Below are 72,089 nucleotides of genomic sequence, written 5' to 3'. Positions count from 1 at the left end.
GTTCCATCCCAACTGTTTCCTGTAATGCAGCCAGCCTGAGTTTTGGATGATCTTGATTTTTGGGTTCAATAGTTAGAATGAGGCTGCATACCCGACCAACGGTGGGGATCTCATGAAAGTTCCACGCACATGGCTCTGTACCCCTAGTGGGTAACTGGGAGTTTGCCTAGTTGGAAGGGATTGGCTTGGGTGGACTATAACTTGTGGTCCAACCGGTTGGACTTGAGAACTACTCTTAATCTCCATGAAGATATTAAACATCTAATTCTTAAATAATAATAATAATAATAAACTGCGTGAAACAAGTCCTCTAATGCACACACAATATCCAAGCCATCCATCAGGAGGGTACCACTATATATATTCTCCACCCAGGAATCAGGTCAGTCCAATAGTCATGCGAGCCACAATTAACATATGCTGAAAAAATCGGCTAAAGTTTGCTAAACCGTCCACTTATTTCCAATACCATGCCGCACCTACCATGTAGACCACCTTTATCTTTCGGCAATGGCACCATTACAGTGAGATCCACATGATGGATGGCTTGGATATTTCACCTGTTTGCCATGATGGCACATGCGGTGACATGCGCATGAGCTAACTTGTACACCTGTGTGCTTAGCAAAGCTCAAAAACTAATATATCGTTGTCTAAGAAAAAATTACATAGATAACAATGTAAAAAAATAGGAACAAATGTAACACTACCCTCAAGAAATAATTAAATATTAAGAAAAGCGTCACATAACTTATTGTATCACATAGCCCTTCTCTACAATTTCTGCTATAATTTTATTTTTTATTTTTTTCTCAATTCTCATACTCTTTTTTTTTCTTTTTTCTTTTTAAAATTTTTTTTTTTACACAACCCCACACACTCACGCCATAGTGGGCTTTCACCACCTATGGATACTCGAACCCTTGACCGGGTGTTGAAACTCCCAAGAGTCTACCACCCGAGCAAGAGCAAGGATCCAATTCTCATACTCACAAAACCTATAAATTTTATTTTTTATTTTTTATTCTCAACTCCCATACTCACTCAGACACCCCATACAGCCCACGTGCTCACACCACAATGGGTGCTCGAACCCATGACCCCATGTTGAAACTCTTGTGAATCTACCACTGAGCCATAGGGCTGCACGTTTTGGAATCCTGCCTTTGCTTTTATTCATGGTTTTAAATCTCAGGTGACTCGACATGAAACTTGGCCAATTAAATTCGACTCGATGAGATTCCGAACCAACTATGAAACTCAGACAAAAGCTTGATTCTGGCTCAACTCAGCTTGACTCACCAAGTCAACTTGATTACTCAGTCGCTTACAAGAATTGGAGCAGGTCACCTGCTTTGGAAGTGATTTTTCAAAATAGTAGCAGCAGGTTTTGAAGTCTAAAAAGTTAAAAGAGGAACAACTGACGAATACACCAAACAAAGTCTATTAGCAATTTCTTCCACCATTTTTATATTTTATTATATGTCAGAATGAAATAATTTAGTAAAATAATAATAATTTAATTATTAAATATTGGGTTGAGTCAAGTAAACACTTGTCCAACTCTTCGAGTCTACCCAACCTGGCTAGACAGAGTTTAATCGAGTTTTCGAGTTTTTAACTATGGTTTAAACTCATGTAACGTTACAAGAATGGGTACATCGATTATTAACATAGTACATGTCATAATGATAGCTTAATGTATATATAACCAACATCAACATGGTAGGTAGAACTAGAACGTATTTGAATTATCAACACACGGGACACACGGTTGTCTCCATGCCATTAATCTGATGGCCCCAATTATGGATGGACCATGCCCATAAACACTACCAAATTGGAAGATCCTAAACATCAAATCTTGCTTAAGTCATGGTTAATCCACAATGGGAATCAACAGATCAATGGCTTGGATAACCCAACCATGGGCCCCACATGTACAAATATGGCCCTAACCGAAAGCGAGAGAGAGAGAGAGAGAGAGCAAGAAATTGAAATTGTTTATTCCATTTTCTACCTTCAAGCAAGATGGGTAAGCTGGGCCTAAATGTTGCCGGCACTACACTTGGGGGCAAGGAAACATTCCAGCCCGTCCTACACTAACAGAATGTGAGTTCATGGCTAAACTGAACTTGATGTTCCAATTTAACGTGGCTAATATCCTTAGCAAGCAATAAGAAAGCTTAGCAAAATTAAGTAGAACTAAGCGTACCCACATATTCCTCCGACTATAACTCACTATCTGCTACTTTCCCTCCACCAGACGTTTTCCCATTCACTGCTACAAGCTCCGTATCAAAAATCAACGTTGAGCCGCCTGTCATTAAAAATTTTTAAATTAAAAAATAAAATAAAATAAACGTGAAATTACACTTAAATTCATTAGCAACGCATAATGCCAATCTAGATAATATATAAGAATGGATCTGACAAATAGGGACATAAGAAGATATTTGAGTAAAAGACAAAGCACATTGTTTGAATGGTGAAGGAAATCATAGTTCTAAAAGTTGGTGACTTGAATTAAAACTCAACAAAGTCATCTAGACTCAACATGAATTCGAGCTGAGTCACCACGAAACTTGCTAACAACTATGACTCAGTTCCGACTTGGCAAGACCTGCTGAGTCAGCCCGCCAATTTGGTTGACTTGATGCAACTCAGAATGATTTGAACTGTCTCACTCACTGGCATTGGCAAGTGTTTGTTTTTAATAAAAGGAAAAAGTGATGGATGAGGCTTGAATGCAAACCCTCAAGGAATAGAACTGAACCCATCCATTAACATGCCAAAGTGCTGTGTTTGCCTATTTCACCAGAATCTTTAATTTATTTATTACTTATTTTTTGAAGGATATTTTTTGCCTAAACCTGAAATCTTTAGTATTTATTACATATCTGTTACTACTCTGTATGTCTCTTGATTTATATCGAGTTGAATCAAATGAAGGCTCAATCAAGTCTTCGAGTTAACCCGACCCGGTTGGATGTTGAGTCGAGATTTTGAGTTTTTGATCTATTTAGGACATGGAGGCTTATACATTGTCCACCAATTGAAATGAGAACGCACAACACATCCCACCATTTAAAGGGAGCTGATCCAGAATGGTTGGAGGCATTGGAGGCACAATGCTCCCATGTCATTGGCACATACATGGATGAGACCAGAACTGTTTGTTAGGCAGGTCCTACAGTGAATGGGCCATAGGCCAAAATTACACAGTTTGGATGACCGTAACACTTAAAGCAGACAAAAATCCACAACAGCTGACCCTTTTTCTTCTTTTCTTCTTCTTCTTCTTCTTCTTCTTTCTTTCTTTTTTTTTTCTTCTTTTTTTTTTTTTTTTTTTTTTTTTTGAGAAAATACATCTATTAGATGGTTAGGATAGTCCAGTCAAGGACATTTTGGTTAGTTACCAATCAGTGGTGGTGCCCCCAGGTTACATGGTATGAATCATCATAAATTTTGGCAGTGACCAAACAGTGGTGGTATGGATCACATTGTGTCGCATGCACGGTACATGATACGGAGGCACAAAACTGGGCGTCTCTGGAGGCATTGGATCTCTTCCCTATAAGCTCCAGTCAAAGAGATGGAACAATTTAACCTCTGATGTGAATTCACCATTCCTGTTTTTACAATTATTACCTCCCTAATTGGGTTTTTGCATCCTGTGTACCTTCTTTAATTAACTTAACTATGAAGTACCTTGATAACTCTTTTTTTTTTTTTCTTTGCATTCTGGTACCTCCTGTCAAACTTCTCTGATTATATCAGTTTAAATGGTTGTTTTTAATGAATGAAGAAAATACCAGTGTATAAAATGACAAAGAGCATCACCACCCACAAATATCAATTAATCAGCTAGTTAGAGCATTGTTTCTGGAAGGGCTGCTGTTTTTATAAACCATCTCAAGTAGGTCCAACTATCTCAACCGTAGAATTTGATCCATACATTGCAACTTCTACAGTTTTAGTATGCATGCATGGCATAGCATCCATCACACTCTGCTAGAGCATCAAAGTTTTTGGTCTTAGTCGCATGCACGTGTTTATAAGAAAGCGCCACACATGTGCCACCTCGACAACATAGGTACGAGATCCAATTCATTCATCAGAGGGGACAGCCATGTAGATGCTCTAGCCCGAGAATCAGGTTGGTTCCATGGTCAAGTGGGTTCCAGTGTTTTTTTTTTCAAACAAATCAACAGTTGAAAAAGACTTGGCCGAAGTTTTCTCACCTGTCCAACTTTTCTAATATTGTGGCCAACAAATCCTCCTTAGGTCCTCTCTTCAGGCCCTGCCCTTAAGGGTATTTTTTGTCATTTACTAGAGAATAGCCCTTTTAAACAAACCGGGATTAGAAAAATTAGAAGTTACTTTTGCAAACAATACCTGAATTATTGATGTACCTTTTCACAGACTCAATCAAAAAGTTCCGGAATGCAAAAATGCAATTAGCGATGTACTGATTTATAAAAAATCCTTTTTTCATTCTTTTACTGCTATAGTTCAATTTTTGGTGGATCGTGCGAGGAGCTTAAATGGGGTCTCCAGAAACACTGTATAAATACAAAGAGAACTGACATGGAGCTATCAAATCAATGTCCTCAAATGCAATTTCCGATTAGTTGTAATAGTATATATGAAAGCACTACCCCACCATAAATCCAGGCATAACAATACACAAAAACAGACAGCCTTACCGGGGATTTTAGGAGGGGATCCCTGGTCGCCATAACCAAGTTTAGAGGGTATCTTCAGCTTTCGCTTCTCACCGACGCACATTCCCAACAGTCCTTGGTCCCATCCTGCAGAAAGTCATTGGCGTAGCAACAGTAGATTACCATGCAATTCCAAAACATACATGGACAAACATTCAACAAATGGTTTATCTCAGGATTCATGGAGTGCTCGATTGAGGTTTTACATGATAAAAAACATGATGGAGGCAGTAAAATAGCTTTTGTCATTCTGTGATGTGACTGGTTCCTAGGGGCCTTTGACCAATTTTTTCTGTTGTTTGCCTTCATTTATATTAAGGGCCTCTTTGGATTCACTGAAATATAAATTGAGGAAACGCCATTTACATGAAATGGCATTTCCATTGTTTGTTTTGTAAATTTCTTAGAAACACCATTTCCATTTTCCTCTGATTTCCCATTTCCATTTTCCTCTAATTTCCTGAAAATCCTCCTTTTTCATTTCCTTGCACATACTAAGAAACATTGTTCCCAAGAATTTGAGAAAAATGAGAGGAATGACCCCTCTTTTTATAAAGTGCCCAACATGGTAGTCATATGTGCCAATGCCCAACTTCTAAGTGCTCCATATGTGCTACCATCCATCTTCAAGTGCCCCTCGTGCCGATATGCCACATGCGCAGCACGTGCCATCGTCCATCTTAAAACACCACACATGTACACCATTAAATGTGCAACATGTGTCATTGCCCATCTATTAGTGACCCACAATTCAATGGACCACACACCCCAATGTGCCATGTGCAACAAGTGTCACCCTCATCTTCAAGCACCCGATATGTGCCCCATGTACTATTGAGCCACGTGTGACAGATGGCAGCCGCCCATCTTTAAGTACTTCACATGCAAAACATGTGCAAATGTGCAACATGTGCCACCTTCGAGTGCCTCACATATGCCAACATCCATTCAATTGCTCAACATGTGGCAATGCGCCACATGTGCTACAATCCATCTTAGGGCTTGTTTGGAATATAGGATTAGGTACATTGGCACCTACCAGTAGAGCAGTCGGAAGAGACATCACTGGACTAATGATGCATATCTTTTTCTCTTCTTCTTCTTCTTTTTGAATGTTGATGATGCATATCATGCATGGTTGCTTTCTACTAGGAGTTCAGATGTGTCCTTCTCACTAACATATGAAAGATTAAAATCAATCTACATGTTTCGTTACTAGTGCATGTTTGCTATCTTTCATGGTTATCATAGAGCGATTCATAATCCTTTAAAAAAAAAAATCATAGAGCAATTCATATTTATTTTAGTCAAAAGATTTATTAAAAAGCTAAAGAATTGCTCAGAGGAACTAGTATCACATGAAACATGATGAAGTTGTGCAACATGTTGAAACAAATCATAAATTTTGGCCCTCACAGGGCCATAGATAGGAATGGTTGGCAAAACAGAACTAGTAAAGCTCCCTCCAAATAGTTGGGATAATGTTATGATAACGATGATGATTTAGGACAAGCCACAATAGGCGGTCGACCCCGAAAAGTGGGAAGCACTATTTATGATGGTGCCCAATTTGTTGCGAGTCTAGCCAATAGAGTCCAACTTTGGAAGGATACGTGGTTTGATGAATCTCCCTTGTTGACTTCTTTCCCTTGTTCATCTCAGCAGTTAGCTAGGGTACTTAGTTCAAGAATGTATGAAATTCTTGGGAGAACCTTTAATGCAAGGGTATTTTCACACTGGGCTCAAGTGGGGTGGCATGTAGGATGTGGAGGCACACTTGAGGTGGGCAGCCCGCAGAACCCATGTGATTTGGGGCTCGTGTGAGGTGGGTGGCTCATGTGAGGCAAAACCCATGAATTTGGGGCCCACGAGGAGAGTTCGGCCGATGACCTTACCCATGGATGTGGGGCCTGGGCTATGAGATAAAGGGATTAATTTGTCGTGCTTTATCAATTTGAGCTTTTAGAGCAATTGGTTGATTGTCCTCCATCAAATTAATATCAGAGTGGGAGGTCTCGTGTTTGAGACTCCTCACCGGTAGTGATTAATGCGGGAGCATTTTCACATCGAGCTTGAGTGGGGTGACATATGGGATGCAGAGGCACACTCGAGGTGGGTGGCCTGTGGAACCCATGTGATTCGGAGCCCGTGTGAGACCTGTGGCTTGTGAGAGGCGAAACCCATGGATTTGTCATGTGGCCTATTTGGCGCATGGGATTAATTGGGATTATCACACACAACCGGCCTTCCTAGTGTTGTGTTAACATCAACAAGTGTTGTGCACTCCATCGTGATGTATGTATTATATTTGCATAATGCAGGAGCATTTTCACACCAAGCTCGAATGGGTGGCCTGTGGCCATGTGATTTGGGGCCCACGAGGGGGTGGAACCCATGTGATTTGGGGCTTACGAGGAGGGTTCGACCGATGACCTAACCCATGGATATGAGGCCTGGGTTATGAGATAAAGGGATTAATTCGCCATGCTCTATCAGTTCGAGCTATTAGAGCAAGTGGTTAATTGTCCTGCATCACCGCACCATCCATTCGTTTTGTGAGGTCATTTTATGGCATGGGCCCAAAAATGAGGTAGATCCAGAGCTTACATGGACCACACCGTGGAAATCAATGGGGACAATGACGTCCATTGTTGAAACCTTCCTAAGGCCCACCATGATGTTTATTTTCCATCCAACCTGTTCATAAGGTCACACAAACCTAGATGAAGGGAAAACACAAATATCAGCTTGATCCAAAACCTCTATGGCTGTCAAGAAGTTTTCAATGGTTGGCCTTCAATCCCCATTAGTTTGTGGTGCGGTCCACTTGAGCTTTAGATCTGCCTGATTTTTGTACCCATGCCCTAAAATGATCTTGAAAAATGGATGGATGGTGTGGATATAGCCCATACATCATGGTGGGAGTGGGACCCGCAAAACTTGCTGACATCGACACCGGCGGTTGCTGGATTCGTGAGCAGTACGCACTTGATAGATCTTGAATTCCATATGGATTTGGAACGTCTCTCGCTGCAGCATGTGATTTTGAGAGGGATTTCTCATATCCTTCCCAACTAAAGGCACATTTTCGAAAGCAATTAAAGGTAATACTTTTTGGGGAAAACAAACATAGGATTTAAACGGTGGAATTTACAATTCAATACTACCTAATACCTCCTGATACACTGAACCAAACAGGCCCTTGGTGTGGAATGTGGTTCTTCAAAGTAAATGATAGTGAAATGGGAGCACCGCCTTGCTTATGAGCAAAACCCATGAGGCAAATATCAATTCTTTGGGGGAACATAGGACAATATGGAAGTGGTCAGCTAGAGATTGCTTTTTGTATAAATCTCTCTTTTCAAAGATTTGCACGAGTATCTCTCACCAAAAAAAAAAAGAGAAGAAGAAGAAGAAGATTTGTGCTAGTAACAATCCTCGCCACTTGTGCAGTAAAGTGCAGAAAGGCCCTATTCATCCCAGGGTTCAAGCATATGTATCAACAGCCACTACGAAGAAAATTCTAACAATTGACGACCTTAAGAAGAGGAACATTGTGATCCCAAACATGCGTTTCATGTGTAAAGGGGGTGAAGAATCTGCATATCATTTACTTAATCATTGCCGGACAGCCAGGACTATATGGAAGTGTTTCTTTGAGCATTTCCAGATTCCAGATTCAGTAGGTGCTCAACAGCTTGGTCTTTAATGTGATAGGTGGCTGACCAGATGGTCCTCCCAGGCATTCGATTGCCTCGACTTTTTAAGGGACTCTCCTTTTCATGAATTTAAAGGAATTCTGCCTGCTTTCTTACATTCTGAATGGGATAATGTGGTCCTTGGGTGATTTTATAGCTTTGCTGTAGTCTCACCTTGGGTTTTGAACCAGAATTGTAGACCTGTTCTGGTAATCTGCTGCTGTTTCTTTTTGGCCAAAGCTGAGTGATGATAGGATCACCTTTCTGTGTTTGGATGATCTGCTATATTTTGCCTTTGTTTCCTTTAATGAAATTGTCATTTTCTCAAAGAAGAAATGATGATGATGATGAGGTGGTGGTGGTGGAGGACGATGACAATAATAGCATTATTTCAAAGTTTCAGTTAGCCACTTTTACCGTTAGCATGATCTCAGCTATATTAAACATGGGTAAATTTTATAAAATAGAAACCAACACAAGTATCACAAACCTTTAATAACTTGACCGCTACCAAGCTCGAACTCAATGGGATCACCCCTTTCAAAGCTGGAATCGAAGACAGTTCCATCTGTGAGTTTTCCCTGCCAGGTAGAGTAGCCTTATTTTATGAAATGGAAAACAGAAGTGTTGATCAAGTTAACAGAAAAAGCAAGAGTTTCAAGGACTGTATTGCTCAAAATTATATGACGTCAGGATCCACAAACTACTGCACAAATTTAATAGTAAGAACAAATGAATTCAAACTCTTAAGTTTTGGACTTCCATGCAATAAATATCATCAGTCTAATTTCAAGTAAAATGCTGAAGAGAAGCAAACATCAGTAAGTTCGAAAGTTTTCAATGGTTCAATGCATCAATGACTTTTTTTTATAACCATGATCAATTTGATAATTCCAACATCTACAGTGGATTCATACTTAATAAAAATGTGTTAGTGTCCAGAAGGTTTTGAAGATAGACACAGACAACTAATCTGAGGGTTCCAAAGAATGATTGACAAATCGCAATTAGTAAAATTATATGCATTCCGTGATCCAACTGTGTTTGAGAATACATTGATAAGAAGACTAGAATACCCAAAACACAAGCAAGCATCATCATCTAAGCCTTATTCCGACTAATTAGGGTCGGCTATCCATATCCTATTCCACCAATCCACTCTATCAAGGGCCATAACTTCAGTTAGACCACGGGTTATCAAGCCTTTTCTCTTGAGAGATTTATCAAGTCTTTTCTTACTCGTCCGCCCATGCGTTTTTGGGCCTTCTCCTTGCTCTTTTAGAGCCTTCAACTTGTATGAACTCACACCTAACCAGCACAGTTCTCGGTCTCCACTCGCCAAGAATAAACAATGTTGACAGTCATACAGTAAGCAGCATAGATCACCACTTGCCAACAAAAAGAAGAGCATCAACGTACACACTACATGGCTCCTTGAAAATGGAAGTCTGCACTTGCGAATGATTTTCATGAGAAGAACCACTAGCTGTCAGATCGATAGATCAGGATGGAACAAAGAAAAGGAATAAACACAAAATAAAGCACAAAAGAAAAAAGGGATTTACATAGTTGTCACGATACGTCCCTAGGAGAAGACAATCAAATAGTTTTTCTATGTAGAAATGTTTTGCTGTAAAAATTTGCAATTGAAAATCACCTCTAAAAGAAATTGTATACGCACTTTACCCTAATCCCAACTAACCCAGGTTATATATTTTCTACACCATAAGTGTACCCCAAAACAGATTACATTTTTTATGCCATTTCCATTACAAGTGCAGCTTCTAAGCCGGGTACTGCCCCACGACCCCCAATCAGGGGACCCCCCAGCCACGGGCATGGCCCACCATTTACAGCCAAGTGTATGGTACACCCACAGATCAGACACAGCAGACTACAAGAAACCTATATGCAGTGCAAGCTTAGCATACCAAGAAGGAACAGCAGTGCATAATGGCAGAACATCTTGTCACGTGAAGTAGAATAACCTTGATAAAAATGCATAGGTCCTCTCTGAGATTTAGTTTTACCATCTACAGTGCATTTACCAGTACAAATGCCCATAAACTATTATACGGTATTTAGTATCATGCAGAAAACCTTTAGGCATGACATATCACTACTTGTAACACTATTGCTCTAAGCGTATTCACCACCAAAATTGTCTTGATATATAAGGATACTTCTCTAAGATCATTGAACAAGAAAACAATATTAGAAGCCCGTGCCCAACAGAGGACTTTGCATGTGAGGAGTGTAACGACCTTGGAATTTTTGTGCTAATCTTTCCTTAAGTAGTTGTTTTGGGGTAATTAGCGCTATACTCGATTGTTTGTGAAATTCGCATCAATCACTTTAAATTGTATCTACATGGCTCAAAACGTGTAGATTAGTTAGCGCTACGTTACTCTGAAATCTGGGATCCATCGCTAAATCCAGTTGTTCTGGAGAATTTTTGGAAGATCTGAATCGGACCTGGACCGCGCGTCGAAAGTCCGATAGCGATGATCTTAGGCTGTTGCAGTCACTGAGTTGGGCTTGACTATCACCTCGAAAATCAAGTCCATGTGATGTTCTGGGTCGATTTGTTTGAGCTCGGAGTGAAGAGTGTGAGAACGGTTGGAATTTAATAAGTTTTTATAGAATCTGAGTCGTATCGCTTGTGCGACGATTTTAAGCTATCTGACCGTTGGATTCTGACCCAATTTCACCCTCTGATCAGGAAAGGTGGCCCAGGCATATCCTAGTGCTTGTGGACCTGATCGAGATCCCGTGACCGTTGATTTGAGTGTGGTCCGCCACGGCTGATCTGAAGAGCCGGTCGGTACGAAAACTCAGCCTGACCTAGATCCAAGGTCAGTGAGCTTAAGTCCGACCTTTCGTGGTTATAGGCCCACCAGAAGTGCTTCGTTGGATCGCGAGAGTCGGGTTTTGGTTATACCCTAAGTATACCTTGACCCTGGGGTTATTTTCATCAAAGATAGGCCTATTTATAGTCCTTAAACCCTAGCTCTCTTTTCCATACGAATTTTCTCTAACCCTAGCTTGGAAAGAGAGTGGAAAAGAGAGAGATAGTGAGAGAGATAAGTTGGTGAATCATCTTGGATTCTTCCTTGTTCTTCTTCATCTTTGAACCTTCACTTTGAATCGTTCTTCTGACGGTTCTGAGTTCTTTTTGGGGTAAGTTAATCTAACCCTAACCTGTGTTAGAGCTTAGATTAGACTTAGTGTTGTTCTATCTCATTTCTATCCTTGTTTTAGGGTATTCTATCGCCGTTGACGAAGACAACTCGTCTAAATCAGTTCGGTGTTCTTTCCTTGCTTAAGGTGCGGACTTTAAGTGTATAGGTTATGGTTTTCAAGGCTTTCAACGCCAGTTAGTGATTTATTCTTGTTATGGATGAGATTTCATATGTCAAATGTTGTGTTTACATTGCTTTCCTGATATGCATGTGCTATATTGAGATTTGTGTATTCTATGTGTATTTATAAAGTACCGTATACGTATAAAATATGCACTTATGTTTGCCATGATTATTTGTCATGTATGTATGCTAGATGCATGTATGACAACTCCTTGGTAAAAGGAATTGTCAAAATGCATGTATTTCAACATACGTCATATATGTTATTCCATATATGCTAAGTGTTTGTAGAAATGCATGAATGATCTAAAGTGTAACTTATTACACTTACTGCGGGCGTTGAGAAGTGATTCTCAACACTCCTATTGATGCGCATGATTTCCTTTATGCAAGTTACTTTCCAAGTTATTTAAATTCAAGCATTACCTATGCTTACATTTATGTTAAGTTGATATTCTTCAGATGCGTATGTACCATGATTTAAGTTGTTATTCTATTACTGTTTTACAATCCATATGAGTATCTGTAGTAGTGTAAGGTGTTTGGGACTATGCCTTAGTCCAGGAAATCGGTAATTGACCCTATGTTCGTGGCTGAGATTGCTTTCGCCACGTAGGACGTATTAGACGAACCCGAGCCATATTAGAGTTGTCGGCAGTGGTTTGGCCACGCGGAGTGTTTGCGCACTCTATGTCGCTCAACTCAACGTGCGCTCGTGCTAGTCGAGTTCGTCAAGTAACCCGATTGTCCGATGTATGTTCACCATGTATGGACGCTACTGCTTGAATCTAGGGTACCGAACTTACCAGTAAAATCCTATTAACTATGGTACTTGATCCGCTAAGACTCATGAGCCGGACATGGTGGTATGGGACACCGTGGTCGAGCTGTCGGCCTACGCTGGGGTGACGAGCCTCCCCGTAGTGACCAGTGAGCAACTAAACTCGTGAGCCGATTATGGTGGTATGGGACGCTATATTCGTGCTGTCGGCCTACATTGATTGGTGACGAGCCCTTTGTAGTGACCTCGAGCATACCTGGATACCGCAAGGAGGTGACGAGCCGATCTGTGGTAGTAAGGGCATGAAAGGCGTGCATTGATTGATGACGAGCCCTTTGCTACGACCTCAAACATATGATCGTATGAGATGTCTAGGACTGACGACCCTAGTATGGATCACTGTTTGGATGGTGATATGAGGAAGGTATCTTAGCTTCTCAATCCTGCTGTGTGAAATGGACTAATAACAACTTGGTAATCATATCCATGCACCGCATTTGCATGTGCTTTGTAGATGTGGCGCACTTTGAGGCGATGTCATGCGTAACGTAAGATGAAGACGCTGAGGGTGTACGCGTGAGGGCACGCATCATATTGCATATATCCTTGCATTAACAAGAGTACTTAGGATTTATTTAATTGTCCTGCTTTATCATTACTGTTTGATTGAACTGATAACATGTTAACCAGTGCCTTATTGTGCCACTAAGTTGATCACTCACTCCCACGTTTCTGGGGCAGCGTTAAACACCCACCAGACTGTCTTAGGCTCTGATGTTGCAGATGTGGATGCGACTTCTGAGGCAGAGCGGGAGCTGGATGATGACGAGGCTGCCTTCTCCTATATGCAGTTTTCAGACGGGTTCTAGCGAGCCTCGGTCTGATGTGCGGGATTATGGGATTATTTTTGGGAACTTAAATGATGTAACTTGATACTTATAATTTTGTTAAATAACACTTTCATACGATCTGGCTTGTATATGTAATTCAGGGATTTACACTTGTACACATTTTTCTATAAGTCTTCCGCTTGCTTTATTCACTTATCCCTGAATCATATCTGTGTTTTAGCTTAATCTATTCCATGTTTTATACACTAACACTGTCAACATACATACATCATTAAATATGTTGCATAAGTGATGTTTTGGAACTCGGGAGCTGAGTTATGCTCGACCCCCGAATTTCAGGGCGTTATAAGTTGGTATCAGAGCATGATCTGGATTAAACCGGACTTGGGTTATGGTCACACACCGCACGTTGTCGCCACTTTAGTGTATTTGGGTGCGGGTCTATCATCGCTTTGGTGTTTGTGCTCCGTAGCTTCTATCGGCGAAAGTTTCCTGAAAACCTTCGCCGAGATCGAGTCTGTACTCTTACCTGATCACACACAGCGACCCGAAACCTTTCCTAGACCCTCTATTAAGGAGTTTAGATGGTCTATCTTCCCTTTTTCACCTTTAAACCTTCCAGAAATCGTTATTTGAATCAGATTTCTGTCAGAATGACCCGATAGGCGTCAAACTATGCAAGGGGCCAATCGGGACATTTTCTGTGGGGCCCAGGGGGGGAACCACACATTTTGGACCATGGGGGACCCGGAGGGCCTCGCCAAAACGGCGAGGCATCGCCGGAATGTCCAGAGACCGGCGATGCCATCGCCGGTTCGGCGAGGGCTCGCCGACCAACGGGCCAGGCCGGGCGGGCCGCAGCGGGCCAACGCTCCATAGGCCTAGTGTGGCCCACCCCTCAACGGTTTCACCTTTAAACCCTCTTCTTTAACTTATTTCCTTCACAAAGCCCTCTCCCAAGCTCTCCTTTTCTTCAAAACCCTTTCCAAATCCTCTCAAATCTCTCCCTAATCTTCTTCTTCCTCCATTTTTTTGTGCAAACCCATCACCCCATCTTCAAATCCTCCCTCCCATTGCTGATTTCTCTTTCTTTCCTTCTCATTTGAGCCCTTACATTCCCATTTTGGCTTCTAATTGTGTGGAAGCTTCACCATCTTCCTATTTCTCTTTCTCTCATTTCTCATGGCCCTCTTTGAGATTGTGACGGCCATCTTTTCCATTTCTTCCCTTCTTTCCTTGATGGGGAAGAAGAGAGCGCCCGTGGATGAAGCCGGGCCGAGCCGCCCAACCCGTGCACGGAGGGCGAGAGGTGCCGCCGCTAGCACGTCCGCCGCACGTGAATTCCAGACGAAGCGGGACCTTGATCCTCAAGCTCCCGTTAGTAGGACCTTGTTGGCAGAGTTGTCGCATGTAGCCTATGAAGGCCATAGGGTCCTTTTTGAGGCTCATGTTGACCCGCGGCCCTTTGGTGAGTTCTTCTTGTTGGAGCGCCTAGAAGGGGCCGGTTGGGGTCCCTTGTTTGAAGGCGAGTATCGCGCGAATGCTAGCACTGTTCGCACCTTTTATGCGAGTATATTATTGATCCTTCGCTGGAGCCTCTGCAGTTCAAGATTCCTTATGGTAGCGGTCGTGTGGGTATCGTCGATGTTGCTTTGATATCCCGCCTCCTGAAGGTGCCACTTGGTGAAGTGCATGCCAGCGAGAAGAATGTGAACAATGTAACATCAATGTGTGCGATAACCTCATACGGCTCAACCACCGTAAGCTTCTACTCAAAATCTCGCACAAACTCCAACATATCCCACTCTGCTATCATCAGCGGGGCCGCAAACTTGATAGCCTTCTTGCGACTCAACGCATCTGCCACAAGGTTCGCTTTGCCCGGATGGTAAGAAACATTGAACTTAAAGTCCTTCAATGTTCCATCCATCGGCGCTGCCTCATAATCAAGTCACGCTGCGTGAAAATATACTTAAGGCTCTTGTGGTTGCAAAAGAGCTCGAACTCCTCATCATAGAGGTAATGTCTCCAGAGCTTTAATGCGAAAATGATAGCTGCTAACTCCAGGTCGTGCGTAGGGTAATTCTCTTCGTGTTTCCTCAACTGCCGCGAAGCATAAGCTATCACCCTGTCCTTCTGCATAAGGACACAACCCAGACCAACGCGAGAGGCGTCAGTATATATAATATACTTAACCCCTTGCTCTAGCAATACTAGCACAGGGGCGGACGTCAACTTGTCCTTCAGCTCTTTAAAAGCTAACTCCGCCTTCTCATTCCAAGCAAACTTCAAATCCTTCCGTGTCAGCTGCGACAACGGTCGAGCAATCTTTGAGAAGTCTTGAATGAAGCGTCGATAATAGCCAGCAAGACCCAGAAAGCTCCTCACCTCAGTAACTGAACCAGGCTGCTTCCAGTCCTGCACTGCAGTTACCTTGGCAAGATCGACAGCTATCCCTTCCTTGGACACCACATGTCCAAGGAACTTGACTTCCTCTTTCCAGAAATCACACTTCTTGAACTGCGCAAAGAGCTGATTCTTCCTAAGAGTATCCAAAACCGCTCTTAAGTGCTCCTCGTGTTCTTCCCGGCTCGCCGAATATATCAAGATGTCATCGATAAAAACAATGACGAATCGGAATAAGAATGGCCGAAACACCCTGTTTATCAGATCCATGAACACGGCCGGTACGTTCGTCAGACCGAACGACATCACAAGGAACTCATAGTGACCGAAGCTAGTCCTGAAAGCGGTCTTCTGCACGTCCCCATCCTTGACGCGCAACTGATGATACCCTGACTGCAGATCAACCTTCGAAAAGTACCGTGCCCCCTTCAATTGATCAAACAAATCATCAATCCTGGGCAAAAGGTACTTATTCTTCACAGTTATCAGATTCAGCCTGCGATAATCAATACACAAACGCAAGGAACCATCCTTCTTCTTCACAAACAAAACAGGTGCTCCCCAAGGAGACACACTAGGCCGAATAAAACCCAAATTCAACAAACCATCTATCTGCTTCCTCAACTCCTCCATTTCACTCGGAGGCATACGATAGGTGAGCAATGAAATGGGCGCCGCACCAGGCATGAGGTCGATAGCAAAATCAATCTCACGCTGAGGAGGTAATCCAGGAATCGACTCAAACACATCTTCAAACTCTCGAACTACCGGTGTGCTAACTAACGCCGTTTCATCCATACTCTCTAACAGAGAAGTATAATAATCAATACGAAAAGGGTAACTGACCTGAACTGGGAAAGTAACTGTCTCGCCCTCAGGTCCATGGATCGTCACCGACCTTGCTTCACAATCAATCTCAGCTCGCATCCTCGTGAGCCAATCCATACCCATAATAACATCATAATGATAAATGGGTGCGACAAAGAAATTAACACGGATCGATCCACTTCCTAGATCGACCAAACAATCTATACAACGCTTGCTCATAGTAGAGGAAATCCCCGTAGCGGTAGTAAGCGTCACACCTTGCATAGGAACAGTTCTCAAACCCAAACGCCTAACTGCCGCATAAGATATAAGAGAAGTAGTGGACCCTGTATCCACCAACAAAGAAACGGGAATACCTTCAATGTGAACTGTCACCTCGAAGGATCTCGGTACCAAGTCAGACATAGGCGCTTCAGCTGAGAGCGCACGAACTCGAGCCTGCTGCTGACGATTCGGCGGAGGAACCATGGGCCGCTGAGGTGGCCTGAAGCTAGGTACTGCAGGTCTGAAAGATGGATGAGCTGGCGCTGAACGAAGAGGTGAAGGAGAAATAACCTGAGGCATCGGACACCTAATCCTCTGCGGTGGAGTAAATCTACTGGCCCGCATACGCGAAAAGCAAAAACGATCCAAATGCCCCATCTTCCCACAATACGAACAGCGAAGATCAGCTCGCATCTGCTGAGCGAGCGGCGCTGAAAGCCTAGGAGGAGAATCTGCTCGCGGCCTCTTGCCGAGAAAAGGTGCACCTTGAAAGTCCGGTCGCTGCCTAGAAACCATTGGTGCTCGCATACGGGACGACCTGTCCCCGTCCTGCTCTGCTCGCAAGGACATGCTCACCAACTCTGCATAAGAAGAAATGCTGGCACAAAAAATCTTTGATCGTATCTCAGGTCTCAATCCCTCAGAAAAGCGCCGCATCCTCATCGGCTGATCGCCCAGAATCAAAGGCACATAGCAACCTAGCTCAGTGAACCGGTTCTCATACTCCATCACCGACAGCCCTCCCTAGCAGAGGCGAAGGAACTCACTCTCCTTCTCATGTCGGTACGTAACCGGAAAATACTTCTCGTGGAAGCGTGCCTCAAACGCCTGCCATGACCACTCAAAACCTTCCTCGACAGTGCGAAGAACACTGTCCCACCATAGACTGGCCTCCTTCTCAAACATAAAGGAGGCAAGCTCAACCTGCTCAACCTCAGAACAATGCAGCGGTCTCAGCATCTTAGAGATGCGATCGATCCAATACTCAGCCTCCTCGGGTCTATGAGAACCCGCAAAAGTAGGAGGTCGTAAGCGCTAAAATCGCTCAAAAGTGCCGCTGGCACTGACGCTCCCAGATGGAGGCATAGGTGAAGCAGGTGGAGTCGCCCCCACTGACTGAGCAAAGATGCCAGCCATGGAAGAGAGGAACTCCTGCTGCTGCTGCATCAACAGCATCATCTGCTCAAACCTATCAGTAGGCGGAGCAGACGAGAATGCATAGCTCGGCTCAGGAACCGAAGGCATGACTGGAGGAGCCATAGGTGTCGGCCCAACACCGGCATTAGACGGGCCCGCCTGTGGATCCGTCTAACAGAGAAGTATAATAATCACCTGATCCTTGTGTGCGCACACTGTTCACATTCTTCTCGCTGGCATGCACTTCACCAAGTGGCACCTTCAGGAGGCGGGATATCAAAGCAACATCGACGATACCCACACGACTGCTACCACAAGGAATCTTGAACTGCAGAGGCTCCAGCGAAGGATCAATAATACTCGCATAAAAGGCGCGAACAGTGCTAGCATTCGCGCGATACTCGCTTTCAAACAAGGGACCCCAACCAGCCCCTTTTAGGCTCTCCAACAAGAAGAACTCACCAAAGAGCCGCGGGTCAACATGAGCCTCAAAAAGGACCCTACGGCCTTCATAGGCTCCATGCGACAACTCCACCAACAAGGTCCTACTAACGGGAGCTCGAGGATCAAGGTCCCGCTTCGTCTGGAATTCACGTGCGGCGGACATGCTAGCGGCGGCACCTCTCGGCCTCCGTGCACGGGTTGGGCGGCTCGGCCCGGCTTCATCCACGGGCGCTCTCTTCTTCTCCATCAAGGAAAGAAGGGAAGAAATGGAAAAGATGGCCGTCACAATCTCAAAGAGGGCCATGAGAAATGAGAGAAAGAGAGAAATAGGAAGATGGTGAAGCTTCCACACAACTAGAAGCCAAAATAGGAATGCAAGGGCTCAAATGAGAAGGAAAGAAAGAGAAATCAGCAATGGGAGGGAGGATTTGAAGATCGGGTGATGGGTTTGCACAAAAAAATGGAGGAAGAAGAAGATTAGGGAGAGATTTGAGAGGATTTGGAGAGGGTTTTGAAGAAAAGGAGAGCTTGGGAGAGGACTTTGTGAAGGAAATAGGTTAAAGAAGAGGGTTTAAAGGTGAAACCGTGGAGGGGTGAGCCACACTAGGCCTATGGAGCGTCGGCCCGCCCGGCCTGGCCCGTTGGCCAGCGAGCTCTCGCCGAACCGGCGATGGCATCGCCGGTCTCTGGACATTCCGGCGATGCCTCGCCGTTTTGGCGAGGCCCTCCGGGTCCCCCATGGTCCAAAATGTGTGGTTCCCCCCCTGGGCCCCACAGAAAATGTCCCGATTGGCCCCTTGCATAGTTTGACGCCTATCGGGTCATTCTGACAGAAATCTGATTCAAATAACGATTTCTGGAAGGTTTAAAGGTGCAAAAGGGAAGATAGACCATCTAAACTCCTTAATAGAGGGTCTAGAAAAGGTTTCGGATCGCTGTGTGTGATCGGGTAAGAGTACAGACTCGATCTCGGCGAAGGTTTTCAGGAAACTTTCGCCGATAGAAGCTACGGAGCACAAACACCAAAGCGATGATAGACCCGCACCCAATTACACTAAAGTGGCGACAACGTGCGGTGTGTGACCATAACCCAAGTCCGGTTTAATCCAGATCATGCTCTGATACCAACTTGTAACGCCCTGAAATTCGGGGGTCGAGCATAACTCAGCTCCCGAGTTCCAAAACATCACTTATGCAGCATATTTAATGATGGATGTATGTTGACAGTGTTAGTGCATAAAACATGGAATAGATTAAGCCAAAACACAGATATGATTCAGGGATAAGTGAATAAAGCAAGCAGAAGACTTATAGAAAAATGTGTACAAGTGTAAATCCCTGAATTACATATACAAGCCAGATCGTATGAAAGTGTTATTTAACAAAATTATAAATATCAAGTTACATCATTTAAGTTCCCAAAAATAATCCCATAATCCCGCACATCAGACCGAGGCTCGCTAGAACCCGTCTGAAAACTGCATGTAGGAGAAGGCAGCCTCATCATCATCCAGCTCCCGCTCTGCCTCAGAAGTCCCATCCACATCTGCAACATCAGAGCCTAAGACAGAGTCTGGTGGGTGTTTAACACCGCCCCAGAAACGTGGGAGTGAGTGATCAACTCAGTGGAACAATAAGGCACTGGTTAACATGTTATCAGTTCAATCAAACAGTAATGATAAAGCAGGACAATTAAATAAATCCTAAGTACTCTTGTTAATGCAAGGATGTATGCAATATGATGCGTGCCCTCACGCGTACACCCTCAGCGTCTTCATCTTACGTTACGCATGACATCGCCTCAAAGTGCGCCACATCTACAAAGCACATGCAAATGCGGTGCATGGATATGATTACCAAGTTGTTATTAGTCCATTTCACACAGCAGGATTGGGAAGCTAAGATACCTTCCTCATATCACCATCCAAACAATGATCCATACTAGGGTCGTCAGTCCTAGACATCTCATACGATCATATGTTTGAGGTCGTAGCAAAGGGCTCCTCACCAATCAATGCACGCCTTTCATGCCCTTACTACCACAGATCGGCTCGTCACCTCCTTGCGGTATCCAGGTATCCTCGAGGTCACTACAAAGGGCTCGTCACCAATCAATATAGGCCGACAGCACGAATATAGCGTCCCATACCACCATAATCGGCTCACGAGTTTAGTTGCTCACTGGTCACTACGGGGAGGCTCGTCACCCCAGAGTAAAACTCGACCACGGTGTCCCATACCACCATATCCGGCTCATGAGTCTTAGCGGATCAAGTACCATAGTTAATAGGATTTTACTGGTAAGTTCGGTACCCTAGATTCAAGCAGTAGCGGCCATACATGGTGAACATACATCGGACAATCGGATTACTTGACGAACTCGACTAGCACGAGCGCACGTTGAGTTGAGCGACATAGAGTGCGCAAACACTCCGCGTGGCCAAACCACTGCCGACAACTCTAATACGACTCGGGTTCGTCTAATACGTCCTACGTGGCGAAAGCAATCTCAGCCACGAACATAGGGTCAATTACCGATTTCCTGGACTAAGGCATAGTCCCAAACACCTTACACTACTACAGATACTCATATGGATTGTAAAACAGTAATAGAATAACAACTTAAATCATGGTACATACGCATCTGAAGAATATCAACTTAACATAAATGTAAGCATAGGTAATGCTTGAATTTAAATAACTTGGAAAGTAACTTGCATAAAGGAAATCATGCGCATCAATAGGAGTGTTGAAAATCACTTCTCAACGCCCGCAGTAAGTGTAATAAGTTACACTTTAGATCATTCATGCATTTCTACAAACACTTAGCATACATGGAATAACATACATGACGTATGTTGAAATACATGCATTTTGACAATTCCTTTTACCAAGGAGTTGTCATACATGCATCTAGCAAACATACATGACAAATAATCATGGCAAACATAAGTGCATATTTTATACGTATACAGTACTTTATAAATACACATAGAATACACAAATCTCAATATAGCACATGCATATCAGGAAAGCAATGTAAACACAACATTTGGCATGTAAAATCTCATCCATAACAAAAATAAATCACTAACTGGCGTTGAAAGCCTTGAAAACCATAACCTATACACTTAAAGTCCGCACCTTAAGCAAGGAAAGAACACCGAACTGATTTAGACGAGTTGTCTTCGTCAACGGCGATAGAATACCCTAAAACAAGGATAGAAATGAGATACAACAACACCAAAACTAATCTAAGCTCTAACACAGGTTAGGGTTAGATTAACTTACCCCAAAAAGAACTCAGAACCGTCAGAAGAACGATTCAAAGTGAAGGTTCAAAGATGAAGAAGAACAAGGAAGAATCCAAGATGATTCACCAACTTATCTCTCTCACTATCTCTCTCTTTTCCACTCTCTTTCCAAGCTAGGGTTAGAGAAAATTCGTATGGAAAAGAGAGCTAGGGTTTAAGGACTATAAATAGGCCTATCTTTGATGAAAATAACCCCAGGGTCAAGGTATACTTAGGGTATAACCAAAACCCGACTCTCGCGATCCAACGAAGCACTTCTGGCGGACCTATAACCACGAAAGGTCGGACTTAAGCTCACTGACCTTGGATCTAGGTCAGGCTAAGTTTTCGTACCGACCGGCTCTTCAGATCAGCCGTGGCGGACCTCACTCAAATCAACGGTCACGGGATCTCGATCAGGTCCACAAGCATTAGGATATGCCTGGGCCACCTTCCCTGATCAGAGAGTGAAATTGGTCAGAATCCAACGGTCAGATAGCTTAAAATCGTCGCGCAAGCGACACGGCTCAGATTCCATAAAAACTTATTAAATTCCAACCGTTCTCACACTCTTCACTCCGAGCTCAAACAAATCGACCCAGAACATCACATGGACTTGATTTTCGAGGTGATAGTCAAGCCCAACTCAGTGACCGCAATAGCATAAGATCATCGCTATCGGACTTTCGACGCGCGGTCCAGGTCCGATCTAGATCTTCCAAAAATTCCCCAGAACAACTGGATTTAGCGATGGATCCCAGATTTCAGAGTAACGTAGCGCTAACTAATTTACACGTTTTGAGCCATGCAGATATAATTTAAAGTGATTGATGCGAATTTCACAAACAATCGAGTATAGCGCTAATTACCCCAAAACAACTACTTAAGGAAAGATTAGCACAAAAATTCCAAGGTCGTTACAAGGAGTCTATAGACTATTGTCAAGATTCTAATAAATATTGATTGAGGCATGGCATGCATTAAAAACTCATGGTGATTCTTTGAAAGTTGGATCAACTTATATTTGTAACTTTCTAATGATGCTGATTAAAAGAATGTTATGAAATCTCAATTTTCAGCAGATTTAGGACAGTCGCTCAGGACAATCTGAATGAGTGCTCATCTTAAAGACAAAATGACTCCTTTCTGTAAACAAGCACACCCAATTCATGGAAAATATTTCACATGATAAGATCCAGCATTTGCGATATAAATGCCTCCCACATGCAGGAAACATTGACCAAAGTGGTTCCTGTTAGAAATGGGCGTGCAGCGGATAGACACAAAAGGCAGGCAAAGACAAAGGAGTGTGAAATATACAAACACTTTACCTGCATTTTGAAGTTCTCGTTAACTTGGTAACTAGATAACTTCCTCTTTGCAAGGTTGTTAACTACATGAGTGTCTAACAAAGGATCAGAAAAGGGAAACATATATGGGCAAACAATTACAGTTGCAGGAATCCATATATTGGCCAAAAAACTATATGAAACTGAGTCATGATTAATACCTAATTGGGTTTCTTTATTTAATCATCAAATGATGAGTGTAACAGGGGGCACCTGCTTTGGGACAAATAGCGACAAGCTATCTTGCATTAATTTCTCATGGGAAATTAGGTTACAAAAAGACACTGAACAGGATAAGCCTGAATTTTGAAGTGTAAGAAAGACATTCAATAAGCAAATTGTTAAAATGCACTATCTTTTCTTTCAGCAAGACAATTTTTATTAAACAAACACCCGAGAGGGGAAAAAATACAGGCAGGGGGAGAAAGATCTTCCCCAACCTTACAAAGACCTTTTTCTCAACTCACTCCAAATTTCTACATAACTAAACCCTTCAAATTCCTTGAAAGAGGCGCCCGAGATGCATACAATATGACAATTTCCACCACAAGAGAAACAAACTTTGAGAAATTGGAGAACATTTGATGGTTCCTACCAAATTACCCAAAGAATATCTAGGAAGCTTATTCCTGTTTCCTCACCTTATCTCTGAGCACTCCTCTCCAACCAGTCAATATTGAGGCCGCTATGGTTCATTCAATACCAAACTGTGAAATGCACCATATCCAAACCACCAAAGCAAAAGAGCAGTGAATGAGCAAATGATCCATGGATTCTCCTTCCCTTAAACACATGCAGCGCCCATTGACAGTTATTTTCTTCCTGTTGTGGAGATGGTTGACGGTTAGGAGTTAGGACCTTGTCCAGCCCCACTAACCAGGAGAACCACTCTTGGTGAGGCTCTTTCTTTCCATAACCAGGCCAAGGGGGCCAACAACTCCCCTCCACTTCTCCCTCGAAACGACAAATGATTGTAAAATGATTTAAGGGAGAAGCATCCATTCTTCCCCATTTCCATATCCTTTTATCCCCCACCATTTGAACAATCTTGATTTCTTTAAGATACACCAAAAGGTTGATCATATCATCTTCTTCCTCTCCAAGACTTCTCCTAATAGAAGAGATCCTAACCATTTGACCACCAACCCTATCATAGCATTCAATGCGATCTGAACCTGAGTTTGAGAAGCAAGGCAATATGGCAAAGCAAATGTTCTACAAAGTGGACCATCACCACTGCACTCATCTTCCCAAATCTAGTGATCTGCCCATTGCCAACTTTGAATCTGATTCCCTGAGAGAGGATGACTCCATATCCATAACACCTCTCCAAAGCCTGAGCATGTACCTAGAAGATCATCAATGCACCATCCATTATCCCACCAGCCAAATTGCAATCTTTCTCCAAAGAGAGATTTCTTCTTCCCTGAATCACCAAAGTCATTTCCCTAGCAAATGCACAATCACTTGTTATTTGTCTACTAACGCAAAATTCCTAAACAAAATTTTAATGTTCTTCTTATTTTTAATTAGCCAGTTCTTTTTCCTTTCATTGCATCAATCATTCGTTATCTGCGTGAACTATAATGTTAATCTGTTATGCATTCATGAAGCAAGTTCAATTTTCTTTTCCTTTCATGGTGGAAAAAAAATTAAAATTACAATTTGATCTTCCCAAACACTGAAATCACCAGTTATATAACAAGAATACTGAACAAACACGGCCATGAAGTCAAGACTTATGGCATGGCATAATCGCATACCACTATATTCATTGCATATAACATCATCCATTGAGTACACCTTTTGTTACAACTATCCACTGAATATATAATTGAAGCTTCAGTACTACTTACCCGATAGTGTACTTTGATTCTATCACCTTTGTGAGCCTGAATTTCACAAGATTCTGGCTTATACTGCAATAAGAGATGAGATCAGATCAACAAATAAGCACGCCATTAAATAAACTGTAGAGATGAAAAAAATTAGATAATCCATTGAAATTTTAGGTCACTAATGTGCATGCATGATAGTTTCTGCATAAGGCTTCTGATAAATGCAAAAACCAAAGACAAAATTAGCCAATGCACAACACTCAATTGAAAATTATGTTAGCATTGTCGTTTGTAAACAGGAAACATCACATAGGTAGAAACCAATTCCAGCATCCATCTTCTCAATGATTCCCTTGGAATAATTGAGAAAATCCATAATACTGTACACAATTTCCATGAATCAAATGCTAGTGACTAGTATAGGGATTCTATAGATACCAGCGCATATAGGAAAGTGACAGGAATTGGCCATCAAGACAGGGATGAATGAGATCTTCTGCCACCAATATGCTTTGACCAAGAGAAGATGTTTATATTTAAATACTACGAGTGGATGTTTGTCCCACAAAAACATCAAGGCATGCCAAAATATTTTTGATTGATGAAACTGATATCCTAAAAGAAGTAGTGTGTGATGATAATATGGGCAATTTGGATTTGCTACCTTCTTTTTTTGTTCTTTTTTTTTTTTGGATGACAACAGGGTGTCCCTGCACCTTTTCAAGGCAAGACTATTCAACCGCAAACCACTTGCATCGGGTAAAGCTTGGGGAGGGGAATCGAACTGCGTCTGCGGGGAGCAAACCCATGATGCTGGCCATTTGCCCAAACACCGAGTGGGTGATTTTGCTACCTTTAAATTAGTACCTGGAAAAATCATCTTTACACACAATCGATAACACATAAGGTGTTATCCTTTAAATTCACTTCTTTTTTAAAAAATATAAAAGTAAGCATCGGTGTCGTCATAGCCTTGTCCCGTCTATTTTTGGGTCATTTTGGAAAAGCTTATTATATCTTATAAACATAAAAAAGGAAAATTCAGGTTTAAAATTGGGACATATTTAGAGTTCAAAATAATTCTCAGTTTAACCCCAGCTAAATTTCAACTCTTTTTTAGTTTTTTGAAAGGTTACATGCATTCAAGCAATTCAACAGGCTAACAGCTAATACAAGGGCCTGCTTGACTTTGCTTTAAAAAAGTGCTTTTCTTGTGATTTTGATTCTGAAAATCACTTTTTTAAGCTTTAAGCGTGTTTGGTTAGCCACTTAATTAATCAATTTAAAATTTAAAAAAAAAATCTAAAATTGATTTTTACAAGCATAGAACCGTAGACCACACATGTACCATCATGGCACATAGGTCCGAGAACAAATCCATCCACTGCTTGGTCCAATCATGTTTTCCCTAATATTAATGTAGTCCACTCAGAAGGTGGTCCCCAATATCAAAAACAGGTGGGTGGGTTAAAAAACTTCATCCAAGTGTTTAAGAGCAGTACATTTGTTTTGCAAACTGTGGCCCACCTGAACAGTGGATCAGCCTAATTCTTTATTCTTGGGCTAGGGCATCAATGTAGTGGTGCCTTATAATTGATGGATTGGATCCCAAACCTACATGCCATGATAGCAAATATGTGGCATGTACATGAGTTGTATTGCACCCACACATGGGCTTAGCAAATCTCATATCTGGGGAAGCTAAACGGAGGCGGCCCTCCTAACTCCGCCCGCAATGCTATGTGACCCACTGTGATGAACATGCAAGATCCACTCTGTCCATCCATTTCACCATATAATGTTAGTATAACTCCAAAAATGAAGTAGATACAAGGCTTCAATGGGCCACACCATAGGAAATAGTGGGGATTCAATGCTCACCATTGAAGCCTTTGTGGGGAAATTGTTTTTCATACGCATCTTTATCAAGCATACACCTTTTCACATAAGCAATTCCTTGAGAATCAATTCTGCAATTGCTACAAGCAACACCAAAGAGGCCCTAACAGTCCAAAATGATAGGATGAAGATCAGCTCATCTAACCCATTACCCATGGCTGCGTTTGGAGGAGAATTTTTTGGGGGGAAAGTCGAACATCCATGTCCCTCAGTGCTATAAAACAGTAAGCCTTGTAGATTTGTGGGTCGCCCAACACAAATCGACAAGTTTTATCGAATATGGCAGTGTCAGACCTGACTGTCACCTAAGAAACATTCCTTGGGGATTCCAAGTCCAAACGCAGCCCAAAGGAATGCGCATAAATCATACTAAAGACAAATACAAGGGGATTTGATACTGGTAGAGTGTGATGCCTGAAATGGTGGGATACATGAAACCAAAATTAAACTGTCCAAATCACGGACAGACATCAGATAAGTAGGTCAGGAACAATCCTAGCCTCTGACAGGACATTATACCATTGAATTCGGACAATTGACTTTTTTTTCATTTTAACCATCCATTAGATGTCCACCAATCATCCAGCCAGGACATCAGCTCAATGTAACTTTTGGTCTATAGCCAATGCAAAGTAAGCCCAACAATTTGAACGGTTTAGTTTGACTAACATTCATGCCACTTGTACAATTTCTAAGTGCATGCGTGAGAACAATCCAACCACCAAAGTATCAAAGTTTTACTCATGCCTCAAGAAAACATAAAACTCTTCCCTTTTCCCCAAGATAGAATATGGAAAATCAATCAACCCTGATTAATCAGTGGTAGATCTAACATCTGAAATGGACCACTTAAAGAGGCAGTCCACCCGCCAACAAGCAGAGGTTGATCGGGGCAGATCGACTGGCAGAGAAAGGGTGAGATTGACTTGCAAGATCGAAATTGACCTCCTCCTATAAGGGTGGGTCAATTTCTACATACAACCACAATCAATCAAAATATACAATGCTCGGCCGAAACCAGCCTATTTTAGAGGAGAAAATATATCAAAGTCAATGGAAATTTAATACCTTGACGCCTATCTGCAGCTCTGTAACATCACCAGATTTCTTACCAGCAACTGAAAATCAAGAAACTCATCGATCACTAAAACAGCAAAGATTCTAGAAAAAACAAACAAAGATTACCAATGCAACAGCTACGATCTGCTTCGATCAGGAAAGTTCAGATCTGATTCTTAAACAACAAAGAAAGAAATAGAAATCTTCGATTGCAATATCAATAAGAAGAGATTTAAGAAAGGAAGGATGCAAGCGAGAAAAGATAGAAAAATGCAGCGAAATTGCATCATATTGCAGGTTTTTCGAAATATAGAATAACGAAGAAGTAAGATATTGCCTGATGTAGGAGGAAGGGAAAGAAGCAGAAGCGAAGCTGCTATGAAGAGACTGCAGACTTCCGATCTCGCCATCGATCTTGATCTCGCCATCGATCTTGATCTCGCTCACTCGCGTTTGGGAGGAAGCGGAAATCCGGATAAAACAGGAGTCTAGACGGGAAGACCGAGAAGAAGAACTAATATAAATGCTTGGTGGGCCCCGCATTTTTCGGACGGGGACTGTGTACTGGCCCCACAAGGACGGACGGTCCGGTCAGGGGATCTGTGGGGTCCACCGTGATATATGTGTTTTATCCCAGCCGTCCATCCATCTTGAAAGATCAGTTTAGGATATTATAACTAAAAGATATGACACCACATGAAACAGTGACGATTCAATGTCTACCGTTGAAAACCTCATGTGTTCCACTGAAGCTTAAATTTGTGTTTTCCCTTCATCCAGGTCCATGTGACCTTATTAGCAGGTTGAATGTGTGCCCAAGGAAGGTTTCAACGGTGGGGTCATTGTTACCGCTACTTTTTGGGTATGGGATCTTTCAAAATGGATGGACGGCTGGATAAATCACATATAAACATCCTGGTGGGGCCAAGAAAGATTTCAATGGTGGAGTCATTTTCACCGCTGCTTCTCGTGGTGTGGTCCACTCGAACCTTAGATCTGCACCTAATTTCATAATACCTTTCAAAATGGATGAACTTCTTGGATAAAACACATATATCATGGTGAACCCACGGATTCCCTAAGACCACCGTCTCCACACCGGTCCCGGTGGGGTAGTACGCAATCGGGGCCGCGTTTTTCGGTATTATGATTCGATCTGTACCGTTCAGCATGTGGACTGCCGTCTCTGGTTAGATGATGTCAGAGGTATGTAAGCCCTACCATCATGCATGTGTTTTATCCCGTCTATTCATCTTTCCAGTTCATTTTTGGGCATGAGTCAGAAAATCCGAAGCTCAAGCGAACCACTCGGAAATATTGGAATTGTACGCGTACTTGAAAACTTATTAAACGCGGATGCACTGTAAAAGCCTTTTGTGGGGCCAACTGCAATGTATGTGAGGAATACATTCCGCCCATCCGTTTTGAGTAACCATTTCAGGACGTTGTACCAAAAATGGTAAAAGAAATTCCTATAGTTGAAACCTTCCTGGGCACTACCTTGATGTTTATACGCCATCCAAGCCGTTTATAAGACCATTCTCAACAGGATGAAACGAAAACATTGAAAATATAGCCTAAGCTCTACCTTGATGTTCATATGCTATCCAAACCGTTTATAAGACCATTCTCAACGGGATGAAATGAAAACATTGAAAATATAACCTAATACAAAACTTTTATATCCATAAGAATGCTTTAACGGTTCTCATTGAATTCCTAATGTTTTCTCCCGTGTGGCCCACTTTAGTGTCTTATACACTTCAAATTTTTTGTTACACATCTGAGAATGAACTCGCAAAACAGATAGACAGGGTGGATTTTTCAAAAACATCTCGTTGGACCCACATAGCATGCTTGAGCAGGAACTTCCGATGAAAGGAAATCCGCGTCCAAGCTCATTGAGCCCTACTGCAATGTTTATTCGTGATCCAACCACCTGTAATACAACCCTCCAAGAAGAGACAACAAAAATATTTATGGTTTGGTCTACTAATGTACCTCGTTTTTTTTTTTTTTAGCCCTAGAATGAGTTGCAAAATGAATGGCTAGCACAAATAAAAAAGATATATCCTGGTGGGGCTGACAGAGCTGTGACACGAGCTAGCTTGCCAGTGTGGGGGTTACCAGTCAAACCGCGGCCAGGGTTGCCCCGAACCCAGGTGGCCATCAGCCAGCCCAGGCCCGATCCTATGCTTAAGACCCAAGCCCAAAGCCCGACTGGAAAATTTTGGCTGAGGCCGCCACAAAAATCCATATTTCCACTTTGTTTTTTCTTAATATATTCATCTAAATAAACAAAAACAAAAGAAAAACATTTTTTTTTTGAATGAAGATAATATGCCCATACTCAAGATAGTACTAAAGATAGGACTAAAGACAAAAATGACGTATTTGAAGGTAGAGGTGTCAATGGGGGCAGATCAAAAATTCGAATTTTGAATAGGGCTAACCTGGTATCCCAGTCCGAAACAATTCAAAATCCAAGATGAGGCCTACCAAGCTTAGCCGGTTGACAGCCCAATTTGTAGGGAGTGGAGGGTAATACCTTAGTGGGTGTTACCTTGCCATTTGTGGCCCACCTTGATGAATGTGTTATATATCCACGCTGTCAATTTGTTTTTTCAGCTCTCTTTAGGATGTTGTCCCTGATTTAAGTAGATCAAAATCTCTGGTAGACCAAACCACTGGAAAATGTGGTGAATGACCTTAAAAAGCTTTTGTAGGCTACAAAAGTTTTGAATTAAATCAATATTTATATTTTTCCTTCATCCGGTAGTTGACCTTATCAATGAGTCGGATGGGAAATAAACATTACGGATCCGCTTACAATGGGTCCTCATAAGTTTTTAATGGTAGGTGTTCAATAATCATTGTTTTCTGTGGTATGGTCCACCTGAGATTTATATATGCTTAATGTTTGGAATTACATTTTAAAATGGCTTAAAAAACATATGGACAACATATATATATACAACACATCATCAACGTGGGCCCTAATATGCTAGCCTAATAGGTCCAATACTAGGACTTGTTGGACCAAACAGGTTACTCAGCCTATTGCCACCTTTATATACTTGGACCCGCCTATGGGATTTGGGTTTGAGTCTAGATACCAGATTAAGATCTGATGGACTTGGAGTACCATCGGATCTTATGAACTTGGCGCTCATTTCCTTGGGCCCGGATGGATATAAACATCTACTGGATAGATGGATTGATTGATTGGATCTCGGGCTAGTGATTTTCGAGTAATGTGAAGTTCACATGTTGATTTTTTAGTCACCTTACAGAGTTCATATGATTTCTGAGTGAAGTGGGAGTTCATTTATTGATTTTCTAGTCACCTTGCGGAGTTCTATATAATTTTTAGGTAAAGCAAATGTCCACTTGTTAATGTTTTAGCCATTTTGTAGAGTTCACGTACAATACGATTTTCGAGTGTAATAGGATGTCATATGTTGATTATCTAACTATCTGAACATATTCACTCGACATATTCACTCGCATTGTGATTTCTACCACATCTTCTTTTCCCTAGTGATGAAATTATGTTGATTAGCTATATTTTGTGTATGTGATTATGAGTTCGAATTTCAGTGTTTAATATATCTCTTTTTATATATTGCGAATTATACTGGATTATGAATGATAAGTATGTAACTTAGAGGGTATTCCTCACTGTAATAGTCATTGACGCCGTCAAAACATATCAATTGATGTAGGTGTAAAGCGAGGTAGATGATGCTGTTCACTTGGCTGCTGGAGCAGATCGGGCAGTTGAGGAGCTAAACGAGCTCCCTGCGACCCATATTGAGCTCCATCATTAATTGATAGATTTATGTTTTTTGTTTAATGAATTTTTAGTATTTGGGTTGTATAAGTCATGTATAGGTACTACTTTTAGATTTTTGTAATGAACAGAAAACTTTTACTGAATGCATGGTCTACTCCACTAATATTTGTTGCTAACTCTGATTGATGACAAGATTGTTTAAAATTATACTTAAATTTTAAAGGCCAATGCTCGGGTTTTCAGAAAATGAGTAGTATACTTGGGTTTCGAGAATCGGGGTATTACATTGACCCACCACGGATGGGCAAAGATGGCTCAAAACTCAAAATCGGATATAAATATATCGAGTGGGGCCCACAGCAAAAGGGACGAGCAACGTGGGCATGTACATGAGGCAGGTGATCAACGACCACCTTACTGCCTAGGGAGGATGGACAACATAGATACATTATACATCACGGTGGGGCCCACTGTGTGTGGCCCACTTGCTAACCTCACGGTCAGCGTGCCAAGTGTGTGAGAGCTCCACGTCAATGGGCCCCACTCGATCTAAACAAAAATAAAGGGAAGAAATAAGGATGAAGAGAGGGCGTGAAGGGGTTGTCCGCCCAAATAGGAGGCCCCACGTGATCTGTGGCCCCTAAAATAGGTTGGATGGCATGCATGCATTATGGTGGAGTCCCACGACCAGTGGGCCTCACCTCATGACCACGTGAACAGGATGTAGGCAAATAATCACCATGATGTTGTACCGTGCAGTCCACCACTCACTGGCCGTGAATGGCTAAGTCACATGCATCAAGTGGGGTCTAGAGCTAGTGGGCTCCATCAAATTTTTCCACGAGCAATGTACAATATACACATACGCCTTAGGTGGGTCGCATGCCCATCTAGAGCCACGCCAGCACACAAAAAAGTGGGTTTACATGCATACCTCAAAATCAGTCTAGTTGGGCCTATCTAACAAAATAGTGGTTCTCACCCCTTGGTGGGCCACCTAGTTGGCCTCCATGACCAACAACACATGCACACAGCGGGCCCCACTAAAACCAAACAAAGAAGAAAGAAAGAATGGGGGAGGAAGAGAAGAGGGAAGGGGGCGTAGATTCACATGCTTGGATGATTGGACGGGCGACGTGGATGGGTTGTTCCTCCGCCTCCTCTCATTCTCTCTTATTGTCACGTCTCTCTCTCTCATCTCTCTCACATTCAAGGAGGTCATGGGCATTGGACGTCTAGGCGTGAAGAGGGGAGGAAGAAGGGAGAAGGGGAGTGGAAGAAGGGGTGGCGCATTGGGACATTTCTCCATCTCTCTCCTCTTCCTTTTTTTTTTTTTCCTTTTTCTAGTAGTGAATGGGAGAATAGAGGAAGGGTATTAGAAGAAGGGACACAAGGGGAGGTGGGCATTGTAGTTAGAAAATGAATATATTTGGGGTTTCAAAAAGGCAATGAATGCTCTTATTTGAATTTATTTTTTTTTTAAAGAAAAAAATCAATGTATGTTGTATTTTCAATAATACAATATATGTGTTTTTTTGGGAATGGGAGGTGCTATAATGAGGGACGAATGTCTAGGAGAATGTGTCAGGTGTGGTCCACTGAGGTGGGTCCCACGCAGGTACATACAAATTATATTTTTTCAAGGTTTCGGTCACAATGTCATAAGTTCATGTTGGAGCATTGGATTGGCCCACAATTTTCACCATTACGATCGGAGTGATGGCACGGTCGACATGACAAATGTTTTGAAGGACATTTGACACTAATCACCATGGTGTCGGTGCTAAGTGCACAAGGGTGTTGCATAAGGACTACTGAAGGCGTTAATCAGGCCACATGTGCTCAAGATGTATAACAAAGGACTGATGCTCCACAACAAGTCTTTTCTAAAAGTGATAATTAAAAACACTATTCATTTTTTTACTATTGAGGAAGTTCAAGCATTTTTCATAACACTTGTTCATCCCCTACTCTTTCATAGGAGGCAAACAAACTTCGCTTCTTATAGATGTAACGTGTAGTCACGGTATCTAACACCTGATGCATTGTGTTGACAATGTTTACTTCAGATATTACAACAATTATTTCATATTTTCCATCTTATTTGGTTAAATTAACTGAGCTTTAGAAGCCCTCTTCTTGTGTTTGCACTATTCAATATCATGCTCATGTTTAACACAATGAAAACACTTTTCTAATTTCTTTTTTACTAATTTTTCTTTTTTATTGTTGAGCCTGTGTTTTTCAATACGATGGCCTGATTTTCCACAATGGAAACAAATCCCATTCAAGTATCGACATTAATCAATAATGTGAATTACATTTCCACAATAAAAAGATGATCCTTTGGACTTTTTGTTTTCCTGATTCATTTCAACCAAGTTGGCATTTAAAGTAGTGTCAGTAACGTTTTCTTTTTTATCTCGTATATGATTAGATTATTTTACTTGGATCTGCACAATAATATTTTTTATGAATATTCTATTTTTCTTATGTTTCATTTTGTTTTTGTATTATTTACAGGAGGGAGGCAATTTTTCAATCAAAGCACCTCCAAGAAGGCATTATCCATTTTCAGACCTTCAAAATATAAGCCCGTGCACTAGACTTTGATATTCAAGTATATAATTAAATATAGGCTTATTGTTTATCATATAAAAGTTCAGAAAAAAAAGAATAACATGTTTTTTAGCACCGACTTATTCTAAAATGTATTTTTTAATCAATGTAGATCATATATCTTTAGTTATTTTATATGTTGCATAAATATCATACAGCTCATTATAAATGAAAATTATGATAAAAAAATTCAATTGTGGTCATCCCTTATGATAGATTCTTATTCGGCTTCATATTAGATAATATTAGACAATACGTATAATACTTTCAATGTGTTTAAAGAAAATGTGAGTTTTTGTTTCCACCTTTTGAAATAGCATCCAGAAAATGGTTCAATTTTGATTAGTTCGATGGTCGGGTTCATTGTGATGTTTGTCATTTTTATAGATGTTAAGATTAATAGATCAACTTCAAGATTGTTGAACTTTTGAATATGTAAATACATATTTTGAATTTTGGAATAATAAAATATAAAATAAAAATAAAATAGAAAACAGAAAATCAAATAAGAAAAATTAAAAAGACTTATATGATTCGAGGTGTGACGAAAGTCACTTAGCTTGAAGTTGACTTGCCCTTATTTGGACGTTGTCCGTAATGTAAAAAAAACACTAGACAATCAACCTCTAGGATACTCTCGTATATTGTTTCATCACGTCAGCGCACTCGATGTACGAAGACCCGAATATGACTCTGTGTGTAACTCGAATACAAATTGAAGACGAACCAGAGACAAAACAATTCGTATAATTTTTTTTATTACAAATCATCAAAGAGAAGAGAGCCAAATGTATATGAAAAGTATAACTAGAGAAGTCCTTTTATAGACTTCAATGATAGCCCTGAATGTGTGTGCAAATATCCTTGCCAACAAACATGGTTGTCAGGTTTTTGAAGGAAATGACCTTTGAGTTTTCGACTTTATTCAAAAATTCAAAAGAAATGACCGTTATAGTTAACCGTTGCAAAATCATTAAAAAAAAAAAAAAAAAAATTTGATTTTTGCAATATAATCACGCACACACTGATGCACCACGTCGCACTGGACAATGCCAGGTCACGTCCACGGCCACAGCTCAGCCCGATGAACATGCATGTGGTTTATGGGATAGGTTGAGGCTCAAGACTTATGCAAAATTCTTTTCTTATAAATTTAAAATTTTTTCATTGCCTATCCGTTGTAGGTAGAGCTGGGCATTTCATACCCGAACCGGTGGATCCGGTCCGATCCGACCTGATTCGAACAGAATCGATGGTCAAGATCGGTCAGGATCGGGTAGCGTAATCCAGATCCGAATAATTTTCAGGTCGAATTCGGATAGTCCCTGTTCCGAACCAACCCAATCCGAAACCCGATCCAATTGGATCCGATTTGGACCGACCCGATCCGGACCGCATATGTGTATGTGTGTGTGTGTGTATACATATATATATATATATATGTATGTATTTCATTTTTACTTTTACCGCCTAAGCTTTTGCCTCGGCAACAAAAAATCCCGCCCAATGTACACTTGAGCTCGTCCCTATCACTCTATATCTCTCCATCTTTCTATATCATAGAATCTCTCTCTATAGTTGCTTCTCTATTTCGGTTGAAGAAGAAGGCGAGAAGGAGGTTTCGAAGCTTAGACTTAGCTGTTGGAGAGAGATATACTGAGAAAGTTAGCAAGAAGAAGGCGAGAAGCGGACGGACTCAGGTAACGTTAGCAAGTTCTGTGGATTTGATCACAAGGTATGTGTTATATCCAAACCGTCCATCTAGTTGGCGAGCTCATTTTAATGCTTGAGACAAAAAATAAGGCAGATCTAACCATCAACTAGACCACCCTACAAAAACTAGAGGGAGATTGAACGTCTACGATTGAAACCCTTTTTAGGGTCATGGGAATATGAAATTTGTTTTTTCTCTTCAATCATGTACTTGTGGCCTTATGAAATATATTTTTTCAAGTACTTGCGACCTTATGAACATATTGGATGTAAAATAAACGTTATGGTGGGCCTTACAAATTTTTTAACGGTGAAAATCATAATATCTGTTGCTATTTATGGTGTGGTCCAGGTGATCTTTGGATATGATTCATTTTTTGGATAATGCTCTGAAATGATCTCTAAAAATAGATGAACGGTGTAGATATAGTAAACACATCACTGTGGGGCCATGTAACGTGGATCTCCTTTGAACCGTTCGTACAACTCGGAGCTCGAGGCACGTCAGCGCTCGTCTTCGCACGACACATACCTACATCAACTAGGTAGGCTAGCTGGTGCTAGCTACAGAGCAAGTACACGGTACACCCGCCCGTGACTGATGGTCGGTGCTCTGTGAGCCTCACCATGATGTATGTGTTTCATCCATTCCGTTCATCCATTTTTACAGATCATTTTAGGGCTTGATAAAAAAAAAGTATAGGGATATAAATCTTACGTGGGCCACATCACAACAAAACAATAACGAATGGATATTCACCATTAAAATCCTCCAAAGGCCCACTGTACTGTTTATTTGAAATCTAATCAGCTAATTTGGTCATAAAGACCCAAATGAAGGGAAACAATAAATATAAGCTTGATCCAAAACTTTTATTGCCCCTAAAAAGTTTTTAATGGTCAAAATTCATTCAACACTGTTTCCTGTAATGTGGTTCGCTTAAGATTGAGATATAGTTCATTTTTTTTCTCATATTATAAAATGATATATAAAAATAGATGGACGGCATGGATGACACACATACATCATGTTGGGCCCCATAGAACACCGAACACTATACTTTGAGAGTTACGAAACTTCTCTAAGAAGCCTCTGTGGCGTAAAGCTTCTTCAAGAAGCTATCTGGTGTAAAGCTTCTTCAAGAAGCCAAGCGTCTGTTTTTTCCTGCTGAGTTAATTATGTGGGGCCCATTTTGAGCTTTTTTTGGTTAATTCACACCATCCATCAGTTTTTAATCCAAGCGTTACTTAATCCGATCCGACTCGATTTTCCTGACCGAGTCGGAGTCGGATCGATTCAGGCCAGCAATAGTTAGGATCTGTTCGAGTTAAATGACTCGGATCCGGTCTTGAATCTGATCGGGTTCGGGTCAAGACCTACAAATTTCGAACCTGATCGGGTTGGACCAAATCCGATCCGGCTTGGTCCGATGCCCAGCTCTAGTTGTGGGATCAAACCCACTACATTATAACATAAACATTCATGTTGCCTTTTGAGATGGTTTTTGAAGGCAATTTATAAAATAGTAAAAAAATGATTTTTTATTTTATTTTATTGTGAGTGTGATGTTTGCACAAATAGGGAGACGCGAGTGTTTATGTGCTAGGACTCTTTTCCTACTAGCATTGAGTATATGTCTTGCTACTCAAGTCCTCTTCATGCTTTATGCCAAAAGCCATATCTACTCGTGTAATTAAAGGAGAATAAAGTCTAATAGCTCTTAACAAGGTAGCACAACCAATTTGGGTATGTAAATTTTCTAAGACCTTACATGTTTTGATATAGATCTTTTGGAAAAAATTACACACTTTAAATACAACCATTTCTTATCTAGTGTTGTCACGTGCGATCACGCATTCGAATATGCGATCGCATATTTGCATATTCAGATGGAAATTCCATATGTGACAGTGACATGTGCGACTTTCGCAAATATGCGATCGCACATTTGCCAACGGCGAAAAATCTAACTGTTGGGATTTTTTTTAATCTTTATTTTTTGTCTATAAATGAGATTCTAAACACTCCTGCATGCACTCAAAGTTCAAACTCTCCCTCTCTCTCTCTCTATCTCTATTTTCTACTCTCTTACATAATTCTAAGCCTCGAACTCCATTCCATCCATATTCCTTTCAAGTTGCAGTTTCAATCAAGGGACAACTACAACTACAGGGATTCAAGAATTAAGATCCAGGAGACAACCAAGCTCCATCCATTGAACTCTCTTTCTAATTTTTGTAAGTTTTAAAGATCATAAATTCATAATCATATTCACACACCCACCACTTTCTCTTTCTATATCTATTTCTTTTTTTGTTTCTTAAAGTTAATTTACATTCAAGAGACTCAAGTTACATCACAAGTTGCAAGTTTAATTTATTATAGTTTCAGTTTCTTCCAAGTTATAAGTTATAACAATTTAATTTTTTATTTTAGTTTGTTACTTTGTTACTTACAAGTTACAAGTTACAACATAACTTACAAGTTACATGAACAAGATACTTATAAGCTACAAGCTCAAGTTACAAGTTACAAGTATAATAAGTCTACAATATTCTACATTCAAGAGTCAAGACTCAAGGGTCAAGGCAAAAGTGAAGAGTTTGTGTTTTTGTAAATTTGTAATTGTAATTGTGTTTGTGTAAATCTCTCTCTCTCTCCCCTCTCTTTTACTACAAGTGTAAGTGTAACTCTTTCTCTATTTCTCCTATTCTTTTCCCTCTTCTCCCTTTCTAGTACTAGTGTAAGTGTAAGTATAACTCTCTCTCTCTCTCTCACTCTCTCTCTTTCCTTTTCTTTTCCTTCTCCCTTTCTAGTTTCTACTATTAGTGTAAGTGTGTAAATGTGTGTAACTCTCTCTCTCCCCCATCTCTTTAGTCTCTTTACTCTCTAGTATCTTTATTTACTCTACTTTAGTTTTTAATTTACTTTTTAATACTAACAAGTAACAACTTACAATTAATACACACACTACCAGCATAATGTCTTCTTCCCAATCTCTCTCTTTGAAACCCAAGTCGAATGACCCGAGTTGAAAGTATGGGCACTATTGTAGTGTTTCGTATAAGACTCACATAGTATGTAAGTTATGTGTGTATGTGGGTTTCAATGGCATTGAAAGACACAAGCAACGCCTTGCATATTTACAGGGGTCAAATGCAAAAGCATGCGACAAAATTACTCCAGAAATCTGAAGGAAGATCATGGAGTATATGAAAAAACAGTCAAGAAAGATATGCGATAGTGCCCTACGTCACGATGAATATTTGGAATAAGATACATATGGAGATATAAATATAGTTAATGTAGATGAAGTTAGTCTCACTCCCCCTACTTTGACAAGTCGGTCTAAACCATAAGCACAACCAACAGTCTCGAAAAGAGCCCGAGGGCATGGGCCTATGGATAGATGGTATAGACCATACCCCGAGGATGTAATTGACCAAATGGGTCGAGGCAAATGACCGGCTCAAACAACTTTAGAAAATCGGTATAAACAAAAAGATAGAAAAACCACTATTCAATATATTGTGTGGTTTTACCAAACCGGCATTGCTTTTAATGCCATTAAGTTGAGAAGTTTCAAAGTAATGGCTGAGGCTACAGGTCAATTTGGACCTGATCTTAAACCTCTTTCGTACCATGAAATGAGAGAGACATGCCTGAAAACTGAAGTTGATTGTAAACAATCCTTTATAATTGAATATAAAGAACTGTGAAAAATATATGGGTGTTCACTAATGGCCGATGGATAGATCGATAGATCCGGTCGGTCTCTCATTAGCTTTTTTGGTAAATTATTCAGTTGTGACAATGTTCTTGAAGTCCGTATATGCATCGGGTCATTCGCATACAAGAGAATACTTGTTTAGCTTACTAGACAATATAATTGAGGAAATAAGTGAGGAATGCATTATACAAGTAATTATAGACAATACAGTCTCATATGTAAATGGTCAGTCATCTTCTTATGAAGAAGAAGCGTTATTTATTTTGAACCCCATGCGCGGCCCATTATGTTGATCTTATTTTAAAAGATATATGTAAGTTATTTATAAATGTAATTGCAATGGCTAAAGAGAATCATGGTCTTTATGTATAAATACGCCATTATTCTCAGTCGAATAAGAAAACACAGTGGGGGTAACTTGCTACGTCCAGCGGTCACCCGTTTTGCTACAACTTTTTTAACACTACAAATATTACATGAAAAAAATTAGAATTTAGAAGCTTTGTAGTGTCGGGTAAATTTATAAGTGACTATTGGTTAAAGAAGGCTAAAGGAAAATAGGTTCAACAAACAATATTTTCGCGAAGTTTTTGAACACAAGTGGTAAAGGCGCTAAAAGCATCCGAGCCCTTAGTTACTGTGGTGCGATTGGTGGACGGGGATGAGAAGCCTGCAATGAGTTACATATATGATACGATGAAGAGGGTAAAAAATAACATCATTGACTATTTTAATTATAGAGACCGTAATTACAAGCTAATTATAGATATTATTGATAGAAGATGGGTTAGCCAAATGTTATCTTCATTGTATTCGACTGCTTATATCCTTAACCCAGTATGTTTATTCACTTTTGTTGATCCAGCAGAATCGCTTACTATGCATATGGTTGAATTTATTGATGTGTTGGAAATAATGATTTTAGATAAAGAATAACGGGACAAGATCTCAACTTTACTGGAATTATGTACAAAGAGTAAAGGGATATTCTCAAGGAATATCGTTATTAAGTATCGGACAATGAAATTACTTAGTAAGTATTATGAATGTCAGTCTTACAAATAGTTTTTTACAATATAATATATAAAGTGACTCTAACATACTTAAACTATTTTTCTCAGTTGATTGGTGAAATACCTACAGAGTGGACCCAAATAGAAAGGATTCAAATCTAAAGAAGCTGGCTGTGAGGATTCTTGGACTCACATGTTTTGCCAGTGGTTGTGAGCGCAATTGGAGCACGTTCGGGGCCATAAGTTTAGTAATTGTAAAATTTAAATTTTTAGTATAAGGACTAAGACGTAAGCTAAATTAATTACCTAAATAGCTAATGTTAAATGTACTTTCTTTCATGCAAATTCATACCAAGAAAAAAATTGCCTTGAGCAAAAAAGTCTCATTGACTTGGTTTTCGTCTAATACAATAAAAAATTGCGAGAACGATTTCAAACTAAGAAAGAAAAGCTTGGTTTCTTTGACCCTATCTGCTTATATGAGTTGGATGCAGATAACGAGTGACTTGTAGAGACAAAGAACCCGGTATTTATAGGAGATGACCTGACATGAGCGTAAGTTGAAAATGCCACATACGGATCGACACCAGAAAGTACCACTCGAAGGCGAAGGATAGGAGGAGCCGGAGGGCGAGTAATAGCTGTCGACTTGTTGAAGATATTATGGAGATGGAAGAAGGAGATGACAATGATCAAGCTGAAGATCCACCATTAGATATTGATGAAGTATTAACACATACAAATGATGAAGGAGCAGAAGAAGAATAAGTGTATGTGGAAGGAGGAGATGACTCGGATGATGATGGTGACGATGACGATGGTGGTGGTGATCAAATGCTACAATGTCAAATAGATTAATGTATATAGTATATGATTAGATCAATAATAAGTAAATATTTTATTTACTTACTAAGTGTGTTGATGTTGATTGTTAACTGTACTATTGAATGTTGAATGTTGATATTTGTTAATGAATGATGACTTAATATTTAATTCATTATATAATTGGTTTTATTTTACTTAAATTAAATGTATTGTAAGGGTTAAGGGCATATATTATTTATCTATTTACTTATAAAAGTTTCTCATACTTTATTATATTTTATTCATTTTTTTTTAAATTCTCCTTATTTTTCTATTTATTTTTTAAAAGTTTAATTTTTTTTATTTTATAAAAAAAATATGGGACCGCATATGCGATTGTATGATCACATATGCGCACAAGCATATGTAATCACACACAATCGCATATGCGATTTGACAACATTTGTCCCATCAACCAATCGAGATCTCACACATGTGTGCCGTAAGGCCTGTGTATCAAGCAAGTCACTTACAAAAACACGTAAGAAAAATAATAAATAGAACTAGGATGAGAGCATGTGATTTAGAAGTATGTTGCTGGTAGAATTAGATTTTTCTAGTTAAACGGAAATGTACCTTTAGATTTTCTTGCAAATAGGCACATTTTTATAAGATGAATATAGTTGAAATGAGACATTGAGATTGATGAGTGGCAAAGCAAAAAAAGGATGGAAGTATAAATGAATGCATTTGATCCAGCTTAGGGTAATGTCAATGTCATAAAATGTTTGAAAGTGATCTTAGATGGTTTTGTCATATGCAATTGAAACTAAGAACCTCATTAGATAAGCTGCAGGAGTTGTTTGATATTTGAAATCAAGGGCTCTAAAAAGGCAAGATAAACCCCCCCCCCCCAAAAAAAAAAAAAAAAACACCAACATGACATAGCTACTTAAAGCTTATAATTCAATTGAGAATATGGTCATTGATTGGAATGGCCGAATTTTTTTAAAAAAAAACACTACCCTAATTGGTTAAGATAAGGCTAGTCGGGCATGCCTAAAAAATCTCCCATAAGCAAAGGTTTGGCCACGTTTTGGGCCTGTTTCTTGTTTGCCTGCAATGGGACCCATGATACAAACATCCCGGAAATTGGATGGATGGAACCAGTGTGGCTGGACCCATGGGGTTCGCTGCGATGTTTGGGTTTTATCCATGCCGTCTGTCTATTTTGCCAGCTCATTTTAAGGTAGTAAACAGAAAATTAGGGCCTGTTTGGTCGGGCAGATTGCATGGGATTGGAAGATAGATCCTGGGATTGGCCAGGGTTACCAAACAGACACGGGATACTGATCCCAGGATATAGCAATCCCATGGATCTTAAGACAATCCACTGACATCACCATCATTACCTTTAAATCCCTTCCAATCCACCTTAATCCCTTCAAAATTGCCTAGGACGTGTTTGGTTCGAGGGATTGAAAAAGATTGGAAGGTTTAATCCCGGGATTGGTCGGGCGTGCCAAACAGACCCAATATAGCAATCCCATAGATCATGCATCAATCCACTGATGCAACTATCATTACCTTGAAATCCGTGCAATCCACTCTAATACCATCCAGTCCCATCCAATTTGCCCGGCCAAACAAGCCCTTAAGCAGATCAAAAGTGCAAGTGGATCACAACACAGGAAACAATGGTGATTGAACACCCACCATTAAAAACTTTTGGGCCACTAAAGTTTTGGATCAGGCTGATATTTGTGTTTTACCTTCGTCCATTTCTGCATGACCTTACCATCAGATTAGATGGCAAAAACATTACAGTGGGCCCTAAAAAGTTATCAATGGTGAATTATGCCTAAGGTTTCTTGTGGTGTGGTCTACTTGAGGATCGGATGGGCTTCATTTATGGGACGATGACTTAAAATGAGTTGGAAAAATGGATGGATGATGTGGATATAAAACACATACATCACATCAAGGTGGGCCCACATCTAGGGTGACCCCATCTGATATAATGGAGAGCGGATCAGGCGAGGCCCAGGCCTTGCACGGCTCAGTGCGGCCCTTATGGAGCGGTTACAGTGGAGCCCACCTTGATGTACGTGTTATGTATCCATACTTCCCATCTGTTTTTACATATCAATTTAGAGAATTATACAAAAAAAAATGAATCACATCCACTTCTCAGGTGACCATATCATAAGAAACGGTGGTGATTGACAGTTACATTGTTAAAAACTTCTTAGGGTGCACATTAATGATTACCTAGTGTTTATTTACCATCCAATCAATTGATAAAGTCGTGTAAGCGTGGATGAAGAGAAAAAATAAATATAACCTTGATCCAAAACTTTTCTAGCCCATTAATGGTCAATCACCACTGTTATATGATATGGTCCACCTGATAATTAGATCTACTTCATTTTTTGAATAATGCTATAAAATGATTGGAAAAACGGATGGACGGCGTGGATATATAATACATACATTAAGGTGGGCCCAACTGTAAGGGCTGCACCGTTTCGGGTGTTCATCTGGTGGCCCACGTGGACGTACCAAAATCCAAACCCGTCATGTGGGTCAATCATGCCCGTTGAATATGGCCACTTCATCAATTCCTTTCAAGCACTCATTATTTTCCCACAACTGTACGGCTCACCCTAGACGGACCAACCTGATCTCGAGCCCAACATGAGGCCCACCCGAAATACCAAACACACGTGTCGATCTGTCACTAACACGTGCGAAGATCCCAACTCAAAGGAAGACAACGTTTTATGAGTCTGGAGGAAACGGGCGTGGCTAACCCCAACTCCCGTCTTCACACAGAGCCCACGCCAGACTTGAAGTTCATCAATTAAATATATACAATAAAAAGATAAGAAAAAGGTTGATACTCTGGCAGAGCGTGATGGTTGATACGCCGACATAGAAAAAACCAAACCGTTTAATAATGGGCCTCATCTAAGATTTCATGAGAACCAAATATTTCACTAAACAAATATTCTAAATTTCGATTTGGTATATATCTAATATAACGGGCGGGCTAGTTAAAACAATGGACGGCCCTGATTTGACGAAAACATTCACATTAATAACAGGGTATGATCCTTAAACAGATCTAAATTCCGACTCATGACCTATCTGCACTAAGTCCCACAATGTATCATCTCTAATCTGAGTTAACCCATGCATCGTGTACAAGTCCCCAGTGCCTGAGTATCGACCATCGCACTCTGCCAGAGTAGCAAAGAAAACCACCAACAGAAGGAACGGACAGCAGCTTTGAGTGCCCAACGTGATCTACGGGTCTTATCCACACCGTCCATCCATTTTTTCGTATCATTTTAAGTTATAAGTCCAAAAATGAAGCAGATCTACGGCTCAAGGGGACTACACAATGGGGATTAAATTCTCACCGTTGAAAACTTCTTGGGTCCCACAGAAGTTTTGGATGGAGCTGATATTTGTGTTTTCTCTTCATCCAGGTCTACGTAACTTTATGAATAGGTTGGATGGAAAATAAACATCACGGTGGGCCCCAGAAAAGTTTCAACGGTGAGAATCATTATCACCGCTGCTTCCTGTGGTGTGGTCCAAGTGAGCCTTGGATCTAATGATATATGTTCCAATGAACTAAAATGACAGGAAAAAATGGATTAACGGTGTGGATAAGACCCATACATTACGGTGGCCACTCAAAGCTGCTGCCCGTTCCCAGCTGGTGACGGGCGGGGTGGGACGCAGTCCGCGTCGAAGAAGGAAAGGTAAAAAAAAAAAAAAACCCGTTTCTCCCACCAAAGAAACCTCAGATCTCTACCGCCACCACCCCCCAAAAAAGCGAAATTTACATCCCATAACCCTTCTTCCTTCCCCAAATCAGCCCCTCTCTCTCTCTCTCTCTCTCTCTCTCTCAAAACAGAGAAACCCCAACATCTACAGACCTAAGAAGAAGGAGAAGGAGAATGTCCGAGATGGGCCCATCGTCCGACGTGGACGGCATCGACGCCGTCCGCATGACCTGGAACGTGTGGCCCCGATCGAAGGTGGACGCCAGCAAGTGCGTGGTCCCGGTAGCAGCGTCCATCTCCCCGATCCGGCACTCCCCAGACGTCCCCATCCTCCCTTACCTCCCCCTCCACTGCAAGTCCTGCGCGTCTACCTTAAATCCGTACTCCCGCGTCGACTTCTCCGCCAAGATCTGGATCTGCCCTTTCTGCTTCCAGCGCAATCACTTCCCTCCCCACTACTCCATGATCAGCGAGTCGAACGTCCCCGCCGAACTCTACCCCCAGTACACCACCGTTGAGTACTCTGTGGGCCCCACCGACCCCGCTGCCGCTGCATCGCCGCCGCAGCCGGTGTTCCTCTTCGTCCTTGATATCTGCGTCATTGAGGAAGAGCTCGAATTCGTCAAGTCCGCGCTTCGGCAGGCCATCGGGCTGCTCCCGGACAACGCAATGGTGGGGTTTATGTCATTCGGCACGCAGGTGCATGTCAACGAGCTGGGGTTTGCGGATCTGTCGAAGGTTTATGTTTTCAGGGGGACGAAGGAGATCACCAAAGAGCAGGTCCTGGATCAGTTGGGGCTGGCAGTGGGGGCGCATAGGGGAGCGGGGTATCCGAAGGGAGTACAGAATGGAGTAGTCCCTGGGACCATTAGTAGGTTTCTGCTGCCGGCATCAGAATGCGAATACACCCTCAATTTTGTGAGTAATTGGTGTCTTAATAATAATAATAATAATAATTATAATTATTTGCTTGTTAAGGAATTACACAATTCTTTTAGCTATTGTTTGCGCTGGCATCCATATAGGCGGGGCAATTGATCTGGACAGTTCATTTGTTGGGCGCCACCTGGATCGGTTAAAAAACAACTCCATTAGATCATCCCAGCAATCCAAAATTTTAATCTGCAAATGGATGGCTTAAATATATACCCAACAGTCTAAGGGGTCGTTTGGATGGTGGTAAATGGGCAAGTAATAAATGATTTACTAGCAAATCATTTACTACTTGTGTTTGGATGCTCTAATTTGCTAGTAAATCATTTACTACTTGTAAATGATTTACTAGCAAAGCCCCCTTCTCATTTACCAGCAAAAAGGTGAGTTTTCATTTACTACTAAATGAGGAGATGGCAACGGCTCTATTTTATTGAATGAAAGCCTATAAGGCAGATTTCATTTACCATTTACAGGCTATCCAAACACTGTAAATGATTTTCTAGTAAATCATTTACAAAAACCAAACAGACAGGATGATTTACAGCCTTTAAATAATTTACTAGTAAATCATTTACAACGTAAACCATTTACCACAATCCAAATGACCCCTGATATGAAAGTGTAATAATCAAGTGATTGGACGGCTGAGACTGTTTTAGGAAGCGATATCCAGTCTATAGGCTGTATGAGGCAGGACCCACCAACTGAATTATGCAGATCACTGAAGGTGGGCCCCACTGAATGGAATAGTGGCCTGAAAGAAAATGCCATTAATTTGGGCCTAGAAATTCTGTATTGTATCTCCTTTTCATAGATTAATTTGGATTCTATTTTGTATCAATTGGGTTGTGAATTTTTGAAATGTTGGGCTCATTAGAAGATCTAGGTAGTAGAGGTTGGATTTTAGATAGATCTCTGTTGTGGACTTTATTTCTTCTTCCTTTTTTTTTTTCCCCCCAGTTATTGGATGAGTTGCAGATAGATCAGTGGCCACTGGAACCTGGCAACCGGCAATTGCGGTGCACGGGTGTTGCTTTGAGTGTAGCAGCTGGTCTTCTTGGAGCATGCTTGCCGGGTACTGGGGCCCGGATTATAGCTTTAGTGGGTGGTCCATGTACAGAAGGCCCAGGAATGGTAAGGAAATCCTTTGACTCTCTACACACATATCATTATAATTATAGCCTTTTCCCAGCTATTTGGGGCTACATGATGTAAATGTAGATATATTATATTGCTTCTAGGTGATAACTAATTTTACACATGCGTGTTTAGTTTTTGGTGGTCAGTTTTTAAATATTGCATTGGATGTTTATCTTTGTTGATTTTGAATTTGGGTAGCAGGTGGAATAGAAGTTTGAATTTTGGTGGGTATGAAGCCGTTTCATTTTATTTCTTTCTTACTTCCTTGCTTTCTTTTCTTTTGTGAATGGCAACTCAAAAGCTGTTTTATTTTCTTTTAGTCTGAGAATTAAACAAAATCATCTCAATTTGTTGCAACATTTCTAGTTTACAGTATGATTTTTGTCGATCATGATTAGATACTTATAATTTGTTTGTATTTTCACCTACTTTCATTTGGTGCTTTAGTCATTTTCTGACTTTCTTGATTATCAATGATCCATTTAGTCATTGGATTAAATGACAAGCACTTTATTATCCGATATAGGGAGATGGGCTTCTGAGAGCGTTATAAATCCTTTATATTGGTAATTGTAATGTACTGTTTATCTATTGATAAATTTCAATATCCATAAAAATATTAAGCATAAAAGTTGATTTTAAAAAAAGTTGTTCTTAAGAATTTTCTGCTGTACCCATGCAATGCAGGGATACTGTAGTTTTCATAAGCTTATGCTGGGATTGCTGTCTTGGTTTGGTACTGTAAATCATTGAAACACAGTCCAAATCATGGTTTATATTCTAGATAATTTTGTCAGTCTAGTTTGCCCCAGCTGGTCATTTAGCTCAGTTAGTTTGATTTTAATCAAAGTGTGCTGTAACGGTAATGGTGGGCGTAACGGTCTCCATCGCTACTGTTGTGTGTGCGGCTGTTATACACCCGTAACGGTCAAAATTTTTTTCCACCAAAAAATTCTGAAAAAATATGGGAAAAACCATAGATATTTAGATGATTCCAAATATTTATTCTTTTGTGGTTTTGAACATATTTATGATGGTGTAACAGTCCTCCACTCTTTGGTAAAAATTCTGTCCCGGGTTGTTAGATGATTGTATTAACTTAACAGGCTTAGATTGATCTCAAATTGGCCCATGATTTATGCAAGTTATAACACTCATCCCACTAATGCACATCTTTAAGCATTTGACATCGTTCCTCCCGAGAAATTTTAAGAAAAGTTTGAAATTAAATTTAAATGAATAATGTCGCTGATTTAGGAGGCCATTCAAATGGCCCCAAATAGTCTCTAAATTCATGTAATGTATGAAATTCATCCCACTAATGTATATCCCCAAACATTTGACATCACTTCTAAATAATTATAAGAAAAAGTAAAAGTAAATCTGGATGTATAGTGTCGCCAATTTGGGGGCAACTTAAAAGCCTCAAATTGGCCCCAAATTCATGCAAGCTATGACACCCATCCCACTAATGCATATCCCTAACCATTTGACATCATTTCCCTCAATATATATATATATATATATATATATATATATATATATATATATATATATATATATATATATATATATATATATATATATATATAATCGAAATTAAAAGCGGATGAATAGTGTTGTATTTGGGGGACCAATCGATGCCCGAGAATCCGCTTTAAATTCATGCAATCCATTGACGCTCATCCCACTAATGTAATTGGCAAAAGATTATTGCTTATTTCATCATCTGATTGTCAAATCGGCGGACATTTATTGGACGGTGAAGAATGAAAAATATCCAATGGTCCTATTTTGAAAAACAATTGTCTGCAAAACAATGGTTAGATATGTGGGCCATTGGCTTGCATGATATTAAATTAATTTCTTGTGGCGGAGGGCCTACTGCAGTAGCTTGTTACTGAGCCCACCCTTGGTTTCATTCTTGCATGGGTCTGGCCCACCACCCCATAATACAAAAAACAAAATTCAGCGGTTAGGATTGTTCAAACGATTTGATTTTGGTATTGTGACTTAGCAAGAATGGGTCCCACAATTTAATTAGTTAATTTTGAGTTAAGATATGCCACATGTACAATTTTTTGAGTGCAAGGGTATCAAGCGTCATCAAGGTATCCCGTATCGGTATCGGTTGGCGTAACGGTGCCCTCCGATACTGATACAGATACGGAGGTGTAACGGCAATACGGGGGCGTAACGGCCCGTAATGGTGCAAATTTTTTTATACGAAAAGAATATAAAAAAATATGGATTAAATTCAGAATATTCTACGCATTCCAAATATGCATTCATTTATAAATTGGAATATGTTTATGGTGGTGTAACGGTCCACTCTTTGGTGAGAAGTTGTATCGGATTGTCTAATGAATTTATGAACCAGACAACCTGGATTTGACTGCAAAACTCATATATTTAATTTTCTAAATATCAACTATCAATGATAGATATATTAGAATGAATGTACTATGAAAATATCTTACATGTGTAATATATTCGATTTTTTTTTTTAAAAGGCCGAAAATAATGCGTAAATAGAAAAAAATATAAAATGACAACAACAATTTGTAAAATGGATATTAACATGTTCTATTATGATTAACACATCATATTCTACCATTAAAATAGCAAAACATTCAATAAAAAGATGATTTTTTGAAATTTTTTTTTTTAAAAGCCGAAAATATTGCGTAAATAGAAAAAAATTATAAAAAATTATAAAATGACAACAGCAATCTGTAAAATGCACATTAATATCTTCTACTATGATTAAAACATCATATTCTACCATTAAAACAACAAAACATTCAATAAAAAATAAATTTTCGAATTAAAAAAAGTCTTAAAATAGTGCGTAAATAGAAAAAAATATAAAATGACAACAACAATCTGTAAAATGGACATTAACATGTTCAACTATGATTAACACATCATATTCTATCATTAAAACAACAAAACATTCAATAAAAAATGATTTTTTGATTTTTTTTAAAAAAGGCCGAAAATAGTGCGTAAATAGAAAAAAATTATAAAAAAATATAAAATGACAACAACAATCTGTAAAATAGACATTAATATCTTCTATTATGATTAACACATCATATTCTACCATTCAAACAGCAAAACATTGAATAAAAAATATAAATACCTATTTTTGAGGAATTTCTGGAAAATGGCCCACAGAGCTTCGAATTAAGAAAATCTTTAATATAGGTTATTTTTATTTGTAATATCAAGCTAAGAGTGATCGAAAATAGTAATAAAATGATTTACGAAGAGTTTGGAAGAAAGGAGTTTCAAAAAAAGTGAAAAAACTGACCTTAAAAAGCAAAAAAAAAGGCTTTTAAAAAAAAAAAACTGTTACGCCCTGATCGTTACGGGGCCGTTACGGCTACAGAATCGGGGGGTGCCCCGTTACGGCCCTGTATCGCGTAACGGCCACTACCGTTACCGATACGTATCGGCTGATACAGCCGTATCGTAACGGATACGGGACACCATGAGTGTCATACACCTATCGAGTATCATATAAAGAAAAATAGAGGTCTCAAGTCATACTGGTTGGACCACAAGGTTTGGTCCACCCAATAGATGACTTCCAACTGGTTAATTGCATGTGAAATCTAACCTTTCCAAAATAAGGGTCACCTAGTGCAAAAATCATCCATATCTACTAATTAGGTGGGCCACACCATATAGAATTTTTTTTAGCCATTGATAAATAACAAAATACAAGTGTGGTCTACTTGATGGGTGGATATACCCGAGTTTTGCAGAAAGTGATCTTCATGGTGGGGCCAACCTACTAGATGGATTGGATTTCTCACACACATAAAAGGTTGGAAGTTATCTGCCGATGGACCAAAAGTTATAGTCCAGCTGGTTGGACTGACCTTGTTAAAAACTTGGATGCAAAGAAGCCACATATGCTTATTGCTTTTCAAAAGATGAGAGAGAGAGAGAGAGAGAGAGAGAGAGAGAGAGAGAGAGAGAGAGAGAGAGAGAGAGACATGTGAAGGAGAAGAAAGTAGAGAAGAAGAAAAAAGTAAGTTTTTTCTTTATCTTTTTTCTCAGAAAAATATTTTTTGAGTTTTTTATGGTTTTTTTTTTTTTTCTTTCGAAAATGGGTTTTGTATGGCGACATTATGCCATTATGATGGACCACGACAGTCTATTATGCCTCCGTAACGGTCCATTACAGTGCCTTTTTTTAAGGGTGGCTCGTTATGCCTATGTATTGCATAACGAGTCATGCCATTACCGACGTAACCGATTTGGCATATCTTGATTTTAATCTAGTTTTGAATAAAAAAATGACTTGCTCATGGTGTTGTTTGTTAAGAATGATTATGGTTCACCAAGGGGATGGGCAGAATCTACCATAAGATCTATTTAACAATTCTTTCAAATTTCATAGGATTACTTTGTGATGGTGATGGTAGAAGGCAGTGTTAAAATATTGCAGCTATTATAATATTGGCTGATATTATCTTTATTGTATCCCGACAATGCATATATTGGAGGGGGAATTTTTTGCAAGATATTGCCAATAATATCGATAATGTTGGCGGTAATTGATGATGTCGTGAGGTATTGGCTACATCACTATGAAATAAATGCACTATTGGTGATATCTCACGATATTTTGCGATATATTGCAAGATACACTGGATTTCAAGATTTTTTTTATTTTTTTTTTATAAATTTTATTCCGGACGACTTTTGAGGGGTTTTGTATCACTGGTCTGTGATAACGATAATATCGGCTGATAGTATCGATATTACGAACAGTGGTCCCAACTACATGGGGTCAGCTACATGAATTCTGTTCTGCCATTCCACTCTATCTAGGGCCATTACTTCAGTTAGATCATAGGTCATTAAGTCTTTTCTCACTACCTCCACCCACGTCTTTATTGAGCCTTCCGCTCGCCCATTTAGAGCCTTCAACTTGTACCAACTCACTCCTAACTGGCACAGTTCTTGGTCTCCATTGCACATGACAAACCATTTAAGTCTACTTTCCCTCATCTTATTACCTATTGGTACTACTTCTAAGTTCCCCCGAATGCATTCATTACTAATTCTTTCCCTTGTCTTGCCACTCATCCATCTTAACATCCACGTTTCATCTACACTCTATTAAAATGTTGTTCCTCAACTGCCCAACATTCTGTCGCATAAAGAATGTCTGGTATTATCGCTATCCCATAAAATTTCCCTTTTAGTTTGAGTGGTACACGACAAACACATAAAACTTCGGAGGCACATCTCCATTTCTTCCACCCATCTCTGAATTCTATAGGCAACATCCTTATCAATCTCTCCGCTCTCTTGAATCATGACCCAATATATTGTAAGTGGTCATTTTGGGAAACTTCTTGGTCAGCAATCTTAACTAATTCCTTGTTTCCACTTACATTGTTACTAAAACTGCACTGCAGATATGCGGTTTTAGTAACAACTAATTTCATATTTTCTTATATTGGACTAAGAAAACTAGTGACTTGGTTGAAATGCATTATTGCATGGCTGGGACATATGATTGGTAGGTGTTTCATAGCTGTCGTTATGATTTATATTTAAATGAGAGAAGATGCCTCTTGATGGATCTTCTAAATTTATGCCAGTTGAATCCTTTCAAGAATGACTGCCACTGCCACGAATGTAGTCTGTGGTTAAGAAATGATGCAATGGATTTTATTTTTTTTGAAACGATGATTGATACAATGGATTTGTTGATTATTTATTTTCTCATGCTGCAACCATGGCTTCAGGATGTTTAGGAACTGCAAACAAAGTGATGTTTTATGTCCTTCCTTTAGGTTTATTTGTTGCTAGAGAAGTTTTGGTTTCATCTAAATATAGTGGTGGTTCTTGAAGGTATTGTGAATGCTCACCATGTTGCTACCTGCAGATTGTGTCAAAAGATTTGTCAGAGCCAGTACGGTCCCATAAAGACCTTGATAAGGATGGCGCACCTCATTTTAACAAAGCTCTCAAATTTTATGAAAATCTTGCCAAGCAGCTGGTTAGCGAGGGCCACGTCTTAGACGTTTTTGCATCTGCACTTGATCAGGTTTGAATTTTTCTCTATATTCCTTACAATTTACAGTTTCACGGTTTCTGATTTCCAGATGAACACGCGCACTTTCACAAAAAGGATTTGGTACATGTTGTGTTTTCGAGGGCAAATCTTTGGTCTCTCTATCAGTTACTCTAAAATAAAGATCACCGTCTTGGTTAGTTGTAGTATCATCACCTTTTCACCACCTCAACCTGGCCAGTAGAGACAGAGTGTTTATTTATTTATTTATTAATAATTATTATTTTTTTAAGGGTAGTAGATATGGAGGTTGAAAACAAAATTTTGAGTATCATCACCTTTTCAACACCTCAACCTGGTCAGTAGGTACGAAGTGTTTTTTTTTTTAAAATGAAGGGTAGTAGATACGGAGTTCAAAAACAATTTTTTGAGATGTTGGTTCTAAAGTGCAATCGAGTCCATTTTCTTGGAGACATCAGTGATTGGATTCCTAGTTACATTCTTGACATTTATTTGATAAAATTGTTACTCCAATTTCGTTGAGTAATGATAACTCACATTCTTCAAATGAGATCTTGAATCATGCCTTGCATGATAATTTCCAGGTTGGGGTTGCAGAGATGAAAGTTGCTGTTGAAAGGACAGGTGGGCTTGTTGTCCTTGCTGAAAGTTTTGGTCATTCTGTGTTTAAAGACTCTTTCAAGCGGATATTCAAAGATGGTGAACAGTCTCTTGGGCTTTCCTTCAAGTGAGTTGCTCTTTTGTCTGGACTTCTATAAAACAAAACCATTGTGTAAAATATCAGTGATGACTTCATTTCTTCATTTATACGTTTACAAAGTTGTTTAAAATGTTTTATCCTTACCTTACCTAGTTTCATGTTTGTGAGATGCTGTAAAAGCTCTCACTACTCGACGCATCTGGTCTTGTGTATTGCAGTATTCACGAGACCACATGCTGTAAATAAACTTGTTAGTTTATTATGAAGGTGGGAGAGCAGTCAGCATTTGTCATTTTCTTTTCATGTATGAAATCCTCTTGGGTACAGCTCTTCAGTTGGATACAGTTGTGAAATGATTAGATTGGATAATTATTTGCCCATCCTGCATGCCCAGTGTTTTATGCATGTCTCATAGTTGTAACTAGAGGGGGCTGATTAATTTGTTGTGATACATGCCTCAAAAGTCGAACTTGGGAGCTGCTTGATGTTTTGTGCTTTTAATAGTTTTTCCACAAACGATATGCATAGTAAATGTACAATTTCGCTACAGTAAATGCTGCAATGTTTGCTACAGCATCTTTTGGTTATTAAGTTAGAAATCAAGGGCTAGGATAAGACAATGTCTAGTGGCTGATGTTAGGCCTAGGTTATGGTTTACTGATATATACACATGTAATGTAAGATTTTATTAATGATTGAAAAAAAGGGTGCTAGTTTATGAATAAAATACTATTGCAGAGGGAGACAATATATTGTTTTTTCTGATGACTGAATGTAAGGTTCTATTACTGATTGAAAAAAAGGTGCTAGTTTATGAATAAAATACTATTGCAGAGGGAGAAAATATAGTTTTTTTTCGACGACTGAACAAAAGAAAATGCTAGTTAGGAATAAAATACTCTCCCAGAGGGAGAAAATCAAAGATAAATTCTCTCGGAACTATTTGAAAGGTACGTGATGTAATCCTTATCAATTCTTATCTTCTTCTTCCCATTATAATAGTCTCCATTAACTTCACGTCAAATTGTCATCAATGCAAGTCCGTCGATTGGCTGGTTTCGAAGATTAATGCCTTACCCAGAAAAATATGAAGCAGGAAGGGGTTATGAATATGATTGGTTGGAGGGAGTAGTACTTTTGAAGATTCAAGTTTGATTGGATAAGTTGACACCACCAAAACAACATCAAGGATACCCTCCACATGTGCGGGAAGGTGACGACATTGTGGAATCCGGCAATAGAGATTTTGATGGTGTTCCTTTAATCATCCTCATGATAGAAGATGTGAGCAGCTGGAGCGTCATCCACGTAAAAGTTGAGATGCCCAAGTTCTACAAAGAATCTAAGAGTTTCAAACAACAAGTCTAACATTCATTAGAAGAAGCACCCAATGATTACATCACAAAGGAAGACAATAAACTAAATGACGAAAACAATGGATGGATCAGCATATAGCAGTGGATAAATCGGCAGAATTTGATGCGGTGCAAATCACAAAGCATATATAATCAAATTAATCACTCTTAAAAGGTTAGGACAAAGGATTTAAGATTCAAGGGTGAGATGGAGGAGATGAAACTGAACTTGGCCTTAGAATAGTTGGAGAAACTGACAAAGTCACAACACAATGGCATGTTGTCCATTGAAGATCTCTTCGATTTGGTGGGTTGGCCTACATCAATTTCCTGCAAAGCTGAAACTTCCACGAGGCATTGATTTTGGATGTCAAGTGGGGGCTTTCCCCTCTAATTATCTAGGCTCCCCCTTTGTATTGGGAAGCCGACAAAGCACTTGTATTTTTTTTTTTTTTAATGACGACAGGGGGTCCCCGCCCCTACAAGGCGAGACTGTTATTCCCAGCGGATGCGCGTATTCACCCGCCAACCAGTTGCATCGGGTAATCCATGGTGAGGGGATTCGAACTTGTGTCTGTTGGGAGCAAACCCACGACCGAAGCCATTTACCCTAACCCTGACGGGTCAGACAAAGCACTTGTGAGAGGCAATTTGAAATGAAGCTCTTTAACTGGAAATCTCTATACCTCCTGTTGGGTGGTTGAATCATCATACTAAAGTGACACTATCAAATCATAATATTTCATTCCTCAATTCATTTGCCTGAAATCAGTTTTGGCTAGGTTGGAAAGCTTGAGACACAATTTATTATGGCACGGAGCAGACGATAGAAAAAGTATCACCTTGTGGGGGTGGAAAGAGGTTTGTAGACCTTATAAGGAGGGAGGGACTGGTACAAGGGATTTGGAAAAGATGAACCTAACTCTCTTGGGAAAATGGGTTTGGCGTTTCAGGATTGAGGAAGATTCCCTTTGGTGTAGGATCATTGCTGAAACTACAGGTGCCAAGAAGGGGGGTGGGTGGTTAAAGACTCTTCCCTCTATAGAGCCTCATGGGTCTGGAAAAGGGATATCTAGGATCAAGCATATGTTTAGCATGGGGATTGGCTCTGCTATTATCAATGGGAAGAGAGTTTGTATTTGCGAAGATGTGTGGATTGGCGAATCCTCGCTCCAGCATGCCTTCCCCAGAATAGCTCCTCTTTCCTTGGTTATGAACATTATGGCATCCAGCCAAGGTATCCCGTATCGGTATCGGTTGGCGTAACGGAGCCCTCCGATATCGATACAGATACGGGGGCGTAACGGTGCAAATTTTTTTTTTTTTTGCCAAAAAAATTGAAAAAATATGGATTAAATCTGGAATATTCCAAGCATTCCAAATATGCATTCATTTATAAATTGGAACATGTTTATGGTGGTGTAACGGTCCACTCTTTGGTGAGAAGTTGTATTGGACTGTCTGATGAATTTATGAACTAGATAACCTGAATTTGACTACAAAATTCATATATTTAATTTTCTAACTATCTACTATCAATGATAGATATATTAGAATGAATGTAATATGAAATTATCTTACATGTGTAGGTGTTTGCAATTATTTTTGAGAAATTTCTGGAACATACTTGTGGCTGTGACTGTGATTCCTGTTTGTGACATGTCATTCTACTATGATTAACACATCATATTATACCATTAAAACAACAAAACATTCAATAAAAAATGATTTTTCGAATTTTAAAAAAAAGGGCTGAAAATAATGCGTAAATAGAAAAAAGTTATAAAAAAATATAAAATGAAAACAACAATCTTTAAAATGCATATTAACATGTTCTACTATGATTAACACATCATATGCTACTATTAAAACAGCAAAACATTCAATAAAAATTGATTTTTTGAATTTTAAAAAAGGGCCGAAAATAGTGCGCAAATAGAAAAAAATTATAAAAAAATATAAAATGAAATCAATAATTTGTAAAATGCACATTAACATGTTCTACTATAATTAACACATCATATTCTATCATTAAAACAGCAAAACATTCTATAAAAATTGATTTTTCAAATTTTTTAAAAAAGAGTCGAAAATAGTGCGTAAATAGAAAAAAATTATAAAAAAATATAAAATGACATCAACAATCTGTAAAATGCACATTAACATGTTCTACTATGATTAACACATCATATTCTACCATTAAAATAGCAAAACATTCAATTAAAATTGATTTTTCGAATTTTTTAAAAAAGGCCCAAAAATAGTGCGTAAATAGAAAAAAATGATAAAAAAATATAAAATGACATCAACAATCTGTAAAATGGACATTAATATCTTCTATTATGATTAATATATCATATTCTACCATTAAAACAGTAAAACATTCAATAAAAAGGTATAAATATCTATTTTTGAGGAATTTCTGAAAAATAGCCCACGGAGCTTCGAATCAAGAAAATCCTTAATATAAGTTGTTTTTATTTGAAATATCAAGCTAAGATTGGTCGAAAATAGCAATATAATGATTTAGGAAAAGTTTGGAGAAAGAAGTTTCAAAAGTGAAAAAATAGACCTTAAAAAGCAAAAAAGAAAAAGAAAAAAAGTGACCGTTTTCTGACCGTTACTGGTCAGTAACGGCCGTTACACCCCATAACGGCCATTATGGGGCCTTTACGGCTACAAGATTGGTGGGGTGCCCGTTACGGCCCCGTATCGCGTAACGGACACGGCGGTTACCGATACGTTACGGCCGATACGCCCGTATCGTAACCGATACGGGATACCCTGCATCCAGCTGCTACTCTTACCCAGGCAAACCTGTGGTTTGGTCTTCACCATGTCGTAGGAATGTGACAAATGACGAACTGGAGTTTGTGAGGCTCCTTGATTGTCTTTACCTTTGTTAACCATTGAGGGATGAAGGGGGCAAAATGCTTTGGCTAAAGGAAAAATCTAGTCGGTTTTCAGTTCAGTCCTTCTATGGTCTTTTGCAGCACATGGACAAGGAAAGCTCGAGAGTAGTCACAGCCAATGTATGGCACCAGGGGGCTCCGCTAGAAGTTGCGGCCTTCAGATGACTAGTTGGAAGGGGTAGAGTCCTCATTATTGACAACCTCCGAAGACGATCAATGGTGTTGCCTAATGTGTGCATGATGTGCATGATGGACACCAAGATGGTAGATCGTATCTTCATTCATTACCCGTTTGCTAGGCGTGTAGTTTTTTCTGAATTTTAGACATGTATGAGGTGATGCCTAAATCGGTGGGGGAGCCATTCTTGATATGGCACAGGGTGGGGTTAGGAAGAAATGTAATGGTTATGTGGAGATTAGTTCTTCTAGCCTGCCTTATGGGCCATTTGGGTGGAAAGATATGGGAGATGCTTCCATAATGAATCCCTTTAGGGTGGAGGTCTTCTTGAAGGTTCATCTTCTTTTGGTTCAGTGGGCTTCTTTTATTAAATTTGTGGAAGACTGTAATTTGACCTCTTTTTGTTTTCCTCTTTGGTTGTAGCCTTTGTGCCATCTCAGTTCTTCTTTAATAAAATTATTTGTTACTCTTCAAAGAAAAAAAGGGAAACAAACCATGGCAAAGGTGGGCAGTGGCTATGGATGCATGCAGCTATTGAAATTCAAGGCCAAGTTTGGGTCATGATCAGATTTGGATGATTGTTCACCTATTTGGTGAGCCCTACATGTGATATGCATGCATCAAAGTTCTAGAGGGGGACTGATTTATAGTTTTTTGTTTGAATGGTCACTGGCCATTTTATTAAAGAGAAAGCAACACACACACACACACGAACTACTAAGTCTGATGGAAAGCTTGGTTTAGATTTGAAGACTTGTCATTGAGGGTCCTTCTGTTGCTCTCCAACCAAATGGACCAAATGATGTTCAAGAGAACCAAATACCATATCTTCCTTTTCTTCCTAGCTGAGTGCCACATTGACATCAAGTCCCCAAGCTGACGAGGCGTGACCCATTTTACATCTAACAGCATGAAGATACTATCCCACACTTTACTGAAGAAGGTGCAATGTAGTCGTTTTCCATTTTTCTAATGGTTTTAGTAGTTTGTTAATATTTTTCTATAAAATGCTTGTGCTACGGTATGTTCTATGTTGCTCGTTCCAGCATGTTGCACAGTACTTGTACAGTGTTTCCAACAGCACCATTGTAGTACCTGTTGATTTTATGGCAGAAATCAAGGGCTAGGATTAGACAATATCTAGTGTTTGAGATTAAGTCTAGGTGAAGGTTTTTTAAAATATGTATGTGTATAAGCTCGCGTGGGCAACACATAGACGCATGCATATTCAGGCTTTTATAGTTGTATTGTGGCTTGGAGTGATTGAATAAAGTGTGAGTTTAGAAAGAAAATATTCTCTCATAGAGGAGAAAACCCTAAAAATCAATATTGTCTATTGGAATTGTGTGAAAGGTATTTGATTTAATCCCTATCAGCAAAAATATAATTCCCAGGTTTACTTTTTTCCTTTCAGTGGCACACTTGAGATAATCTGTTCCAAGGATATCAAGATTCAGGGAATAATTGGACCATGCACATCTTTGGAGAAGGTAAATGTAGTTGTTTTGTCACTGAATGTTATTGAATGCGAGATTTAAAGAGCTACCTTCAAAAGAAGGGGAAAAGAAATCTTGCAGTGTTGCTGTTATGCTGATTGTGGCAAGTTTTGCAGAAAGGACCTTCTTGCTCCGATACAGTAATAGGGCAGGGAAATACAACATCATGGAAGATGTGTGGCCTTGACAAGAGTACTTGTTTGACGGTCTTCTTTGACATTTCACCCAGCGAACGGTCAACCCCACCAGGGACTGCAAATCAACAACTGTACTTACAGTTTGTAACAAAGTATGGTGCTACTTTCGTCTAGTGAATAGTGATGAAATTGTTTTATTCATCTGGTTTCCACTACTTATCATTGTTTTTGGCGTTAACTAGAACTTCATTGCTATTGCTACAGTTATCAGAATCCTGAAGGCCAAATGAGGATCCGGGTTACAACTGTTGCAAGAAGATGGGCAGAGACTTCAGCCAACTCAGAGGTTAGATGCAAGAGTTTGAATTTTTCTTTAATATTAACTAAAGGATTTTATTAGCATAAGACAAAAGGCTACAATTCACCATTTTATTAGCAAGAAGTTCAACTGATTTTCTTTTGTTGAAAAATACAACTGAAGAACTTTGTTAGCAAGATTTTGAAGATTGTTCGTTAAATGTATAATGCTTTGAATAGCACCTCGTTATGTGTGCGACTGTAGAAATCTGGAAAGGATGCTGCTTAGGGTTTTCAATAAAGAAAAAGAATACAGCAGGGTTAATACTTATATAACTAGTCCTCTTTGTGATGTAAATAGCTTCCCGTGGGGGATAAATGCTTGTTCTTCTCCAGGCAGCTGGATTTTGTTTCTACATTTTTTTCTTTTTAAATCTTCTCCAAACATGGGCTTCTCTACTCCTATTCATTATATATTTCATGATTTTTGCTGCAAAATTTGTCGAGATTTCTGCTTTTCCTAGAAAGTGCCCTGAGTAATTTCAAGTCCAAAACATGTTTTTTTGGACAATGAAATGAACAAAATGCCCTTATAATTTTTTCTAAGAAGCTGTGGATCCTATGGGTTGGTCTAATTTTTGGGTCATCTAATCTGGCTCGGTCACCGAGTCGAGCCAAGTTCGAGCTGGGTGTGCCTGGTGACTGAGCTGAAGCCAGCTCGACTCGGTTCGGCTCGATGTACACCCCTAGTTATGCTAGAGATCTTAATAGATCTAACCCGAACACAAACCATACTATGAAAAACCTTGTGTATTCTTATCACCTTCCTTTAGCCATGTCACTTTGCCTCCACTTGATTTCTTCTTTCAACCTCTTCTCATACTCCAACGCCAACCCTTAAATTCTCGTCCTCCTTGGATAACTCCTCCCCCTCCAAGTCGAGCATTGGGATATCTCGAAGAATTGTGTCAAGCTGTTCATCCCTCTTGCCTAGAGCATCTTCCAGTTGTTGATCTTGCTTTTCCACATTGTTAACTTCTGAAAGAGCCTAAACCCTGCCCTTCCATCAACGTCAACAAAGTTCCACCATTCCTTAGACCATTGAAGAAAAAGTGAAAAACCATTTACTTCCAACCAAAACAACTCAAATTTGATAGTTTTGGGACCCTAATCTTCCTTCTCAAATGGGACTGTAACGGGCCATAATGGTCCGATATGGGGCTGATACATTTTCTTCGTGATTTTTTTTTTGGTGGCTGTGCAGGACTGTCACAGCCCACATCGTAACAGCCATAAGGCTGGCTATTACAGCCACCGTTAGCATTGTTTAATACCTTGGGATGCACTGTGCATGTTTCTGATCAGATGGATTTTCCATATGTCGCATCTATAGAGTGACCCACCACATGAACTGTTTTGATTGCCATGTGGCAAGGCACAAGGGGCAAGCAAAAACTGGACAATCAGAAAGCAACAAAGGCACACAATGCTAGAAAACCTCCTTATCTGATTGGCAATATAACAACATTTGGCACTAAGAAATTGCACAACAGACACACATTGCTAAAGAGTCAACACTTTCTAAAATCTGAATAACCTAACAGCTTGTATGTTTGGCATGCAACTCCATTCAGCAAAATCCAATGCAATTGCCATAATTTGCATGTTGGCTGCCAGTTGATTGGTCTCCATGGAGCCTCATTAACCTTCAATTGATCTAAACTTCGAATATTTAGTCAAATAGGTAACCTAGATATTTGGGAGCCACTTTATAGCTATACTTTCTGGATCTCTCAGGGTTTATGACTATTGACTGTTGTATGAGGCCCTATGCTTTTCTCTACTGATTTAGCATATTCAGTGCATCTCTCTTTCTTTTTTATATGAAGGGTTATTGCATTTGCAGGAATTAGTAGAAGGATTTGATCAGGAAACTGCTGCTGTTGTAATGGCAAGATTAACCTCACTGAAAATGGAGATGGAGGTATGTTTCAAATTCGACTAATTGTGCACTGGTCCCATGCTTATACCATGATAAAGTGCCTCTAACTCATTATGGTTGTTGAAGTGATAAAGTCCCTCGATATACATAGATACACCACACTTTGACAGCTTAAGCTTTTAGAGTAAATAGTTGTTTGACATGGTATAAGAGCGGTAGGTCCTATGTTCGAATCTTAAGAGCAGCAAATATGCATCGCTAATATATTATTCTCCCACGGGGGGGTCAGGAAAAATCAGGTCTGGCCCATGGACCGGGAAATCAAGCCCCGCCTATTTATGGTGTGAGTGTCCCTCCACCATTGTTAGTATGTTCCCATGCGGATTTCCCACCCCGCACGTGCAGGGGGCTGTTGAAGTGATAAAGTCCCTTGATATACATTGATACACCACACCTTGACAGCTTAAGCTTTTAGAGTAAATGGTTGTTTGACAATGGCTCACTTTGATTTTTTCCATCATTTTGCATTATAAGTTTAATTTGCACAGACACTGTTTCCTTTCACGCTGAAAGGCCCTAGTGTTTTAAATTCATTCATGCCTTTCTTATCCAGGCCAAATTACAGAGGAATTATCTCTTGCTAGTGCTGAAACTCTAAACTTGGCGCCTAAATGGAGAAATGTGATTGCATTGTTCTATTTGGGCTTCTATAATTCATGAAGGCTTCTTCTTTTCTATTGTCAGGAAGAGTTTGATGCAACAAGATGGTTGGATCGATCCCTCATTCGTCTCTGTTCCAGATTCGGTGATTATCGAAAAGATAATCCATCTACGTTTACATTAAACCCAAGTTTCTCATTATTCCCGCAATTTATGTTCAATCTAAGGCGTTCACAATTCGTACAGGTAATCTGTTAGATGATATCTATGTATTTCAGTGACTGGTGCAGTGGCCCTTTTCGTTTTAAAGCTCTGATGGGTTTGTTTGCTGTAGGTTTTTAACAACAGTCCTGATGAGACGGCTTATTTCCGCATGCTATTAAACCGAGAGAACATCACCAATTCTCTTGTCATGATTCAGCCTTCACTCATTTCATATTCTTTTAATTCGCCTCCTTCGCCGGCATTGCTAGATGTAGCTTCTATTGCAGCAGACCGCATACTATTGCTAGATGCATATTTTAGCATAGTTATTTTTCATGGAACGACAATTGCTCAGTGGCGCAACATGGGTTACCAGAATCAGTCCATACATCAAGTAAGTTACTGTGGAGTCTCTTGACACGTAACCATTCACTTCTGATATGTATTTTGCTCCAGTTATGCAGTCAAGGAGTTTTTCCAACCCTACCACGGTACACCGTAGCCTATCTACAGCTGAGCATGTGCTGCTGGCATGTTTTGTAAACATCCAAGCTGTCCATAAGGACCTGTTCATGTACATGTGATGCCCTGATGAGTGAATAGGCGTAATTTTTTGAGCCAAACCTATGCAATGGGACCCACCTGGTGAACAAATTAGATCTTGCTTGTCCTAGCATTTGGATGGGCTGGGTTATACATGCTTGTGGGGTTATCAGACTCTAGGCTGCTATAATATTTGACACGTGCATATTAATGGCATCCGTAGCTTCTCATGATGAACGTTTGGGGGAATATTGCTCATTAAAAAAAGATGGTTGAAAGGATTACACTGCTTGATACTTACCAGAAAACCACTTCAATATCCATCCATCTGATATGTCTATCCTTCTCTATTCCTACAATGGAATGCCAATTTTATCAGGATCCTTTGGCAGTATGTAGTCTTCACTAGCAAAAGACTATGGCAGTGCCTATTCCCACAATGTAAAGTTTTCTTTTTTCTCTTATTTTTCCTTTGTTTAAACTGTATATCAGGAGGAGACTCTTTACCACTACCCAAACAAGATAAACTCATTTCCTGGAAAGACTTTCCCAGTGCCCAAACGTTATTGGTTGACACTATTTACCAATAGAAGAGTTTAACTGTGTAAAGAGTTTACATAAGTGAAATTTGTTCACATCCAAACAACCCCTAAATTTTAGATGTCATATGCTGTATCCTTGACTACTACTATTATTTGCTACTACTACTACTACCACCACCACCACCGCTACTACTAATACTACTACTACTACTACTATTCAATGCTTCAAATAGTGCTCGTAGCATAGCGCAGTCATAGCGCTACATAGTGTACTAAGTAACATAAATCCCGTGTAGTGTATGCTACAATGTATTTTTATATATATTATTTTTTATGTTTTCTTTGTATCAATGTTGAGGAATGTGACACATGTACAGTTGTATTATACTTGATGCTTTTAACCTATGAGATTTTTATTTCTTTTCATACTTGTGACTTGTGGTTTTAATTAAACTTTATCCATTAAAGTGGTTTGCTTAGAAAGTTGTTGATGTGATAATTATTTGATTTGGTTTATATATGTGGATTCACTTTTGATAAACAATAATTAGTGACTTGTTTGAACATGCTTATATTTGAAAAAATGAAACATCTTTTAGGCATTTTTTTTTCCTTACTATTTATCGTATTTTTCTTATTTTTAAAGTAAACAATAGAAGTATCGTGTAGCTTATGCTACACGCTACGCTATTTATGCTGCATGCTAGAGAGGGCTGAGTGCTATGCAACATGCTACCGCTATTTAAAACACTGCTACTACTACTAGTAGGAGGTTCCTCAAGGGCAATGTGTTTCATTACCTTGTCTTGTTGAGGATGCCCCCAATTACTACTTGAAAAGATCTTAATTTTTGGGTTACCTTGGTTCTTTAATTATACTCAATAGATCTTCAAAAAATATATAAATAAATAATTGAAATAAATACCTAGGAGGTTCCTCAAAAACAACTTGTTTCATTACCTTGACTCGATGAGGATGCCTCCTATAGAATTAGAGCTAGGTGGATGAAATGGATTTGTGCCTTGGCAGTTCTTTTTAAAAAAAAAAAATTGTATAAAAGGGGGGAGACTCGACTTTCCTGGTACCCAAACATGATAGTCTGAAAGTTAGTTACATGATCCTTCTAGCTAGGTGTCGCTCCTGCTTTGAATCACACTTTGGACTCCCGCTGCCGCTCTGTCTATACTTGCACTTTGGGTGCTTCCCCACTCTGGCACTCGAATTTTTTGCCGCTTTGCTTCATGCTTCATGCAAGTATAGGCTAGAACTCTTTACAAATAGTAGAGTTTACACAAGTGAAATTTACTCACATCCAAACAACCTGTAGATTTTAGATGTCATGTGTTGCATGTTATTGCTGCTGTTGTTATTAATTATTATTACTAAGGGAAGTGGCGTGCATAATGAACGTGGAGAAAGGGAGGAAAAAGCAGGAGAGATTTTCGAAGGGGAGAGAAAAATGAAGGAAAGAGTGTGCCACTTGCACACGAAATGGAGCAGGGGACAAGTAGGTAAAATCCAAGCCACTTGTTTAAGCCATCGTTTTATAAGCACACGTATTTTCAAAAGACCATAAACACCCTTATCTTGAAAATCTTATTAAGTGTCCCACAAAATCCCAAAGGCCACTTTACTAAGACTAATTGGATGGGCAAAAATGTTTGTTTGCTCCTGGCGTTATGTATAGTAGAGATCATCACCATCATCATCGTCATCATCATTATTTGGTTTAAAATATTTAGAAAGATATTAAATTTTGGTTTACTATGGTTCTTTAATTAAATTGATAGACCTTTCAAAATAGTTAATTAAATCCACTACAATGTGTGGTTAATCTAAGGCATCATAGTTGTGTTGTGGGTTAGAATTCAGTGAATGCTTCTATTTGCTATCTTAGACACTAGACTGCATGCTGCTGGTTGATATGCCCAAAATGTGCTCTAAAACATGACATTAGATGCCACTGACTATAGATGGAATCCATTTTATACTATTCATACGCAAGCTAGTGCCATTTGCCCATTTCAAGTTTTTCTTTACATCTGGATTATGATCCCTTGGAATACATGCACCAACTTTCCCTCAAACACGTGAAGAAGGAGATAATGATCATGCACCAACTTGGAATACATGTGAAGAAGGAGATAATGATCAGCTTGATCCCTTTCATTATGCTCCTTGTTTCCCTAGCTTTCATCATTTGTCCATAGATGTTGAAAATTGAGGCCTAAATCCCTTTTGCAGTTGGATCATTTTATTCTTTAGCAATAACATTGTCATTTTCAGAAAGAAAAAAAAAAGGTTCATTAGGGAGGTTGATAAAAAGGAAAATCAAGTCTAGTGGGCAATTTGAAGCTTGAGTGGAATCTTTCTACTCTCTACGAGTATTATCATATATATATATTCTCTTTATATTTTCTCAAATTCTTTTTTGTCATTCACAGGCCTTTGCACAGCTATTGCAAGCTCCTCATGAAGATGCTCAGATTATCATCAATGATCGATTCCCTGTCCCCAGACTGGTTGTGTGCGATCAGCATGGCTCCCAGGTCAGTAATTCTATGTGGTTCTCATCTAATTACACAATAACAGTTGCATTTATTCTAAAAAAAAGTTGAAATCTTCTGTGTAGCTTTTGAAGTGTTAATGAGAAAAAAGTGTGTGGTTATTATTGCAAAAGTAAATATCCAATTGATTGAAAATGTTAGGTTTCTCTTGATTATTGTTAGTAATTATATAAGCTGAGCTTTGCTAAGTGCACAGTTTTCACACACTGTCATGTTTGTGTGGGACATCTGAGCATAGGGTGGGCCCCCATCATGTTGACAAACTGGGCTCAAAGAGTTAAGTTGGTCAGCTCATCATGTGGATCAGATGCACTAAAACAATGCACAAGGAAAAAAATTCCGATGGTTCCCATTCAGTTGGCCCCACTGATGCAAAGCTCATTTCTCACACTTGGACAGTTGCCATCTGCATATAGAGTTGAATGTGGTTTTCGCGTGACTGTATATGAGATATGCAATTGTTAGATGGTACAAAACTGAATTATTCTTAAAAGTCGTCCTGGAATCTTGAGGCATTTTTCAATGTTAGCCACCTGTTTATATTGGTTTTGCCTGACCCATGACTTTTCTGTTTGTGATTATACTCTGCAGGCAAGATTTCTGTTGGCAAAACTAAACCCATCCGCTACATATAACTCAGCCCACGAGATAGCTGCTGGCTCAGATGTGATCTTTACAGACGATGTGAGCCTGCAAGTGTTCTTTGAGCATCTCCAAAGGCTAGCGGTGCAGTCCTGAGACCGTAGACTGAGTTCAGTACTTTCCCAGTTACCAATTTCTCGGTGGGTGTTCCTAGGTGTGAGTTCTTAGCCACTCTCTCTCTCTCTCTCAGTTTCCTTTCTCTTGAGTTTTATTCATGAAATGAGGCTAGTCCTACTTTTTGTTTGAATAAGCAGAGCATGTATAATCATTCTTTTGGGGGGAAAAAAAACAGTGGCTTCCTATCAAGAATAAGAGTAAAGCAAGGCAGGTTGATTTGAGTGAAGATAGTGAAAGAAAGGGGAATCTGATGTAAGTTAATGGACGCCCCCTGCCAGGATCAATCGGGTTATTTTCTAGTTACAGGTTGCGAAGCTTCTTTTTTGTAAGTCAGGCAAGCCAGAAATATAGTGATATATGTTTTGAATTAATGCTGTATATTTTCATGGATTTGGAATTTTAGAACAGAATCAGTTTTCTGTCATCAAATTCAGATAGATGAGATCATGTGTCATTTATCCATTTCTTCAAATTTTAGTTGTATTATTATTTTCTGATGGAAGCCCTCAAATTATAGGGGTATCAATCTGTTTCAGTTGTACTTACTGATGAATAACATCATTGTAGTTAGGCAAACCCCCCGAGCTTCACTGAAGTTATGATGCGTAAAGCTCCCAAGTCAAGCTCTATGGCGGGACCCACCGTGGATAGGCTATGCAAGCTCTATGGCGGGACCCACCGTGGATAGGCTATGGTGCGGAAGTGACAGACAGATCATGAACCTTTTTGCCCATTGAAAGCTGATGAGTTTTTAAATTGCCCGTTTGAAGTCCAATTGGACGGTTAGGATCTAACCTGTGGTGTCCTTTTTTTTTGGGCATGTCTATTCCTTCATGAAAGGTACATGATGAGTGATATGTTTCTATATTTTGGAGATTTGGGCACGTAATGTATTTTCTCACTGAACATTTTATGAGAAACCAGATACCTTGCAAAAACTGAAGATGGTCGGCCCGTACCTAAATTTAATTTAGATATCATGTAACGTCCACAGGCCATTGGGACCAAATATATTATTGGGAGGAGATTTTGAATTTGAAAATGAAAGAGAGTGCTACCGTGGGTGTTTATTGATGGGACCTTTTCCTTTTCTTTTCCTATTTTTAATAAATTTTTGGATCATCATCGTCGTCTTCTCATCATCCTTACGGCTCTTGTCCAAGGTATTCGAGATCTGCTCCATGAACCTTGTTTGAGTAATGCTAGAGTATTTTGTCTGCATGTCATCCGCATGGATTTAATTCAACTGGAGAAGGATTACAACTTGTGTGAGGCCATCACACCATAAGGAATAATGACAATGTTATGGCTACCAATTGAAAATCTTCCCGGGTCTATTTCCCCTATGTTTATATGACATCCATCCAACTAGGGGTGGACATGGGTTTGTTTGGTCTGGTTCTAGGGTGAAACTGGAATCAAACCATTGCTAACAGTTCTAGGATATTTGGAACCAGAACTGGAGCATTAGCACCCTAGAACCAAACCGGAACCAGACCATTAAAACTGGTTCGGTTCCATGGTCCTGGGATTTTTATAATCCAGCCTAATTGCATGTTTTATTTTATAATCTAGCCATGTCCATTTGTGTTGTGATCCATTTGATGAATGGTTTAGATATTGTATAAGGTGTGCAAAAATACATATATGAAAACAATCAAATGATGCATTGTAAACCATAATTCACGAGTCTACTGGTTCGGTTCACGGTTCAGTTTGGTTCTACATACCCCCAAATCAAGAACCAAACCGATGGAATCGGTTCTTTGATTTTTGGAACCAGAACCGGTGCACTCTAGAACTGGACCAAACCAGACCATTTGGTTGGTTCCGGTCAGGTTCTGGCTCCACGGTTCTACCGGTTCAATGTGCACCTTACATCCAACCTTTCCAATTGGGGGGTGCACCTACGAGGATTAAGGGAAAAACTAAATATCAGCCCGATTCAAATATTCAGTCAGCATCAAGGTTTCAATGGTGTGTCTGTCCTCACCGTTCCCTGTGGTGTGGCCCACTTTTGAGTTTTGTATCAGCCACAATTTCAGCCTTGCATCAATCGCATCATTTGGGGCAACTTACGAACAGTGTAGATGTCACACAACCATCATGGTGGCCCCCCACAGATACTTTCATTGAACACGGCCACCTTCCAATAAAATACGAGGGTGAGGGCGAATTGTCATAGGATTACTCATCTTATTTTGTTAATCTTTGAGTCCTTGGCAAGTATGCAGTCCTATGCATTGCTTAAAGGGCGAGAGCGATAACAGTAAATGAAATTTTATTAGAATATATATTCTAACTGAAAACTATTCAAATATTAAAAATGACCTAAAAGCCATTAACCTCATAAACACGTTTACCAAAATACCTTCTTGACACCACAGTTTCTCTCTGTTAACTTGTGAGTGACATCTGAGGTTTACATAAGGCTTGAAAAATCAGACAATTTCACTCTTCAAGTGAGCTACTGGCCAAAAGTAACAAAGCAAATTAGCCATTATAAATATTCTAAATATTCAATTGTTTTAATATGCTGTGGGCCATGCTAGATATGATTTTTATTACAGACATCAAAATAATGCAATTCACATCTTGGAAAGCTCAAATTCCGCACTGTCACATTGTGACAGCTACATATTCGCCATTCCCCATGCCTTCAAGAAGCAGAGAACACGCTCAGCTACTAGGTTATGTTCTCTACAGGAAACAATGGTTTCTGACCATTAAAAACCTTTTGTGGGCCACAAGTTTTGTATCAAGCTGATATTTGTTTTCTCCTTTCATCCATTTCTCTGTGACCTTATCAACAGGTTGGATGGTCAATAAACATTATGGTGGACACTAAAGTTTTTAATGGTGGGCGTTCAATGACCACTGTTTCCTGTGTTGTGGTCCACCTGAATTTTGTATCTGCTTCATTTTTGGGAATGGATATACAATAAGTACATTGAGGTGGGCCCTACAATCAGGGTCTCACCCACATTGCTGGTTCCCAGGTCACAGCGAAGTTGCGCTCATCAAGAACAGTCTCGCATTACTGTGGAATCCCAAAAATTATGATGATCCAACACTCAGGAGGGCCACAATATATGAAAACAGTTGGAATGGGACACTTGCCACCCCTTGGTTTTTGTATGTTATCAAATCCATTCATCTAATGTGCCTCATAATGATGAACTAATTGCCCAATAATCAGTATTTGAGTCTTGAGAACCCCGGTGGGCCATACCTATAATTGCCCATCATGGTTAAATGCCATCAAACCCATGCATCTAATGTGCCTCATAAAGATTAAAGATATGCCCAATAATCTGGGTTTGGCTCCGTGGCTTAGTGGTAGACAGGCTGTGTTTCAACACTGAGATTAGGGGATCAAGTACCCGTGTGGTGTGGTTGGGTGTGTGTGAGTGTGCATATAATTTTTTATTTTTATTTTTAAAGTGCCCAATAATCACAGTATAATACTTGTAATTAGCAAACCTTTTAAAGAAGAGATCAAAGAGATGATTCTCCCATAAGGTTTGCTAGAAAACATCCCAATGCACTGTAATAAGATACAATGGGACTGTTTTAAATGGCAAATAGTGTGCAGTGTAGCTACTCACCAAATTAGACTGGTAAATAATGAAATTTCATAATATTTGGTACAACTAAACAGAAAAAAGAGGCAAAGATTAAGTATAAATGAGGTTATATTATTTACTAAAATCATTGAAAAATTAATTGGTTTTTATTGAAAATAGAAAAATATAACAAATCATTGAAAATATTAATCGATATTAATGATTTAGTGAAAAATAACTTAAGTGTGTGGCATATGATAATCAACATGTAGCGTAGGCTTAAACACCACTTAAGCTATTTTCATGAGCTACGTAGTGTGAAGGCTATACTATGTAGTGTATGAAACAAAAGATACGGTAGAACTAGGACAGTTATTGTATGAGGTCTATCCAATGCTAGATGCAGAGGCGCAACACTGGTCGGGACTCTAGCCTTCAAATTCCGGCTGCCTTCCAATGATCCAAACTGTATGATGTGGCATGGTATATATGGCTACGAAATAAATGATATCAACTGAATTATTTCAACTCTTTCAAAATCCAGTTCTTCTGCTTTGAATATGGATTGTCAGCATAGCCTTTGTATGATCCACAAGGGTTGAAATATTTAACCTGAAAATTGTATCCAGAATCTCCTAAGGTAAACAGTTTGGATCATTGAAACATGAGAAATCCAGCA

General features: G+C 39.7%; 2 protein-coding genes across 9 annotated transcripts; one reads left to right on the top strand and one right to left on the bottom strand.

The window, feature by feature from the left end:
* Positions 1–1,984: 1,984 nt before the first annotated feature.
* On the bottom strand, positions 1,985–28,405 carry LOC131239652 (peptidyl-prolyl cis-trans isomerase FKBP15-1-like). The gene is made up of 6 exons (XM_058237457.1): positions 28,277–28,405; positions 27,949–27,998; positions 25,000–25,062; positions 8,916–9,006; positions 4,710–4,814; positions 1,985–2,320 (listed from the first exon to the last, which is right to left on the bottom strand). The coding sequence occupies exons 1-6, from the start codon at positions 28,365–28,367 to the stop codon at positions 2,232–2,234; spliced, it is 489 nt and encodes a 162-aa protein (XP_058093440.1). The 5' UTR covers positions 28,368–28,405; the 3' UTR covers positions 1,985–2,231.
* Positions 28,406–45,359: 16,954 nt separating this feature from the next.
* Positions 45,360–68,918, top strand: LOC131239651 (protein transport protein SEC23 E-like). 8 transcript variants are annotated; one of them, XR_009168311.1, is made up of 13 exons: positions 45,360–46,330; positions 47,309–47,482; positions 53,403–53,564; positions 54,137–54,279; positions 60,112–60,187; positions 60,310–60,482; positions 60,595–60,676; positions 62,534–62,611; positions 63,314–63,475; positions 63,564–63,827; positions 64,356–64,417; positions 66,963–67,067; positions 67,677–67,711. XR_009168311.1 is itself a non-coding variant. In XM_058237456.1 (13 exons), exons 1-12 carry the CDS (start codon positions 45,587–45,589, stop codon positions 67,821–67,823), a joined length of 2,310 nt encoding a protein of 769 aa, XP_058093439.1. In that variant the 5' UTR covers positions 45,366–45,586; the 3' UTR covers positions 67,824–67,867; positions 68,456–68,918. The 8 variants fall into 8 exon arrangements, 4 of the variants coding, with proteins under 4 accessions (XP_058093439.1, XP_058093438.1, XP_058093437.1 ...); XR_009168308.1 differs by lacking the exon at positions 64,356–64,417 and adding an exon at positions 68,412–68,918 and having other exon boundaries at positions 45,366–46,330; positions 67,677–67,881; XR_009168310.1 differs by lacking the exon at positions 64,356–64,417 and adding an exon at positions 68,456–68,918 and having other exon boundaries at positions 45,366–46,330; positions 67,677–67,883.
* The last annotated feature ends 3,171 nt before the right edge of the window (positions 68,919–72,089 follow it).

The sequence above is a fragment of the Magnolia sinica genome, chromosome 3 (assembly GCF_029962835.1).
Source record: "Magnolia sinica isolate HGM2019 chromosome 3, MsV1, whole genome shotgun sequence".
Lineage (NCBI taxonomy): Eukaryota > Viridiplantae > Streptophyta > Magnoliopsida > Magnoliales > Magnoliaceae > Magnolia > Magnolia sinica.
The sequence above is the reverse complement of the archived record's forward strand: the minus strand, read 5'-3'. Positions and strand labels throughout refer to the sequence as shown.

Excerpts from the sequence above, each read along its gene's own strand:
- LOC131239652 (XM_058237457.1), bottom strand. The coding sequence starts at position 28,367 with ATGGCGAGATCAAGATCGATGGCGAGATCGGAAGTCTGCAGTCTCTTC. Across the intron at positions 9,007-24,999 it reads GAATCAAAGTACACTATCGG|GGAAAACTCACAGATGGAAC; the intron begins GTAAGTAGTACT and ends TCTACCTGGCAG. Across the intron at positions 2,321-4,709 it reads ATCCCCTCCTAAAATCCCCG|GCGGCTCAACGTTGATTTTT; the intron begins GTAAGGCTGTCT and ends TTTTAATGACAG.
- LOC131239651 (XM_058237456.1), top strand. The coding sequence starts at position 45,587 with ATGTCCGAGATGGGCCCATCGTCCGACGTGGACGGCATCGACGCCGTC. Across the intron at positions 46,331-47,308 it reads GCGAATACACCCTCAATTTT|TTATTGGATGAGTTGCAGAT; the intron begins GTGAGTAATTGG and ends TTTTCCCCCCAG. Across the intron at positions 62,612-63,313 it reads CACTGAAAATGGAGATGGAG|GAAGAGTTTGATGCAACAAG; the intron begins GTATGTTTCAAA and ends TTCTATTGTCAG.